The sequence below is a fragment of the Capricornis sumatraensis genome, chromosome 1, assembly GCF_032405125.1.
Source record: "Capricornis sumatraensis isolate serow.1 chromosome 1, serow.2, whole genome shotgun sequence".
NCBI classification, from domain to species: domain Eukaryota; kingdom Metazoa; phylum Chordata; class Mammalia; order Artiodactyla; family Bovidae; genus Capricornis; species Capricornis sumatraensis.
Genome location: NC_091069.1, coordinates 241,599,650 through 241,668,571, shown reverse-complemented (window position 1 = coordinate 241,668,571; position 68,922 = coordinate 241,599,650). Strand labels below are relative to the sequence as shown.

Below are 68,922 nucleotides of genomic sequence, written 5' to 3'. Positions count from 1 at the left end.
TTCTACTGTTTCCCCATCTATTTGCCATGAAGTGATGGGACCAGATGCCATGATCTTCGTTTTCTGAATGTTGAGCTTTAAGCCAACTTTTTCACTCTCCTGTTTCACTTTCATCAAGAGGATTTTTACCTCCTCTTCACTTTCTGCCATAAAGGTGGTGTCATCTGCATATCTGAGGTTATTGATATTTCTCCTGGCAATCTTGATTCCAACTTGTGTTTCTTCCAGTCCAGCGTTTCTCATGATGTACTCTGCATATAAGTTAAATATGCAGGGTGACAATATACAGCCTTGACGTACTCCTTTTCCTATTTGGAACCAGTCTGTTGTTCCATGTCCAGTTCTCACTGTTGCTTCCTGACCTGCATACAGATTTCTCAAGAGGCAGGTTAGGTGGTCTGGTATTCCCATTTCTTTCAGAATTTTCCACAGTTTATTGTGATCCACACAGTCAAAGGCTTTGGCATAGTCAATAAAACAGAAATAGATGTTTTCCTGTAACTCTCTTTCTTTTACCATGATCCAGTGGATGTTGGCAATTTGATCTCTGGTTCCTCTGCCTTTTCTAAAACCAGCTTGAACATCAGGGACTTTAGGTAGATATATTCCAAAGTATTTTATTCTTTTCATTGCAATGGTGAATGGAATTGTTTCCTTAATTTCTCTTTCTATTTTCTCATTATTAGTGTATAGGAATGCAAGGGATTTTGGGGTGTTGATTTTATATCCTGCAACTTTACTATATTCATTGATTAGCTCTAGTAATTTTCTGGTGGAGTCTTTAAGGATTTTCTATGTAGAGGATCATGTCATCTGCAAACAGTGAGAGTTTTACTTCTTCTTTTCCAATTTGGATTCCTTTTAGTTTTCTGCTCTGACTGCTGTGGCCAAAACTTGCAAAACTATGTTGAATAGTAGTGGTGAGAGTGGGCACCCTTGTCTTGTTCCTGACTTTAGGGAAAATGCTGTCAAACTTTCACCATTGAGGATAATGTTTGCTGTGGGTTTGTCATATATAGCTTTTAATATGTTGAGATATGTTCCTTTTATTTCTGCTTTCTGGAGGGTTTTTATCATAAATGCATGTTGAATTTTGTTTAAGGCTTTCTCTGCATCTATTGATATAATCATATGCCTTTTATTTTTCAATTTGTTAATGTGGTGTATTATATTGACTGATTTTGCGGATATTGAAGAATCTTTGCATCCCTGGGATAAAGCCCACTTGGTCATGGTGTATGATCTTTTTAATGTGTTGTTTGATTCTGTTTACTAGAATGTTATTAAGGATTTTTGCATCTATGTTCATCAGTGATATTGGCCTGTAGTTTTCTTTTTTTGTGTGGCATCTTTGTCAGGTTTTGGTATTATGGTGATGGTGGCCTCATAGAATGAGTTTGGAAGCTTACATTCCTCTGCAATTTTCTGGAAGAGTTTGAGTAGGATAGGTGTTAGCTCTTCTCTAAATTTTTGGTAGAATTCAGCTGTGAAGCTGTCTGGTCTTGGGCTTTTGTTTGCTGGAAGATTTCTGATTACAGTTTCAATTTCTGTGCTTGTGATGGGTCTGTTAAGATTTTCTATTTCTTCCCAGTTCAGTTTTGGAAAGTTGTACTTTTCTAAGAATTTGTCCACTTCTTCCACGTTGTCCATCTTATTGGCATATAGTTGCTGATAGTAGTCTCTTATGATCCTTTGTATTTCTGTGTTGTCTGTTGTGATCTCTCCATTTTCATTTCTAATTTTATTGATTTGATTTTTCTCCTTTTGTTTCTTGATGAGTCTGCCTAATGGTTTGTCAGTTTTATTTATCTTCTCAAAGAACCAGCTTTTGGCTTTGTTGATTTTTGCTATGGTCTATTTTGTTTCTTTTACATTTATTTCTGTCGTAATTTCTAAGATTTCTTTCCTTCTACTAACCCTGGGGTTCTCCATTTCTTCCTTTTCTAGTTGTTTTAGGTGTAGAGTTAGGTTATTTATTTGACTTTTTTCTTGTTTCTTGAGGTAAGCCTGTATTTCTATGAATCTTCCCCTTAGCACTGCTTTTACAGTGTCCCACAGGTTTTGGGTTGTTGCGTTTTCATTTTCATTCATTTCTATGCATATTTTGATTTCTTTTTTGATTTCTTCTGTGATTTGTTGGTTATTCAGCAGCATGTTGTTCAGCCTCCATATGTTGGAATTTTTAATAGTTTTTCTCCTGTAATTGAGACCTAATCTTACTGCATTGTTGTCAGAAAAGATGCTTGGAATGATTTCAATTTTTTTGAATTTACTAAGGCTAGATTTATGGCCCAGGATGTGATCTATCCTGGAGAAGGTTCTGTGAGCACATGAGAAAAAGGTGAAATTCACTGTTTTGGAGTGAAATGTCTTATAGATATCAGTTAGGTCTAACTGGTCTAGAGTATCATTTAAAGTTTGTGTTTCCTTGTTAATTTTCTGTTTAGTTGATCTAGCCATAGGTGTGAGTGGGGTATTAAAGTCTCCCACTATTATTGTGTTATTGTTAACTTCCCCTTTCATACTTGTTAGCATTTGTCTTACATATTGTGGTGCTCCTTTGTTGGGTGCATATATATTTATAGTTGTTATATCTTCTTCTTGGATTGATCCTTTGATCATTATGTAGTGTCCTTCTTTGTCTCTTTTCACAGCCTTTGTTTTAAAGTTTATTTTATCTGATATAAGTATTGCTACTCCTGCTTTCTGTTGGTCTCTATTTGCATGGAATATCTTTTTCCAGCCCTTCACTTTCAGTCTGTATGTGTCCTTTGTTTCGAGGTGGGTCTCTTGTAGACAACATATATAGTGGTCTTGTTTCTGTATCCATTTAGCCAGTCTTTGTCTTTTGGTTGGGGCATTCAACCCATTTACATTTAAGGTAATTATTGATAAGTATGATCCCATTGCCATTTATTGTATTGTTTTGGGTTTGAGTTTATACACCCTTTCTTTGTTTCCTGTCTAGAGAAGATCCTTTAGCATTTGTTGGAGAGCTGGTTTGGTGGTGCTGAATTCTCTTAGCTTTTGCTTGTCTGTAAAGCTTTTGATTTCTCCTTCATATTTGAACGAGATCCTTGCTGGGTACAGTAATCTGGGCTGTAGGTTATTTTCTTTCATCACTTTAAGTATGTCTTGTCATTCCCTCATGGCCTGAAGAGTTTCTATTGAAAGATCAGAAAAAAAAAAAAGAAAGAAAGAAAGATCAGCTGTTATCCTTATGGGAATCCCCTTGTGCCTTATTTGTTGTTTTTCCCTTGCTGCTTTTAATATTTGTTCTTTGTGTTGTGATCCTTACTAATTTGATTAATATGTGTCTTGGGTTGTTTCACCTTGGGTTTATCCTGTTTGGGACTCTCTGGGTTTTTTGGACTTGGGTGGTTATTTCTTTCCCCATTTTAGGGAAGTTTTCAACTATTATCTCCTCAAGTATTTTCTCATGGTCTTTCTTTTTGTCTTCTTCTTCTGGGACTCCTATGATTCAAATGTTGGGGCATTTAACATTGTCCCAGAGATCACTGAGATTGTCCTCATTTCTTTTAATTCATTTTTCTTTTTTTCCTCTCTGTTTCATTTATTTCTACCATTCTATCTTCTACCTCACTTATCCTATCTTCTGCCTCCGTTATTCTACTATTGGTTCCCTCCAGAGTGTTTTTGATCTCACTTATTGCATTATTCATTATATATTGACTCTTTTTTATTTCTTCTAGGTCCTTGCTAAACCTTTCTTGCATCTTCTCAATCCTTGTCTCCAGGCTATTTATCTGTAACTCCATTTTGTTTTCAAGATTTTGGATAATTTTCACTGTCATTATCTGGAATTCTTTATCAGGTAGATTCCCTATCTCTTCCTCTTTTGTTTGGTTTGGTGTGCATTTATCCTGTTCCTTTACCTGTTGGGTATTTCTCTGCCTTTTCATCTTGTTTATATTGCTGTGTTTGGGGTGGCCTTTCCATATTCTGGCAGTTTGTGGAGTTCTCTTTATTGTGGAGTTTCCTCACTGTGGGTGGGGTTGGATGGGTGGTTTGTCAAGGTTTCCTGGTTAGGGAAGCTTGTGTCGGTGTTCTGGTGGGTGGAGCTGGATTTCCTCTCTCTGGAGTTCAATGAAGTGTCCAGTAATGAGTTATGAGATGTCAATTGGTTTGGTGTGACTTTGGGCTGCCCTGAAGCTCCGGGGTATGTTCCTGTGTTACTGGAGAATTTGCATGGTATGTCTTGCTCTGGAACTTGTTGGCCCTTGGGTGGCGCTTGGTTTCAGTGTAGGTATGGAGGCATTTGATGAGCTCCTATCAATTAATGTTCCCTGGAGTCAGGAGTTCTCTGGTGTTCTCAGGATTTGGACTTTAGCTTCCTGCCTCTGATTTTCAGTCTTATTCTACAGTAGTCTCAAGAATTCTCCATCTATACAGCACTGATGATAAAACATCTGGGTTAAAGATGAAAAGTTTCTCCACAGTGAGGGACACCCAGAGAGTTTCACAGAGTTACAGGGAAAAGAGAAGAGAAGAGGGAAGAGGGAGATAGAGGTGACCAGGAGGAGAGGAGGGGGAATCAAAAGAGGCGAGAGCAAGCTAGCCAGTAATCACTTCCTTATGTGCTCTCCACAGTCTGCATACAGAGAAGAGGGAGGAAGGAAACAGAGGTGGCCAGGAGGATAAAGGGGAGACTCAAAAGGAGAGAGACAGATATAGTCAGCAATCAGTTCCCTAAGTGTTCTGCATTGTCTGGAACACACAAAGAGATTCACAGAGTTGGGTAGAGAAGAGAAGGGGTGGGGCAGGAGATAGAGGAGACATAGTGGAAAAAAAGGAGAGTCCAGAGGGGGAGAGAGCAGTCAAGCCAGCAATCTTGCTCACAGGTAAAAATGGGTAATGAAGATTGGGTTCTTAAAGGTACAAAATTGATAACAAATACCAAAAAGCAAAGATTAAAAATCTAGAGTAGAGGTTGGATTCTCAAAAATACAATATTAAAGAAAAAAACAAAGTCACAAAAATTATAAAATGTATATGTATGAGTTTGCATTTAAAAATAGGGTCTTTTTTTAAGTAATAGAGGTTATAAAAATGAAAATTAAAGGAGTAATAGAGGACTTAAAATTTAAAATTTTTTTTTACAAATTAAAAAAATGATAACAGTAAAAATATATCTAGGACTTTCTCTGGTGTTGTTATGGACAGTTTGGGGTCAGTTCATTTTCAGATAGTTCCTTGATCTGCCTTATACTTCTCAAGATCTATAGGCCCCTTCCTATGTAGTCGGTGCTAACTACAGGGTTTTAATCTATTGCACCTGTCACTTCCAAGACGGTTCCCTCTGTTTTAGCTTCTTCTGTTTGCTGGTCTCTTCAGTGTCTAATTTCTGCCCTGACACAAGGGGGCGGTGGTGACACTTTTTTAGGCTACTTGTTCAGTCGTGCTGTGGGGAATGGGGAACACTGCAAACAAACAACACTGGCGTGTGCTCGCAGTGTCTCAGCCACTTTGGGTTTGCCCCTGCTCACAGCCTGTGTGCTTTCCCTGTCTACACTGCTTAGGCTCTAGGTTTCTCTGCCAGGAACTGTCTGAGGCTGGCCCTGGGCTGTATGCACTTGCCAGGTCTAAGCCGCTCAGGTACTCAGGTACTCCACAAAGACGCAGACTCAGTTGGGCCTGTGTTTTGTGGCCGTCCCAGGTCTGAGCAGCTCAGGTGACCAGGAGCTTGGTGAGCACAGTCGCTGTGACTTATCACCTCCCCTGTCCCTGCTGCTTGGTTTTCTGGGTGTACAACCGGCACACCTTTTCAGGTGTGCCATGTGTCTCTTCTGGGGAGCTGATCTGTGGCTGCGACCCTCCCAGTGGATGTCGACAGTCCAGAATCCCAAGAAGTCTTGGTTAGCAATGCAGCTTGCTTGCAGTTTGGCAGATGATGCCTCTCTGGGGCCGCGATTGCCCCCTTCTGGCTCTGGCTGCCCTCACCTGCCTGTCTCCAGCGGGGCATGGGCCGGTCCACAGCTAGCTAGCTCTGCTCAGTCCTTCGTTCTGTGAGTGGGCCTGGCAGTGTTGTAGGTTAGGGCTTTTCATGGGATAGCTATCCCAATCTGGTTTGCTATCTTAAGTTAGTTCCCTCAGATTGCCCTCGGGGCATTCAGGCCCGTTCCTTACTCTAAGCAATGCAGCCTGTGCCTCCCTGCCCAGCCCCCACTTGCTAGTGGCAGATGCTGGTGTCTGCGCTGCTTCTCCACTGGGAGTTACCGCTGGGCACGTAATCTGTGGGGTTTAATTATTTATTTATTTCTCCTCCTGGTTATGTTGCCCTCTGAGGTTCCAAGGCTCGCCACAGACTCGCCAGTGAGAGTGTTTCCTGGTGTTTGGAAACCTCTCTTTTTTAAGACTCCCTTCTTGGGATGCATCTCTGTCTCTACCTCTTTTGTCTCTCTTTTTATCTTTTATATTTTTTCCTACCTCCTTTCAAATACAGTGGGCTGCTTTTCTGGGTGCCTGATGTCCTCTGCCAGCATTCAGAAGTTGTTTTGCAGAATTTACTCAGCGTTCAAATGTTCTTTTGATGAATTTGTGGGGGAGAAAGTGGTCTCCCCATCCTATTCCTCCGCCATCTTAGCACTGCTCCCCAAAATATCTTTAGTGTTTCTGAAAGAGGAAGCCAGTGTTTAGTAATTAATGTTTCAATATCTTATTTTATTTGGGAGTGACCTAGCTATTCAATAAACTTCCATCACTTAATAATTCAGCACAACTCTAGAATTTCAAGTTACCAGAATCTGGAGAGACTATTTTAGATAGACAGTTCTAAGCATAACTATTCTTAATAAAGTTTTTCTAAGAGCTCTTGCATTATTTGTATTTTCTTTCCTTTGAAGTTCCTTCACATCAAGTTACCTTCCTTGCTGACAAAGTTGCAATAGCTATAACAAGATTTTATTTAAATCTAGATGCAAAAGGTATTATACTTAATGTTGATGACTCTAAAGACATGTCTATATTAATTAGGTCAAAAAACTTAAAAACATTAATATCAGGTATTAATTTAATATTGAATATTTCCCAGCTTATATAAATCTGAAATTAATTCTGGCCAGTTATCTTCTATATCTTTCAGAATTTATATAAATACTTGATTTTCTTTAATTCAATTAAGTAGAGCTCATTGACAACCTCAGAAATATTATCCAAACACGCATATTGAGACACACATATATCCAGACAGATACAACAAGGGATCTCATAGCTTCATTTTCTAACCTTAGTCATGAAACATGTATCATAATATACAGCTCACTACTTGTAAATAATAATTGGAATAAGTTAAATAATTTTTCCTATCCCCTTTCTCCCCCTGTTTCAAGAATTAGAGATGGTCAAGATAGAATAAATAATCCTTAGAACTCTGGGCTCAAGGAACAGGAAGAGAAAATCAGATTTTCCTAGTAGGCCTTATTCTCTCAGGGTCAGAATTCTGAAGATACATATATATACCTTTTTTTCTTTCAAGCTAGCTTTTTCTACTAGTTGGGAATTAAACAGGAGTCAGTTAAACGTCAACAGGCATTGGCACAATTAAAGGTTGATCATTTTTGTAGATACCCCCTACTTTTTTTTTTTTTAATGATTGTGAAACATTGGTCAGCCAATGTAACAAGGGCATTTGTTTGTAACTCTGACCAATCTAGGTTATCCTTTGACTAGAGTAGTCAAATGCTTCTTTAAGCCTTCTGAAAAAGCAGAGTTAAACAAGGAGCTGCTTTGGTGTTTAGAGAATGGTTCAGGTGTCAAGCTAGAATATTGCTTAAAAGTTTTTTTTCAAACCTTTCATAATAATCTAGAACTGATCCATCTGATCTTTGCTTGCACTGGTGAATCTCTGGTCCTTTTTTTCTTTTTGGAAAAACCTGTGGGATAAGTTCTAGAAATTTCTGAGCTAATTCTTTGTATTCAGTGTGAGCCTGTGGTTCAAAATCCATTAAAGAATGTTTACATCCTGCTTTTTAAAATTCATTCCCTTGCTTTGCTTTCAGAAACTAACAGCTATATTAATTGATATAGATCTGAAAACCCAGACTTATAAGTCCAGATGTGTAACTCAAATTCCTTAGCAAATCCTAATGGATCCTAACTTGGATTGGAAATTCCTTAGCTAAGGCTCTAAAGTTCTGCTTAGGTCCTGGGTGGGTTATAAACACTAAGGATGGGTCATCTCTCCCTGCAATAGGTTCCTCCTTAAAGGGAGTTATAATCACTTCTGATTTTTTTTTCTTCCTTTATTGGGGAAGAAAAAGCAACAGTAGGCAGACGACTTGGAAAAGAAAAAGATACAGCATCTGAATCAGGCAATTCAGATAGAAAAAGATAGGTGGGAGGAGCAAAAGAAGAGACAGAGTTCTAGCAGCCTTTTTTAGTTTAGTGGCTTCTAAATACCAATCAAAGTAAGCATTCCACTCAGTTTGTTTGATTTGTGGCTGGCTTTTTCTGTGTCCACAAAAATAGCCATTTTTGAATATCAGAAGAACCCTGATTTGGACTTTTTTAGGTTGAGTTCTTCTTTAGTATAATTTGCTCAATTGAGTATAAGTTTGTATGTCCTTAACCCTAGCTTGGGTGTCAGTTAGAGGCTGGCTTTCTGATATCCCTTGTTTCTGTGTTGGAGAGGCTGTATTTCCCACTTTAAAGTTGAGTTTTTGAGATTAAAATGCACTAATGAAATTGTGTGATAAGCCAGTGCACTGCTTGTGAACTTAACCCTCTAGGGTTAACCTTAGAGGCATTTCAGCCCTCTCACATGTCTCAATTTCTCCCTTCTGTGATCTAAGACCACCATGGGTGCTCAAATCACTGAATGGCCAATTCCTATTTGTGACCCCTGGATGAGAAAGTGTTTTAATGAATGAGTGGGGTTTCCCTATGGGACCACTGTGTGGTATGAGGAGTCTGCCTCCACCACTGTAAATTTCTCAGTTGCCTAAGAAAACAGTAAGCAGCTGGGAAAAGCCTTATCCCTTTCCTTCAGAGCAAAGCTCTCATGTAATACCCTCACTTTTATCCCAACAAATGCTATGATGGCAGCCAAACTGAGGAAAAGCATCAGATCAGTCTTATATCCAACTACTCATTACAGACCACTTAGTCTCACAAAACTGAGCAAAGCCTGGTATTATTCAACTAGCACCTTCCCCTACCCCCAGTATCTTTCTCTTGAGTGATTATTCCCTGGTATCTTTCAACCAAGCCTCCTCCAATATCTTTCAACTGAGTGGATATTTACCTGATATTTTCCAACCACCCCCTCCCCACACTGTCTTTCAACTATGAGAGGGTAGCCACCTCTCAAATCATGTAGATGAGAAAGTGAGGCTCAGGGACTGACCACACAGCCAGAAAGTGGTCACGCCTGGGGTTATTCAGAGGCACCATGACTGGAATCGCCCTGTCCTTCCTGACTCACCACAGTGCTCCTTGTCACAGGCTGCCACACGTCTCTGCAATGGACAGGAGCCCATTCTTGACATTTCTAGGACCTAGTGAAGGCCTCAGAGGAGGAAGACGGGAGTCATGTGCTGTGTTTAATCATTCAGTTGTGTCTGACTCTTTGTGACCCCATGGACTGTAGCCCACCAGGCTCCTCTGTCTATGGGGATTTTCCAGGAAAGAATACTAGAGTAGGTAGCCTTTCCCTTCTCCAGGGTACCTTCCCAATCCAGGGAGTGAACCCAGGTCTCCTGCATTGCAGGTGGATTCTTTACCATCTGAGAATGAAATTAACTGTTTAGCTTTTAGTGGTTGACTTTGAATAGCAGGGGAGTCGACCTCCTCTTTGGAATAAGAGGCCAGGTGACAAGTTTTGCCATCTGTGTCATCTCATGGGCAGAAATGGTCTTTATCTGTTTCTGAGGTGCCCTGGTTAATCTAGGGCATTGGCTAGAGCAGTGGTTGTGTATGCTGTGTAGTGTCTGGACCAGCAGCACCATCATCACCTGAGAACTTATTAGAAATGAACCTTCATGAGTCCAACCACAGGCCGGCTGAGCTCCAGGATGCAGCTGCTGCTCTGTGTTTCAACAAGCCTTCAGAATGATTCTGATTCACGTTAAAGTTTGCTTGAAGAGTAATCCTTTAGGAAAGGGTGAAAACAGTTATATGGATTTTCACCCATGAAGATGTTAGTGAAAGCACAGAACAGTTGTGATGTGCTCTTAAGAAGCTGCCTCTGAAGATGGGATCTGGGCATTAACTTTCCCCTCACCTTCCTGTTTCCTTAGCACTTCTGTCACCTAGAGCCAGACACTCTAGACTTTGCTTGGGTTAAGCCTAAAGGGAAATTTATCTTTTGTAAAATGAAAAAAATGCAGGAAACAAATATAAAAAGATAGTTATTTCTTAAATATTGGTAATATGAATATGAATATTTCCTGTTATATTTTGCTACATCGATGAGATTTCTGAAAACTACAACATAAACTAAAACCAGACTTTTTCAGTGATAGGGTTTTATATTTGTTTCTAGTGATGTGAATGAATAAATACATACAAATAACATTGACATTAGTTGCTCAGTCATGTCTGACTCCTTGCAACCACATGGACTGTAGCCCACCAGGCTCCTCTGTCCATGGGATTTTCCAGGCAAGAATACTGGAGTAGGTAGCCATTTCCTTTTCCAGGGGATCTTCCCAACCCAGGGAACTAACCTGGGTCTCCTGCATTGCAGGCAGATTCTTTACCATCTAAGCTACTAAGGAAGACCCATGTATAAATAAGGGGATATACAATTTAAAAATGAGGTTAATTTTACTTCCTCCTCCTACACTTCATCACTTAGTAGGCCTATGATCTACCTTCCAGGTATGAAGACAACAGTTTAAATGAATATTTTGCCACCACAAAGACTATGTACAAATAAGGGGATGTATAATTTAAAAATGAGGTTAGTAAATGATCTTTCTTGCGATAGAAATAGTCTCTGTGGTGGCAAAATATTTATTTAGACTGTTGTCTTCATACCTGGAAGGTAGAACATATAGGTCAACTGAATCCACTGAAGTGGAGGAGGAGGAGGTGAAATAGGATGTTACTAGCATGCATTAGTTGCTATTGGCTGCATTTAATTTGGTATTATGAGAAAGTGCTAAACTCAGGGAAGGATTAGCCTGTTTACATGCAAGAAGTAAAAGGAATTTACAAATCCAAAACTTGGATTTTGCAAGGTTGGAAAAGCTGATTGCATCTAGGCCCTAAAAATGAAAAGAAACCTGAGAGAAGTTTTCCAGAACAAATGTACATTATAGCCCATCCATGTGAGATAGACCTACATAAGCGTATGGGCCTCCTACTCAACCTGGCTTGTTGTTGTTCAGTCTCTAAGTCATGTCTGACTGTTTGAGACCCCATGTACTGCAGCAGGCCAGGCTTCCCTGTCCTTCACTATCTCCTAGAGTTTGCTCAAACTCATGTCCATTGAGTTGATGATGCCATCCAACCATTTCATCCTCTGTCACCCACTTCACCTCCTGCCCTCAATCTTTCCCAGCATCAGGTTCTTTGCCAATGAATCAGCTCTTTGCATTAGGAGGCCAAAGTATTGGAGCTTCAGCATCAGTCCTTCCAATGAATATTCAGAACTGATTTCCTTTAGGATGGACTGGTTTGATCTCCTTCCAGTCCAAGGGACTCTTTTCCAGTGCCATAATTCAAAAGCATCAATTCTTTGGTGCTCAGCTTTCTTTATGGTCCAACTCTCAAATCCATACACGACTACTGGAAAAACCATAGCTTGACTACATGGACCACTGTAGGCAAAATGATGTCTCTGTTTTTTAATAGCTGTCTATGTTTGTCATAACTTTTTTCCAAGGAGCAAGTGTCTTTTAATTTCTTGGCTGCAGTCACCATCTGCAGTGATTTTGGAACCTGTGAAAATAAAATCTGTCACTGTTTCCACTTTCCCCACATCTATTTACCATGAAGTGATTGTTAGGTACTATTAATTGAGAGAGAAACAGGTATGAGGTAAAGAATAGCAATCAGGCTTGAAAATAACTGTGAGTGTGGCAACTACTGTAGGGGAACAGCTCTTCCATGGCTTCCTGGCAAACTTGTATGTATCCATACAGGTGAAGGTTGAAACTGCAGCACATCTAAGCCAAACACTCTGTGATCCTGCTGGAACATGAGAGGGTGGAGGCCACCTCCCACTTGTCTTCCCACCTGCCCCAGAAGAATGTCATGAGATAGCTTCTCATCACCTCCCAGATTCTGATAAAGCGTGCTCTCTGCACTGTCCCCTCAGAATAGAGCTGCAGAATATAAAACCACATAGCTATGATCTAGATTTGGTTCCCCAGTGATGAGCAACTGGACTGCCAATCTCAGTTGCAGTCACCAGCCCCTTTTCTTTGGTGTCATCCTTTTCAGTGTGTGGGTAAGGACCCAGGGAGCTAGCACCTTTGGCTTCTTCTATTTTTGCTATCTATGGAATCAATAAATATGTCTCATGTATCTTCACCAGCTTCATCACCCAGGCCTTGCCTTTGTCTTTTATGTGTGAAACTAACTGGGAGCAAGTAGATCTGAAGGTTACTAAGGTTTTGAGGTCATTGTTCTGTGAAGAAGACCAGAAATTCTGAGTATTCAAACTTTAATATAATTTTTAAGCTTGCATAGTAGGAAGTGGGTGAAAAGTCATACAGCCTTCAGGGAGCGCTAGTTTCTCAATACCCTATCTAGACCTGGTTAGAGAGGAGCATAGAGAAGGAGGACCCTCCAAGAGGGTCTTTGGAGAACACTGAGCAAAGGAACTACTTTCAGAGAGCAGAGCCCGAGTCAGGAAGAGGAACTATCCAGTGCCTCTCCAGTAGGACTTCAAAGTTGATACTGATCAGCAACAGCTAGGAATCCCCTCTTTCCAGAACTTTCTGAAAAGAAATTTTACTGCAGTTGTTTTGTCCTTGCTCCACTATTATATATCACCATGTGATTGGTGGGGATGAGGGCTGAGCAGCACTCAATCTTTTCAGTCCATATGTCACTGGACCATCCAGTGGATTCTGGCAGAGACTGTAGCAGATCCTTAGTATCCCATATATATCCCCTCAGCCTTACCACTCACAGGCATACTGGGAAACTTCCAACTGCCAGCACCTGTGTTTCTTTGCATGAAAGCATTCTGTGACACCAGGAGTTGGCTTTGCCATCTGCACAGTAGCCCAGGAAGCAAGGGGATTTATGACCCATGGGGGAAAAAAACCTTCAAACGATTACTGACAGGAGTTGGTGTACAAAGACTCTTGTTTGCAAGCCTCTTGGATGGGCTATTTCACCCTCGCTCCCAGAGTTTCCCCAGCGGAATTAAGCTCCAGTCTCCATGGTGCTAACTGACCTGCCAGTACATCCTTTGGTTGCCTTTTTATCCCTGTCTCTCTTTCCTATTCTCTAACTTAATTTTAGCAAATATTTTTTATTTTACCAAATGAAACATTTTAAAAGTCTTATCTAAAAGTGTGTTTTCTGGGGAAACACAAACTAAGACAAAATACCAAAGACATGTGATCCTCTTTGATAGTGCATGTTGTGGCTGGGACAAAGTTGCTGAGCCAGGGATTCCAGTTCCCACCCTGTCTGCATCTCCGTGGGGTCATGTGACTGAGTTATAGCTAATAGAACATAAATAGAAGTGATGTATAGCACTTTCAGACCTGGTTCATGGAAACCTCTTGTACCTCCCATACTTCCTTATTCTAGGTGTCAACACACAAGGCAGTCTTAGAAACCACATGTTGAAAATGGCAGAGCATCTCTTAGCCTGTATCTCTGATTGACTAACCAGAGCTATGAAGGTGGACCCCCCCCCCCCACCCGGCACCACTGACTCTCCAACAAAAAAAGACCTCTGATTCCAACTGGGCTTTATACTAGCAGGAAGCCAACTTCCGTTATGTTAAACCATTGACATTTGGAGTTTCACCTGTTATGTCAACTAGTACCAACCTAATCAATTCTGAAGTTGCCAGGGTTTAAACAAATGTGTTACCATTTCAAAACTGTTTTTATTATCCCAAAGGCCCTTGGAAAGAGGAAAGAGTGAAATAGGTTCAGAGATAAATGCCAGAGGCCACATGAGGAAGAGCATGGACTTGGAAGCAGGCTGCCTAGCTTGAATACTGGCTCTGACATGTACTGTCTGTCTGACCTCAGGCAAGTTACTTAACCTCTTGGTGCTTCACTTTCTTCCTGTATGAAATGGAGATGATAATAGTAACTTATGAGGTTACTATAAATTAATATTTGAAAAACACTTAGCTTAGTGCCTGGCACACAGTTATGATAAATTTACAAATTCCTAATTTTTCAAAGGTCGTCATGAAGTCTTTAAATTGTTTCCTATGATACAATCTAACCTGCTCTGCTGCTATGATTATGTCAAAGCAACATTGATGGCTTTAGGATTATGGATGTCCTTCCTTTGCAATATGACTTGGTTACAATAAATAGGAATTTTCCAGAGTTTGCCCCACTCAGAGGTCACTGGGTATCTTGGGCTACTGGTTTTAGGCTATGTTAGCTTTAGGCAGATCATTAACCTTAAGAGAAATGCTCACCTCTTGACCCTATTTAGTTTTTGTCCACTGGCCTACAGAGAAGATTGCTCAATCTACTTTTGAGATAATCCTTTATGTGCATTTATTCACCTATTTGACAATTTTTTGAGCCTTACACCTTGAGACACTATTTTCCAACTTAGAGTTAGCATGTAAAACAAGAAAAATGTTAGACCCTATTTCCTTTCAAAGGTATGAATAAATGAGGAGTTGGAACAGTTGTAAATGAGCACAATAACCTGTAAAATTCATTCATTCAGTTAACAATATGCTAGAATATTTTAAAAAATAAAAGATTAAAAATTAGTAGCTAATGTTGTCCTCATTTGTGCTTCTGTCATGTTGAAGTAGCCTGTATAAGAACCGTGCTCTTGTTGAGCACATCCAGATGTGGATAAAGCCCCAGAAAACATCTATTTAAGAGCATTAGACATTAGAGGTGCCAAGTTTCTGGGAAAGGAAGGGGATAACCCAGAGATATACCCATTTGAATGCAGAGTTCCAAAGAAAAGCAAGGAGAGATAAAGCCTTCCTCAGTGATTAGTGCAAAGAAATAGAGGAAAACAATAGAATAGGAAAGACTAGAGATCTCTTCAAGAAAATTAGAGATACCAAGGGAACATTTCATGCAAAGATGGGCTCAATAAGGGACAAAAATGGTATGGACCTAACAGAAGCAGAAGATATTAAGAAGAGGTAGCAAGAACACATAGAAGAACTGTACAAAAAAGATCTTCACAATCCATATAATGACAATGGTGTGATCACTCACACTCACCTAGAGCCAGACATCCTGGAATGTGAAGTCAAGTGGGCCTTAGAAAGCATCACTATGAACAAAGCTAGTGGAGGTGATGGAATTCCAGTTGAGCTATTTCAAATCCTGAAAGAGGATGCTGTGAAAGTGCTGCACTCAATATGCCAGCAATTTTGGAAAACTCAGCGGTGGCCACAGGACTGGAAAAGGTCAGTTTTCATTCCAATTCCAAAGAAAGGCAATGCCAAAGAATGTTCAAATGACTGCACAATTCACTCATCTCACAGGCTAGCAAAGTAATGTTCAAACTTCTCCAAGTGAAGCTTCAACAGTATATGAACTGAAAACTTCCAGGTGCTCAAGCTGGAATTAGAAAAGGCAGAGGAACCAGATATCAAATTGCCAACATCCATTGGATAATGCAAAAAGCAAGAGGATTCCATAAAAAAACATCTACTTCTACTTCATTGACTATGCCAAAACCTTTGACTGTGTGGATCACAACAAACTGTGAAAAATACCAAACTGCATTTGTCTCCTGAGAAATCTGTATGCAAATCAATAAGCAACAGTTAGAACTGGACATAGAACAATGGGCTGGTTCCAAATTGTGAAAGGAGTACATCAAGGCTGTATATTGTCACCCTGCTTATTTGACTTATATGCAGATTACACCACGCAAAATGCCAGGATGGATGAAGCACAAGCTAGAATCAAGATAGCCAGGAGAAATATCAATAACCTTAGATATGCAGATGACACTACCCTTACGGTAGAAAGCAAAGAGGAATTGAAGAGCCTCTTGATGAAAGTGAAAGAGGAGAGTGAAAAAGCTGGCGTAAAACTCAACATTCAAAAAACTAGGATCATAGCATCCAGAATCATTGCAGATGGTGACTGCAGCCATGAAATTAAAAGACAGTTGCTCCTTGGAAGAAAATCTACCACAGCATATTAAATCTACCTGGACAGCATATTAAAAAGAAGAGATTATTTTTCTGACTAAGATCCGTCTAGTCAAAGCTACGGTTTTTCCAGCAGTCATGTATGGATGTGAGAATTGGACCATAAAGAAAGCTGAGTGCTGAAGAATTGATGCTTTTGAGCTATGGTGTTGGAGAAGACTCTTGAGAGTCCTTTGGACTGCAAGATGATCAAACCAGTCCATCCTAAAGGAAATCAGTCCTGAATATTCATTGGAAGGACTGATGCTGAATCTGAAGCTCCAAGACTTTTGTCACTAATGGGAAGAACTGACTCATTGGAAAAGACCCTGATCCTGGAAAGATTGAAGGCAGGAGAAAGGAATGACAGAGGACGAGATGACTGGATGGCATCACGGACTCAATGGACATGAGTTTGAGCAAGCCCCGGGAGTTCGTGTGCTGCAGTCCTTGAGGTTCCAAAGAATCAAACAGGACTGAGCGACTGAACTGAGCTGAACTGAACTGATACAATACCAAGCCTGGGATTGCGCATGAACAGCAAGGTAGATGAATCTTACAAATATAACCTTGAGTGAAAGAAGCCAGATGCAACATTGTACATATGGTATGATCCTATGTCTGTAAAGTTAAACAAACAGAAGAAGTAGTCTGTGTTGCTACAAGTCAAGATAATGGATACACTTATGGGAAGATGGGAAGAAGTAACCGAGGAGGGGCATCCCACGCTATTAACGTTCCTTTTCTTGTGTTATGCGCTTGTGCTCACTTGGTGATAATGCATCGTTTTATACTTGGGACATGTGAAGTTTCATGTATGTTTATTACATTCAAGAAAAATTTTTTAACTTCTCTCTAAATTCGGAAGACTTGCCCCAGGCAGAGTTCACAGACTTCCGGAGGAAGTCTTCCGTAGTCTGCACCTGCGCTTCACCAGATCTCAGCCTTCAGGACAGGGTTGCAGGAGACCATTTTATGGGAATTGGGGATTGGAGAGCTTCTGGGAGGGACCTGGAGTGGGCATCCGAGACGCTTTGAAGGAAGACTCTGAGGATCGCTGAAAATTGTGCTCAAAATGTTGTATATACGTGTGTATATACAACATATATCCACATATAAACCTGTGGATCCTAGAGGAGGGATCCACAGGTTTCACCTCGTCTACCGCCCCTCAGTCCCGAAAGGGACGGCCACGCAAGAGCTGCTGTCTAGGTCTGGAAGTCAAGGAACCTGCATTCTAGTAACTAACCTGGGGCCCAGGCTGTCACTCTCACCTTGGGCCTCAGTGTCTCTCTCCAACGGGCTCCGGGGTTGCTGCGGCTCATATATCTGGGTGCGGCTCTAGCTGGCGAGCGGAGACCCAGCCTCGCAGTTCCTGGCGCTGGGCAGAGATGCAGCCGAGGCCCGGCTGGCGAGATGCCCGCGCAAGGGATGAGGGTGTGGCGAGGGCGATCCGCCGGAAGAGCGAACCCTTCCGAGGCGGCGGATCCGCCCCCTCGCGGGCAGGTAAAGCTAGTTGAGGCCCCGGGAGCCGGGTAGGTGTCGCGCGCCAGCGAGGAGAATGAGACTCGTCATCTGCTCCCTGCTGTGCGCGGGCGCCCTGGGTGAGTGCGCGCTGGAAGCTGGGGGAGGGCGGCCCCCTAGGATGGGGACCGGGTACCAGCAGAGGGTCAGCCACAGCGGGACGCTACACTGCCTGGGCTAGAGCGGCTTCGAAGCAGCCCAGAGTCTGGCTGGCTGCAAAGTGCCTTCCACCCGCGGAGGTGCATCAGTACACCTGACAGTCAGTCGCCCTTGAAGAAACGCTATAGCCTAGGACAGGAGTTCACAAACTATGACCAGCCGGCCAAATTCCGCCAGCCGCCTATATACAGCAGACTGAGCTAAGAATGGGTTTTACATCTTCACATGGGTGGAAGAAAACAAAAAGAAAACTAGTATTGACTCATGAGAATTAAATGAAATTCAAACGTCAGCATCCATAAATAACACTTCAGTGCAACAGGATCAGGCTCATTCAGTTAAGTACTATCTACGGCTGCTTTTGGGCTTCCCGCGTGGCTCAGTGGTAAAGAATTCTCCTGCCAATGCAGGATACGCAGGTTTGATTTCTGGGTGGGAAAGATTCCCCTGGAGGAGGAAATGGCAATCCACTCCAGTATTCTTGCCGGGAAAATCCCATGGACAGAAGAACCTGGGTACAGTCCATAGAGTCGCAGAGTCAGACCTGACTCAGTGAGTAAACAATGACAACAACAACAATAGCTGCTTTCAGGCTTTAAGGCAGAGGTGATTAGCTGCCACAGAGACGGTATGGCTCACAAAGCTAGTCATTGCCTCGGTAGACAATTCTGAAAAATGTTCCTGACCCCTTGCCTGAAGGCTGTTCATCCCATGTAGAGGGGAGGAAACAGGGTCAGAGGAGAGAACGGATTTTTTCCCCCAGGACTCACAGACTATTAATGAGGGGCTGAAGCACGTGAGGTAATCTTGTCAAGTGTCTAACCAGAAGGATATTTCCTACTCTGAACATACAATGCCTCCCATCCCTACCATACACTAGAGAGATGGAGAAATATAGGGAACAAACAGCCGCCCTAGAATGAGATCCACCTGCCACTCAGTGCCATGTGACTCTGAGTGGTCCCTTGCCCTCTCTGAGCTAATTTACTCCTCAGTTAGGTAGAAATTACTTTTTCGCAGCAAACACAGTTGCTGTGCACCTGACGTGAGGTCACGTGCCTAAGGGCAGAGCTCTAGGCACAGGTGAGTTATCACTGGAAAAAAAAATCCTGCACTTAAATGAAGGGGGCTCTTGGTTGGGTAACTGTAAGGAAGGTCACAGTACAAAGTCACTGAGCTCATGCAGGTGGAAGCCCTCCCAGGCTGAACGACTGGGTTCTGTCCAGCCCTGGTTCTGTCAGGTCTCAGGTTGTCTTAAGTCATTTCTGGGGCAGCGGATCTGTTATGGGGGGAGGGGTAACCTGGGCTGGGCAGAAGGCAGGAAATGCAAGGAGTGCTTTCTGGGCCTCCCGGGCCAAGTGCTGGCCTCTAGGGCCACAGAGGGAGCTCTGCAGGGGCTGAGGAGGGCTGCCGGGCTGCTGCTGCTGTGGTCCAACTATGGCCGCAGGGAATCTATAGAGCAGCCTCTTGGTCTCGCCCCATTCTCCCTGAACAGTGCTTGTGTTGTTTGTTTCCCTCCATCCTTCTCCTGGCGGTGTCAGGCACTGACTAAGAGTTCACTCTCCCAGTCAGCTCTGTGTTTACTAAACAGAGGCAAGAGCTTGCCTCTCCTCTGTCCTCTGCCCACTCCACCCCAACATCTCATCCCTCTTGGTGCTGCGCAAGGCTGGAATTGGGGACCGGCTCTCTTCAAAGCTCAGTGTTCTTTTCCAATAAAAATGCTTCAGGTGGCAGATGACAGGAATGAGACCAAACTAGTTTAAACTAAAATTGTCAGTGGAGAGGAGTTGGTGATTAGGACACCTTGAAAGAGCCAAGAACCAGGGGCTCAGAACAGCCTGTGTCTCCACCTTGGCTGCCACCTTTCTCGATCTTTTGCTCTCTTGGGAAGAGATTTCTCCACACAGTGAGCATGGGCTACCAGATTGAAATATTCGAGGTGGGCTCTGAGTACCCCTTCTTGAAACTGTCACATGATCTGATGGAGTGTTACTGATGGCTGGTCTAGTTTAGGCCATTTGACTCCATTGACCCTTAGCTTGCTCACATACACTCCCTTTCTTTTTAAAATAACTTTTACTTACATTTAATATAATGCCTTTCTTTATGTACACATACAGTTCAATGAATTTCAACAACATGCCTACCCATATAACTACCACCACAATCAAAACACAGAACATTTCCGTCACTCTCAAACTGTCCACTGTCCCTTCCTAGTCATTCCCATTTTTTTCCCACTTTAGATAAGTTTTTCCTTTTCTAAGATTTCACGTAAATGGAATTATACAGTCCCTAGTCTTTTGTGTCTGGCTAATTTCATTCCGCATAATTGTTCAGAGATTCATCCACATTGTTGTTCACCCCTTTTTACTGCTTAATAGTATTTCACGATGTCTTTACTATAGTTTGTTTTCCACTAGTTTCTTAGTGGATGTTTAGATTGTCTTCAGATTGGGGGTATTATGACTAAAGCTGCTTTGACTATTAGTATCCAAGTCTTTGGGTGGACGTATGTTTTTATTTCTTTTGGGTGAATATTTAAGAGTAGCATTGCTGGGTCATAATGGTAAGTGCATGTTTAACTTGTTAAGAAAATGTCAGGTTTTTTTGAGTAGTTGTACCACTTTACATTCCTACCAGCAATATGAGAATTTCAGTTGCTCTACATCCTGCTAACACTTGGTGTTGTCAGTATTTTCACAGTTAGCCTTTCTAATAGATTCGTGTGGTAGCTCATAATGGTTTTAAATTGCATTTCTCTGAAGAGTAATAATGCTGAAGATTTTTTTGCATATCTTCTTTTATAAAGTATCTGTACAAATATTTCCCTATTTTTCAACTGGATTATTTGACTTCTTGAGTTAAAAAGCCCTTTATATTTTCTAGGTGGAAGTCCTTGGTCAGATAAAGAGTATTACTTACACTTTACTTACATATTACTCAGTCGTGTTCAACTCTTTGTGACTCCATGGACTGTAGCCCACTAGGCTCCTTTGTCGTGAAATTCTCCAGGCAAGAATACTGAAGTGGGCAGCCATTCCCTTCTCCAGGGGATATTCCCAACCCAGGGATCAAACCTGTGTCTTCCGCATGCAGGTAGATTCTTTACTGTTTGAGCTACCAGGGATAGATGTATTACAATTATTTACCATATTTGTGGCTTAGCTTTCCATTTTCTAAATGATTTCTTCTGAAGAGCAAATGTCTTACATTTTGATCAGGTTCACCTACCTAATTTTTATTTTTTGTTATTATGTTTTGTGTCATCTCTAAAAATATAACTGGCTAGCCCCGCAAGTTGCAGTGTTTTCCTTTTTGTTTTATTTTAGAAGTTTTATAGCTTAGGGTTTTGTATTTTGGTTTATGGTGCATTTTTAGTTAATTTTTGTGTGTGGTATAAAGAAAGAGTTGCGATTCATGTTTCTCATATGAATATCTGGTTTTTCCAGGACTTGTTTTTGAGAGCTTCTTTATTTTTTATTTTTGAAAAGAATATCCTTTCATCACTGAATTACCTTGGCAGCTTTGTTGAAAATCTACTGTCTCTATAATAGTAGTAGTGTTATAGTATAGTCGTAGTTTTAGTTGCTCAGTTCAGTCTGACTCTTTTCCATCCCATGGACTGTAGTCCAACAGGCTCCTCCTTCCATGGGATTCTCCAGGCAAGTATACTGGAGTGGATAGCTATTCCCTTCTCCAGAGCCTCTTCCTGACCCAGGGAATAAACCTGGGTCTCCTGCACTGCAGGCAGATTCTTTACCATTTGAGCTACAGGGAAGCCCTACTGCCTCTATATGGGTCAATTTCTAGACTGTTCTGTTACATTAAGCTTTAGTCGCTCCTTATGACAAGATCATACTCCCTTGGTTACTACAGCTTTATAGTAAGTCTGGAAATCAGATAGTATAAATCCTCTGGCTCTATTGTGCTACTTCAGGGCTGGTTTGGCCATCTAGGTATTTTGCATATCCAAACACAGGTTTGAATCAGGTTATCAATTTCTATAAAAAGATTTAGGTTTGGATTTTATTGGGATCGCATTTATACATTATTTCGAGGAGAGTTGACATCTTAATATTGAGTTTTCTAATCCATGAACATTCTATGTCTATTTATTTAGGTCTTCTTTCCTTTATCTTGGGGATATTTTGTAGTTTTCATGTACAGATCTTATTCATAATTTGTTGAACTTATCTCTAGATATGTCATTGTAAGTAGTATTTTTAAAGTTTCATTTTTGTATTCTTTATCTTTTTAGCATTGTAGAGATCCAGTTGATTTCAGTATATTGACCTCAAATCTGATGATCTTCCTAAACGCATTTATTCCTTAAAGTTTTCTTGTAGAGAAACATGTTATCTATGAATATAGACAACTTTGTATCTTCTTTTCCAATCTGTGTACCTTTTGTTCCTCTCTTGAGCTTTGTTAAAATGATTAAGACCTCTATTACACTGTTATGATTAAGACCTCTATTACAATGTTAGAAGTGATGAGAATGTCTATCTTTGACTTGTTTCTGACCTGAAAGGGAAAGCATTCAGTCTTTCACCATTATGTATGACAGTGAGTGTGATTTTTTTGTATATGCTCTTTATCAGGTTAAGGACATTTCTTTCTACCCTTACTTTGGAATTTTGAATTGGCTAGTACCTTTTCTGTTCTATTGAGATTATCATATGGATTTTTTTGTTTTACTCTGTAATATGGTGAACTATACTGATTAATTTTTGCACTTTAATTCAACTTTTCATTCCTGGGTAAGGGATAAGTGTGTGTGTGTGTGTGTGTGTGTGTGTGTGTGTGTATTCATGCACTCAAAAAAATTTTGGCTGAATTTGATTTATTAATATTTTTTAATTTGTTAATGTTTTGTAAATGATTTTTGTATTTGTGTTCATGGGGGATATTTGGCTGTAGTTTACTTTGTCTTTACTGTCCTTGTTTGGACTTGGTATCAAGTTAATGTTGTCTTTAGAAAATGAATATTTTTTCTTTTTTTTAATTTTTATTTTTACTTTATTTTACTTTACAGTACTGTATTGGTTTTGCCATACATTGACATGAATCCACCACGGGTGTACATGAGTTCCCAATCATGAACCCCCCTCCCACCCCATATCATCTCTCTGGATCATCCCCGTGCACCAGCCCCAAGCATCCTGTATCCTGTATTGAACATAGACTGGCACTTCGTTTCTTACATGATAGTATACATGTTTCAATTCCATTCTCCCAAATCATCCCACCCTCTCCCTCTCCCTCTCCCTCAGAGTCCAAAAGTCCGTTCTACACATCTGTGTCTCTTTTGCTGTCCCACATACAGGGTCAGCATTACCATCTTTCTAAATTCCATATATATGGGTTAGTATACTGTATTGGTGTTTTTCTTTCTGGCTTAATTCACTCTGTATAATCAGCTCCAGTTTCATCCATCTCGTTAGAACTGATTCAAATGTATTCTTTTTAATGGCTGAGTAATACTCCATTGTGTATATGTACCACAGCTTTCTTATTCATTCATCTGCTGATGGACATCTAGGTTGTTTCCATGTCCTGGCTATTATAAACAGTGCTGCAATGAACAGTGGGAAATATTTTCCCAATGAACATAAGAAATATTTTCGTGGTGTATTACTTTCTCCTCTACTTTACAAGATAGTTTGTGTAACACTGGTGAGATTTCTGTTTTAAGTGTTTGACAGAATTCATCAGTGTAACCACCTGGGTCTGGAACTTCCTTTAACATTCATTGTAGTGCAAGTTAGCTGAACCCTAATTCTCTAGACATTTGTTTGCCTGGAAAAGTTTGGTTTTTCCTTCAATTCTTAAAGTTGTTTTCATTGGTCGTAGATTTCTAAGTTAGTGAGTTATCTTTCTTTCAGCACTCGAGTGATATCATCCCATTGTCTTTAACTTGTATGGTTTCTGACGAAAAGTCTGAGATATTTGTTGTCTTTGTTCCTCTGTACCTAATTTTGCCTCTTTTCTCTGGTTGCTTCAGAACTGTGAGTTTGTAGTTTTCATAATATTAGGAAATATTCTGACTGAATATTTCTTCCCATGTTTTTTCCTGTCCCTTCCCTCCTTCTTTATCCTGGACTCCAGTTACACGTATGGTAGATCACTTGATACTATGATAAATCACTGAGGCTCAGATCGTTTGGTTTTCGATCTTTTTTCTCTCTGCTTCATTTTGGATGGTTTCTAATAATGTCTTCCAGATCATCTTTTTTCTTCTGTAGTATCTGTTAATCTCACCCAATGGAATTTTCATTTCAGATTTTCTATCTCTAGCTATTCTTTTTGGCTCTTTACATCTGACATTTGTATCCTCATTATGCTCATGTTTTTCTTTTCTGAGGGGGGTCACTATTTATGAAAAATATTTCACATTTCCATGATCCTCTCCAGTCAGAAGTTCTTTTACACAATGCCATAAGCCTTGACTGGTCATCTGACTCTCCCATCCTGCGAATAGCCCCACAGATAGCCTCGTTTTAAACTGGCCTTTGAAGCTGCCTGTCATTTTGTCAGCCTTGGCCAGGTTCATCTGGACGGTCCTTGGTACTGATGTTACAGTTGCTGGTGGAGCATTTCCACGGCAAGTGCAGGTCCTCACACTTGCTGGCATCATTCTGCATGCTCAGGGTGCATGTGGTGACACACGACTAGTGTGAGAGCAGAGAGGACGTGCCACATCCACTGGCAGCACTGATGTCCATGCTTTAAAAAAAAAAAATCTCTGAGCATACTTTCAACATTTAAAATAGCTGTTTTAAAGTTATTTTCTGCTAATTTCCTCATCTCTTTCACTTGTGGGTCTGATTCTATTGGCTGATTTTCCTCCTGGTTATGGTTTACATTTTCCTGCACCTTCGCATGTGTATTAATTTTATTGGTTGCCACACACGGTGAATTTTACCTTACTGAGTACTGGATTTGTTTTTAATTTAAGGGGTATCAACCTTTTTTCTGGCAGGCACTCATAATGTCTTCAGATCAGCTTAATGTTTAAGATTAGTTTTCAAGATGTTTAGGCTGTGTCTAGATTACTTTTCTTTCCAGATCTAGTTTAGCTTACTTCTGGAATCTTTCAAAAATGCACTATTTACTCAATAAGATTTTCTCCACTCTGAATGGTGTGAACTCAGATGATTCTTAACCCCGTTTGAACTCTGTGAAATGCTTGGTTTAAGGTCCCCATTAAATTCTTTTTCCCTAGCAGTTGTCCTTGCCTGGCCTCCACAATGATCAGATTGGTAATTAGCCAGAATCTCCAGGGTGTGAAAATTCGGGATCTCTATTTCTCTCTTTCTCCTCTCTTTTTGCACTCCCTGCTCTTTGGTACCCTATGCTGCACATTCTTACTCGCCTCTGCCTTGCCAAGCTACGATCTCTATCTCCTCTGCTTAGAATGACCATCAGACTGTCTGCTCCTTTCTGCCCTGCCGTCTGGACATTTTGTCCAGCAAGAAAGCTAGAGTGATTTCAAGGCTTACCTTATTTGTTTCCCTTCTCTCGAGGATCATAATCGTGAACTTCCTGTTGCCTGGTGTTTTAAAACATTTTTTAAATATGTTTTTTTCCCAGGCTTTTTGTTTGTTTGCTTGTTTTTTTCAGTTGTTTAAAGTGCTAAGGCAGGTCCCATATCAGTTATCTGTCATAGATGGAAACAGAAATCTATCTGGTTTAATTTTTTGTGTGTGTTTTGTTTGTTTCGCTTAGTTCCCTGTTTTAGTACCATGTTTTTGTCGAGGTTTTAGCTTTTCCCTAACTATGCAAATATCATTCACCCTATTTTATATTCACACTGAATGAACCATGGCTATCAGTGGGGAGAGGGAAGGAGTGAGGGGTAATATAGAAGTAAGAGAGGGAAAAAAATGGTTATTATAGGATTGTACGAAATCAACTGTGTGATACTTTGGAAAATTGTGAAGCACTGAATCTTTCATTCAGGAAAAAAATAATTTAAAAACATCAGTAGCGCAAAAGCTGCAGCTTTAATCATTTGAACATAAGCAAAAGTGATGGAAAATACAGACCTTCTGAAGAAGTTTTCACAGTAAGTGTATACTTTTGAAAAAGAAAAAAACTGCAATTGTATACAGTAGCTCTTTGTGTAACTTAATCTACTTACAAAGCTATTTTCATTTATAGAGTTGTATTGTCTCCATGGTTACCAGTCATTTCCAAGAGCAGAATGTTTTAAGAATATGCACTGGCAAGCAGAGTAAACATGCTTGAAAGGCTCAAAATGCAAAATGCAACATGAGTTATTACTCTGCACACGTCTATTCTGCATAAGGGCACATGGCCCAACAGCTCCACTCTCTAACTGGCTCTCCTACCCTGGGTGGCTGCTATCAAATGGGCCTGTTCAAATAAAGCTGAAGCACTCCGTTTGTCACTTCCTGTCTTTGATATGGATTTCTCTGAGTGAAATTTGATATCTCTTGCCCCATTTATTTTTATATTTCCTACTTATAGGCAGTTAGAGAGCAATACAGGTTTTGGAGTCAAACAGACCTGGGGTTTCAAGGATTAGCTTCATTTCTAGTCTCTGATAGGTTTTTTTTTATTTGCTTACTTAAACTCATCTACAAAGTGGGAACATCAGCATTTAAATGGCAAGACAGTTGCAGGAGTTCAAGAAGGGTTGTGAGTGTGGCCCACTGCCTGACACACAGGGCCTCCTCAAAAACTGGTAGCTGTGACCACTGTTACTCTCATCTGTATTTCAACTAAGTTGACATTTTGCCCAAATACTGCAAATTTGTAAACAGCATTTTGCTTTCATAATACTGTCAACGCTAATTACAACACTGAAGCGATTTAGCAGCAGCAGCAAAAGCAAAGGGCTAGTGAAATGAACTGACACTGATGTTAATGCCCCAGCAGTTACTACCATGGAAGGCTGAAGTATCCAACGTCAAGACAAAGACTCAGGTTCCAACTTCCCTTCCATAAGATTTTTTTCTTTTTTGAGGTGAAATTCACTAACACAAAATTAGTAGTTTTAAAGTATGCAATTCAGGGACTTCCCTGGTGAGTCAGGGGGTAAGATTCTGCACTGTAAATGCAGGGAGCCCAGGTTCGATCCCTGGTCAGGGAACTAAGTCTCACATGCCACAACTGAGAGTTTGCATGCAGCAACTAGAGATCCCGTGTGCCACAACCAAGACTTGTTGCAGCCAAATAAATAAGCAAATATTTAGTGATTAAATAAAAGTATAGATTGAGTAGTATTCAGTATTCACAAGGTTATACAGATGCCACCTTTATCCAGTTCCAGCACGGTTCCATCACCCAAGAGACTATCCTGCAGTCATCTTCCTCTCCCCCAGCCCCTGGCCACCACCAGTTTGCGTCTCGATAGATTTACTTATTCGGGATATTTCATATAAACTGAATGATATACTGTGTAGCCACTTGTGTCTGACTTCTTTCATTTAATATATTATTTTTGAGTTTTATCAATGCTGTAGCATTGCTTTATTCTTTTTATGGTAGATTACATTCCATTGTATGGATGTACTGTATACTGCTTATCAAGTCATTCCTTGCTGTACATTTGGGTTGTTCCCACCCTTTTTGACCATTGCAAAAAGTGCTGCTATGAATATTTGTGTATATGTATTTGAGTCAATTCAGTTCAGTCTCTCAGTCTTGTCTGACTCTTTGAGACCCCATGGCCTGCAGCACTCCAGGCTTCCCTGTCCATCACCAACTCCTGGAACTTGCTCAAGCTCATGTCCATCAAGTTGATGATGCCATCCAACCATCTCATCCTCTGTCATCCCCTTCTCTTCTTGCCTTCAATCTTTCCCAGCATCAGGGTCTTTTCAAATGAGTCAGTTCTTCGCATCAGGTGGCCAAAGGATTGGAGTTTCAGTTTTAGGATCAATCCTTCCAATGAATATTCAGGTCTGATTTCCTTTAAGATGGACTGGTTTGATCTCCTTGCAGTCCAAGGGAATCTCAAGAGTCTTCTCCAACACCACAGTTCAAAAGCATCAATTCTTCAGTGCTCAGCTTTCTTTATAGTCCAACTCTCACATGCATACATGACTACTGGAAAAACCATAGCTTTGACTAGACGGACTTTTGTCGGCAAAGTAATGTCTGTGCTTTTTAATATGCTGTCCAGATTTGTCATAGCTTTTATTTCTTTTAATTTCATGGCTGCAGTCACCATCTGCAATGATTTCGGAGCCCAAGAAAATAAAGTCTCTCACTGTTTCCATTGTTTCCCCATCTATTTGCCATGAAATAATGGGACCAGACACCATGATCTTTGTTTTCTGAATGTTGAGTTTTAAACCAACTTTTTCTTTTTCTTTTTTTTAAATATAAATTTATTTATTTTAATTGGAGTTTAATTACTTTACAATATTGTATTGGTTTTGCCATATATCAACATGAATCCGCCACAGGTATACATGTGTTCCCCATCCTGAACTCCCCTCCCTCCTCCCTCCCCGTACCATCCCTCTGGGTCATCCCAGTGCACCAGCCAACTTTTTCACTCTCCTCTTTCACTTTTATCAAGGGGCTCTTCAGTTCTTCTTCACTTTCTGCTGTAACTGTGGCGTCGTCAGTGAATCTGAGGTTATTGATATTTCTCCCAGCAATCTTGATTCCAGCTTGTGTTTCATCCAGCCTGACATTTCGCATGATGTACTCTGCACATAAGTTAAATAAGCAGGGTGACAATATACAGCCTTGACGTACTCCTTTCCCAATTTGGAACCAGTCTGTTGTTCCATGTCTAGTTCTAACAGTTGCTTCTTGACCTGCATACAGATTTCTCAGGAGTATTTGAATGCCTGTTTTCAATCCTTTTGGGTATATACTGATACCCAAAAGTATGAGTGGGTCATATAGTAATTCTGTGTTTAACTTTTGGAGGGTGCTTTGGCTTTTTTTTTTTTCCCCAGGGAAAGGTACGATCAGAGACATGGGACCTACCAGATACCCAGTCCACTTTGTGTCTTCTCCTCTCAGCCAACCCTTGACCTGTCCTTAACCTCTCTGTCCCGCAGAGAATGGTGAGTACTGTGGCTCCCTTACACATCTGGCCCCTCTTCCCTAGGGCTGTGTCTGGCTGTCCCTGAGAAGACTGTGAGATGGTGCACTGTCTCGAATCTTGAGGCAAGTAAGTGCTACAGTTTCCACAACAATATGAAGAAAGTCCTTTCAGTGGATGGTCCTCATGTCGCCTGTGTGAAGAAAACCTCTTACCGTGATTGCATCAGGGCCATTGCGGTAGGTCACTACTGTCTAAGAAGAGTGGGAGAAAATCCATACTTTCTTGTTCTTTTTCTGTGCTTGCTATGGTTTATTGCTCTAGAACAATCTTCTCCCCAAAGGAACTAGACTTGAAAGTACAGGGACTGTGTGTGGAGGAAAATATAGATGCTTAACATTCATTAATAGTGAAAACAGCAACAATAATAATATTTATACAACTGATAGATAAGGATTCGGTGAGAATGCCCATAGTAAAGCAAAGCCAGATTTGTACTGAAAGAGAAATATATAAATACTCAGAAATAAACAAGAGGTTTTAGTGTCACTGTTATTACTTAATATTGTTTTTGAAATTTCCTAGTAATGCAATGATATAAAATGATAGAGACAAACAAAAAATGTCAAATTTTCAGATGCTTACATGCCTATAAAGTATAATGAAATCATTAGAAATATTACTATAATTATTAATGAGAAAAGTACTTTGGTAAAAGATAAATGTATCATAATTTAATGTCATTTTAACTGTCAGTGGTCACTAGTTGGGGAAAAAGAACCCCAAATTATGATCTTATTTACATGTAAGATGATACACAGAAAAATGTTTTGGGGAAAAAAATTACATGAGAGATCTGCAAGAATACAATAAATATAATACAAGAGCCTGAGACAAATGAACAACAATAATATTAATAAATTAAAACATATGCTGTATTCCCAGATTGGAAGACTAAACTTCATATATTTGCATATTCTCCCAAAGTTGATTCATAAATTTAATATAATTTTATAAAAATAATATTAAAAAATTTTAAAGTCAATGAAATAACTTTGCAGTTCTTAAGTGTGGATGAGAATATAAAATAGTATTGTGAAAAATAAAATGAAGGGGGCAGTAGCTGAGGCCTGTCTGAAACTATAACATATTTAATAACAGTGTTGCAAAGAACAAGGTCCTTGGACAGATGTAGAAGACCTGGAAGAGAACAAGATTTAGGCATATTTCCAGCTTTCTAAAGATAGCTAATTATCCACATGATATGGTGTCGATGCAAACTGTGAATGTCCACCCCTACGGCATTGGGCTCCAGACTTAATGGTTAGAGCCACATAGATTTAGATACTGTGTGACAAGGCAAACTTTCCAAAGAAAAGCCTGAGGAAGGAATCTGTAGCTGGACAATTGGATAGCCATTTAGAAATAAAGTCAACCGAGATTTTTAATACACTTACCAAAATAAACTCCTAGCTTGACTCAGTTTGACTAATGTAGCTAGATCAGTTCAGTTCAGTCGCTCAGTCGTGTCCGACTCTTTGCGACCCCATGAATCGCAGTACGCCAGGCCTCCCTGTCTGTCCATCACCAACTCCCGGAGTTCACTCAGACTCACGTCCATCGAGTCCGTGATGCCATCCAGTCATCTCATCCTCGGTTGTCCCCTTCTCCTCCTGCCCCCAATCCCTCCCAGCATCAGAGTCTTTCCCAATGAGTCAACTCTTCGCATGAGGTGGCCAAAGTACTGGAGCTTCAGCTTTAGCATCATTCCTTCCAAAGAAATCCCAGGGCTGATCTCCTTCAGAATGGACTGGTTGGATCTCCTTGCAATCCAAGGGACTCTCAAGAGTCTTCTCCAACACCACAGTTCAAAAGCATCAATTCTTCAGCGCTCAGCCTTCTTCACAGTCCAACTCTCACATCCATACATGACCGCTGGAAAATCCATAGCCTTGACTAGACGGACGTTAGTCGACAAAGTAATGTCTCTGCTTTTGAATATACTATCTAGGTTGGTCATAACTTTTCTTCCAAGGAGTAAGCGTCTTTTAATTTCATGGTTGCAGTCACCATCTGCAGTGATTTTGGAGCCCCAAAAAATAAAGTCTGACACTGTTTCTACTGTTTCCCCATCTATTTCCCATGAAGTGATGGGACCAGATGCGATGATCTTAGTTTTCTGAATGTTGAGCTTTAGCCAACTTTTTCACTCTCCCCTTTCACTTTCATCAAGAGGATTTTTAGTTCCTCTTCACTTTCTGCCATAAGGGTGATGTCATCTGCATATCTGAGGTTATTGATATTTCTCCCGGCAATCTTGATTCTAGCTTGTGTTTCTTCCAGTCCAGTGTTTCTCATGATGTACTCTGCATAGAAGTTAAATATGCAGGGTGACAATATACAGCCTTGACGTACTCCTTTTCCTATTTGGAACCAGTCTGTTGTTCCATGTCCAGTTCTCACTGTTGCTTCCTGACCTGCATACAGATTTCTCAAGAGGCAGGTTAGGTGGTCTGGTATTCCCATCTCTTTCAGAATTTTCCACAGTTTATTGTGATCCACACAGTCAAAGGCTTTGGCATAGTCAATAAAGCAGAAATATATGTTTTTCTGGAATTCTCTTGCTTTTTCCATGATCCAGTGGATGTTGGCAATTTGATCTCTGTTTCCTCTGCCTTTTCTAAAACCAGCTTGAACATCAGGGAGTTCGCGGTTCACATATTGCTGAAGCCTGGCTTGGAGAATTTTGAGCATTACTTTACTAGCATGTGAGATGAGTGCAATTGTGTGGTAGTTTGAGCATTCTTTTGCATTGCCTCTCTTTGGAATTGGGATGAAAATTGACCTTTTCCAGTCCTGTGGCCACTGCTGAGTTTTCCAAACTTGCTGGCATATTGAGTGCAGCACTTTCACAGCATCATCTTTCAGGATTTGAAATGGCTCAACTGGAATTCCATCACCTCCACTAGCTTTGTTCATAGTGATGCTTTCTAAGGCCCACTTGACTTCACATTCCAGGATGTCTGGCTCTAGATTAGTGATCACATCATCATGATTATCTGGGTCATGAAGATCTTTTTTGTACAGTTCTTCCATGTATTCTTGCCACTGCTTCTTAATATCTTCTGCTTCTGTTAGGTCCAGACCATTTCTGTCCTTTATTGAGCCCATCTTTATAACAAGATAAATCACAAAAGTAGACAAACTTGGAAATGTAAAAATTTTTAATCTCTGACAAAAAAAAATTAAAGTCCTAAGCCTACCAAAAAGTATATTCACATCAGCTATAACAAAGCAATATGATCTAAAAGCTATATAAAGATGTCATTTAAATTTTTAAGAAATGCTTAAGAATAACAAGCTATAAACAAGCTGCTCACAGAAATTACAACTAATAGATGATATAAATGAGGAAGGAAAAGTCTTCATCCTTTTTAATAATCAAAGAAATGCAAATAAAAGCATCCTTAAAGTAACAGTTTATATTTTTTAATGTAGTAATATTTCTTAAAAGATAGCATTTCTTGCTGATAGTTTTGCATGAAATTGGCATGCATTGCTATTGGCATTATAAATTATAAATTTAGGAACTTCCCTGGTGGTCCAGGGGTTAAGCAACTGCCTTGCAGTGCCAGGGGATGCAGGTTCAATCCCTGGTCGGAGAACTGAGTGCCACATGCCTCAGAACAACTAAGCTTGTGTACCACAACTGGAGGTCCCATGCACAGCAATCGAAGATCCTGCATGCCACCACAAAGACCCGGGCAGCCAAATTAGAAATTTATACATCATTTCTGGAGAAAATTTGGAAGGATCCTGTAAGGGTCATAAAGATACATACAAGCTTTTATTTATTTTCTGTAATGCTCATTATACATTATAAATTTGTATGCTGTGCTATGCTTAGTTGCTCAATAGTGTCTGACTCTTTGTGACCCCGTGGACTGTAGCCCACCAGGCTCCTCTCCACGGAGATTCTCCAGGCAAGAATACTGAAGTGGGTTGCCATGCCCTCCAGTTGAAGAAGAAAGATTTCCATAAGGGCTAGAGAATTGATCTAACCTGATTTTTGAGAAGAGGCTGTGAGGTTATTGCTTTTCTCAGGAAGGAAGGAATCCTTGACAGATTCTAGAAGAGGCAATCCAGACTTAAGAGTGTAAAACATGACTCTTATGGATGGAAATTCCAGATGGAAATGCAGAAGAGGGCGACTGAGGACGAGATGGCTGGACAGCATCACCTACTCAATGGACATGAACTTGGGCAAACTCTGGGAGACAGTGAGGTACAGGGAGGCCTGGAGTACTGCTGTCCATGCTATCACAGAGTCGGACACAACTTAGTGACTGAACAACAGCAACATGGATGGAAATATTCTGATTCATTCACTCACTTACCTGACATCATTTGTTGTACTTCTACTGATAATAGGTGCTGGGCTTTAAGATAAAACAACAAAACAGTAACATCCCCACCTTGGTGGAGCTTGCATTCCAAGGGGGAGGACGAACAATAAATGAAGAAGGTTTGTCAGATGGTTGCTAAGGGCTCAGGAGAAAAACAGTGTTTCCGGCATTTGTGAGGTGGTAGTTTTAAAAGCATGTTTGGGGAAAGGTTTTTGAGCCCACATGAGGAAGGTGGAGGAGGTCTGAGCTGTGCAAATATCCCAGGGAATACAAGTGACCCTGGAAGAGGGTTAAGTGAGTCTTCCTTGGAGCTGAGGGGCTTCATTCATGTCTGGCCTTTCTTCTTTCAGGCACACGAAGCAGATGCCGTGATGGTGGATGGCGGTTTGGTCTATGAAGCAGGTCTGAAGCCCTACAACCTGAAGCCTGTCGTGGCAGAGTTCTATGGGTCAAAAGATGGTGCGTCCCTCATGGGGACCCAGGTCTCTGTCCTGACACAGCTGCTGTGGGGGGAGGCAAGGACTTTGTCGGTATTACACGTGCAGGGAACAAGTTGCTGGGGTTCTTTGTACTGTGGAAGTCTGTCCCCAGCTCTGACCTGTGGGGGCTGGGAACTTGGCCCTTTCTGGGAAGCTGTGGACTTTAAGCCTCCTGATGGGAATGCTGCTGGGTGCTGCTGAATGAGAGAGGATGTGCTGTCTGGAGTCCACTGCCCACTCAGTGGGATTGCATCAACGGGCTGCCTCTCTGGAGACATATATCCCCGGACAGCCTCTCCTTTAAGGGACTTTAAGGAGCTGAAGAATGAGGTGCCTGTCCTACTTGTCCATAAATGTTGCCAGTGTGTGCAGGAGCACAGCCTGCCTCAACCTGAGTCCAACTTGAAGGCCCCAGTAAAATCTTCAGATGCCCTGTGTACCTTCCTCCCACACCTTCACCTTCATGTCTGTGCTGCAGACAGAGGAGCAGAGAAGGGGAGAAGCAGTAACATCACGATGACTGGGAGCTGTATGTCCTCCAGCCTATTGCCTTGAAAAGGGACAGTTTGCTTTCTTCTGTCAATCAGGGGCCTTTCCCTTTCCTTTTCTACCTGTTAACCAGAAGGTGCTGCAGGTCCTAGAATCCCCCAGGCTCCACTGCACACACTCTGGAAGATTAGTAGCAATGATGCGGCATCTTGCCTCAGCCCTTCTTTCTCTGCTGTTTTGCAGATCCGCAGACTCACCATTATGTCGTAGCTGTGGTGAAGAAGGGCAGCGACTTCCAGCTGAATCAGCTCCAAGGCAAGAAGTCCTGCCACACAGGCCTGGGGTGGTCTGCTGGGTGGAACATCCCCATGAGGTTACTTCTTCCCTCTAACTGGTCACAAGAAGGTAAGCTGGCCAGGGTGGGGTGCCCTCTGGCAGAGTTCCTGCTGCTGGGACCCACAGGGATTGTATTGGGGCCTTACAATCACTGCCAGGTGTACAGGTTTCATGAAGTCCAAGATGTGGTGAGGACAACCTGCTTTAAACATGTACTGGCTGGGTTTACTGCATCAGTGACCCTTGTGACTGGCAGCTGAGACTTCCCTTTCTTCAACCAAAGAGACCCTGTCTCTGAGCTCCTGGCAGCCCCACATTTGTGGTATCCCAGCATTGGGGTCTGACAAGGGCCATGGTGGAGGCTCAGGAGAAAGGGGAGCTCCCTTCCAGCTGCCCAGGAAGACTCTCTAACGGTGACCACCAGCAGTCGGGCCGCAGTGCCTTGGGTGAGGGCTGGGGGTGAAGGTGAAAGGAGATGAGTGGACTGGAGCTCAGTTATGGTGAGCCAGGGTGAACTGAGGGTGCCTTTCGGCCCCTGAAAGACAACCAGATTTTCTGCACTTTGCAAAAGTGTTTCTTTTTGATCCCTGCCAGCTCTGCAACATTTGTGTTTCACCTGTCTTGGGCTGCAGAGGTCAGATGGGATGCTGCAACCTGGGCCACAGCTCTGGCTGTGTTTTCTTGGGGTTCCATCTTGCCTTGAGTTGTTGGACGTCTGCCTGGGTGGTTATGTTGGCACACCCACTCCCATGAAGCAAGTGAATGCAGCCCCCTCCCATGAATTCCTGGAAGAGGGATTCCCGTGAGCCACCATGGGCCCTGGATCAGAAGAGAAGAGTGGGTGGGGCCATTTCCTGAGATAAGGAAGGACTGTTGGGGTTCCTGAGTGTTTAGATTTCTGCGCTCCCCACCACCACTCCCGAGCCTCCATGTTGGTGACCGAGCCAGGTGAGGAGAACTGGAGCTGCCTGCTGAGCTACCTGCTCAGCAGCTTTTGAGCCCTGCAGTGGACATACTGGGAAGCTTCTGGAGACCCAGGCCCATGTACGAGCCAGCCATGCCTTTGGACCAGGCACCATTGGCCACCTCTACATGCCCACTTCCTCATGATAGTCCGAAGCAATGCATTCAAACCTCTGGGTTCTCAAATAGGGCCACACACACACACACACACACACATGACCCAGAGGCCCCGCCAGCTCATGCCCTGAAGTCCATGTGTCTGTGTTGAGCAGCAGTGGCCAAGTTCTTCGCAAGCAGCTGCGTCCCCTGTGCGGATCAGTCGAACTTCCCCAAATTGTGCCAACTGTGTGCAGGAAAAGGGATGGACAAGTGTGCCTGCTCCCACCACGAACCGTACTTCGGCTACTCGGGGGCTTTCAAGTGAGTGGGCCCCTTCTCCTCCTCTCTCTGATGTTGGGGAAACTGAAGAACAGGGAGTAGATGGGGCCTGCCCCAGACAACCTGAAGAGTGCTGGTGAAACCTTGGGTTTTGACTGTCTCCCACGGCACATCCTCGTTCCTGCCTGTCCTACAGAGGAGTCTTCTGTGTGTGGGGGGCTCTCATCTACCCAGAGCCTGGAGTCTGGACCAGAGGGGGCCTCTGGGATCCATAGACACTGGCTTGAGCACACAGCCAGGCCAAAGATCAGGTCCTCCCCCAAACCCTTCACTGGCTTCTCTCTGCCTGAGCATCTCCACGCCAGGTACACGTGCTGCGTCTCCCCAACTCCTGCTCAGCCCTGTGCCCGAAGGCACCTTTCCATACAACATGCCTGCCAGGGACATAACTAACATTTGAAACCAGAGCAAAACTGAACAGGTATCCAGGCTGTCTAGAGTTTTTATACTCTATGTACTGTGCTGTGCTAAGATACTTCAGTCGTGTCCGACTCTTTGCAACCCTGTGGACTATAGCCTATAAGGCTCCTCTGTCCATGGGATTCTCCAGGTGAGAATACAGGAGTAGGTCCTCTTTGTAAAAGGCTTTTGACCTTAAAAAAAAAAAAAAAAAAGTACAAAAACCCTATTGCTTCAGGCTGCCTCCAAAGAGGAAGGTGAGGGTCCTTCTTTTGGACCATCCCTCCCCAGAGTTGCCTGGGACGGGGCTTATGGGGCTCCTGCCTATTTCAGACCCGGGCTTGGCTCTGGGGGTTCAAAGACTCCTCAGACAGGGCCGTTGCCTCTGCAAGGACAGCCTGAAGCCTGGGAAACTGCAGGCGAAGCCCTGTGAGCCAGTTGCTGGGGCAGAGCCTGAGGAGGGGGCTGCTGGCGGGGTCAGGGGGTGAGCCTGTGCTGTAGACAGTGGCTTGAACACAGCTGTCCTGTTGCTCAGGTGTCTGCAGGACGATGTGGGGGATGTGAGCTTCGTGAGGCATCTGACGGTATTTGGTAAGTCAGACGGAGAAGAATCTTGTGGCCACACCCTGGCCAGAGGAACTCCTTCTTTCCTAAGTTTCCTTATATCTAGAGATGGGTCGTGCCCAGATCTTTAATGAAATAGAGTTTCTGTATAATGACACTTCCATTATTGGTGCTTTGTTTAGTGTTCAGTTTGTTCAGTTTATAAATCTACTGAACAAATTTTCTGAACCTTTTGACATTACTTACCAACTAATAAGCAAGTTTTAATAATTAGATTCTCTTAGTCACTGAAATGCCAAATTCAGATCTAATCATGATCTCCTGAATGCTTCCTTATACATGGTTCCTAAATGTTTTCTTTAATCACCTTAAACAAACAAATTCTTATAATGATTGCAGAACTTGTTAGCACATCTACAATTAAATCTGTTGCAAAGCATTACTACTGTGGACAAAAATGTATTTTTTCTTTATTTCTATGTTAAAAAAAAAAAAAAAAACCTTTCCAAAGTTTTGGGCAATTTATCAGAAACAAATAAAATAGTGTTTCATATGAGTTCAGTTTTCAGATTCTAGGTTTTATAACCAATTAAATTTTTATCAGACACAGAACACATTTGTAACCCTTAAGATGTTTAAACAAGAGATGTATATTTTATACTCAGTTCATTTTAAAAATCATTGTCTGCTACCTCAAGCAGAATTTTGAGCCTTCACTTTTTCTGGGGACCTTGGTTCCTTGCAGGCTGGTCTCTTTCCCTAACAGGAAACAGAAGTGTTCGGGCTTTGTTCCCTCACCTCAGCCATTCATAATTCACTGTTCCCTCATTATAACACACTGACCTGCTTTGTTAGCCTTTTGGCAATTGATGTGTGTCTTCTTATCAGTAATTTTCATTAGTAGGGGAATCTATGGGTCTCTTCTCTCAAAATCAAGTTACTCACCATAGTTGTCATTGTTATTTTCTGTGATTGCTCAAGTTGGCACATTAGGCCAATGGACAGAATCTTCTAACACTCACTCTGGAGAACTGAAAACATCCTCACTTTCTGAAAACAACCAATTGTCTGAGACCACCTAGATTTCCCTTTGCTGAAAGTCGTATGTCCACTATTACACGCAATGCTGTATTACCTTTTAAGTGGGAGTTTCTGAGAGGCTATCTACTGGGCTTCAGGGTGAAAATGAGTGTTGGTGAGCTGCTGCCACCACTGGGCCCGAGAAAGACTCAGGCGGAAACGTTCTTTCTTTCTGAAGCTATTAGATCATATTGTTCTTTTAATTTTAACATTGCAAAAATTGTTGAAAATTTTCTTTTAATATAAAGCTTTAAAATGTATTTTCTCTGCAACAAGTCTGGTTAAAATGGAACTGTTCACAGGAACTCGAATTGTACTACTGATTCTCTTTCAGTATAAGATTGTATCAACCTAGGATATGAGTTTGCTAGGGCTGCCATTACAGAGTACAGTCATCTCTCAGTTTACCAGCGTTTGCAGGTCCTCAAGTCCCTTACATAAAACTGTGCAATATTGCATATAACCTGTGTACATCCTTCATACGCTTTTAATCATCTCTAGATTACTTATAATACTTAATCAATGTAAATGCTATGCAAATAGTTGCCTCCGTGGCAAATTCAAGTTTTGCCTTTTGGAATTTCCTGGAATTAAAAAAAATCTTTGGAGATGTGGAACCTAGAGATATAGTGGGTGGCTGTAACATACTGAGTGGCTTAAGCAACAGAAATTCATTCTCTGAGTTGCAGAGGCTAGAATTCTAAGTTTGGGATGTTGGCAGGGCTGTTCTTCCTGAGAGCTGTGAGGGAGAACCTGTTCCATGCTCTCCCCACCCCCGTGGATTCTGATGTTTGCTGGCAATCATCACTGTGTCCTTGGCCTGCAGTTCCATCACCCCAATCTCTGTCTTTCCCTCCACATGGCGTTCTCACAGTGTGTACGTGTCTGTTTGTGTCCAAATTTCCCCTTTTAGGAAGGATACCAGTCATATGGAATCAGGAGGCACCCTACTCCACTATGACCTCAACTTTTTGTTTGTTTGTTTCCAAAAAATCTTTATTTACAAAAACAGACAACAAGCTAGATTCTGCACAAGGCTCTAGTTTTCTAACCACTGCTCTATCCTGTGTAATGTATTTGTCTATCTATGCATCAGTGCTAAATGGCTTGAATTATAGTTTTTAAGTAACATTTCACATCTTCTAAGCCAAGCTCTGCTTCAGCTAATTTTGCTTTTTCTCCAAAATGTCTTATTATTCTTGGTACATTGCAGTTCCATATAGATTTTTTTTCTGTTTGTTTTTTTTTTTTTTTTTTTTAGTTGACTAAAGTCCACACTTGATTCAAATTCCCTAACTTTTTACCTAATGTGTTTTTTCTGTGTTAGTATTCTGTCTAAGATGCCAGTTAGAACCTCATCTTAACTAATTACCCGCGCTGTCTCTATTTCCAAATAAAGTCATATTCTGAGGTGCTGGGGGTTAGGACCTCAACATACGAATTTTAGGGGGACACAGTTCAACCCAGAATACCTTCTAATACCTAGACCAGGGGAACCAAAGAGTCTGTTTTCCTCATACGGCTTTTTGGTCCTGCTTTGTACCTCTATAGTATCCTGATTGGGCCCGTAGGCCTCCGTCCATCTCTCAACCTGCTGCCACCTTTCCCCAGCAGACTGTCCCCAGGGGAGTATTGCCACTTTAGTGAGGGACCTGAATTGTCCCCGCAGCGTGGCTCTGTGTCAGCCCCAGACTAGGTCAGACTTTGATGAGTTCCCTTAGTCCTTTGAGCCTCAGTCTCCCCATCTCTGGAATGGGATAATCACATTACCAGCCTCCCCCAGTTGTTTTGAGGATGAAATGAAACAGAGCATAGAGAGCTTCAGCTCAGTCTTTGGCGTGCTATCAGCTCTCAGAAAGCATCTGCTGTCACCATTCTTGTTAGCAGAGCTTTGGGCAGAGCATGCGTCCCAGTCCTGGGTCTCTCTGCAGTGAGAATCTGTCATTTCACCTCCGGAGGGCTCAGCATCCTCACCTGTCTAAATGTATTTGGAAAAGATTCTCTTTTCGTCCTCTCCAGGCTGTTAAAAAATGATGAAAGAAGACAGTTCAGGTGATATAAACTTTAGCACTTCTTGAAGTGGGCCATTCAGTCTCCATTCAGAGAACGGGAAAACTGCAGAAGGCAGGAAGCTTTGATGGGATAAAGAATAAAGAACAATGAAGAGAAAAACAGATAATATCTGATTGGCCAGGGTCACTTTGCCCAGGGTGAGAAGAACGAAGGAAGGAGATATAGAGCCCAGAGTTAGCTTGGCATTGGATGCCTGGCTGGCTGGATAGACTGCATTTCTATTCAGAACATTTACAGGCACAGGGAGTTATCTAAGTTTCCATGATGATACAGCATCACAGACATATCACAGACATGGCATCACACAGGAGTGGCTTCATCTTGGGCTTGGAAAGCTATTTCAACAAATCCCTAAACAAACAACTTGGGAGGGGTGGGCACCACGGCTCATGGTCTGCTGGCTGTCGGCTCACGTAGGCTTCGCTCCTCCAGAGAACCTGGCTAACCCGGCCGACAGGGACCAGTATGAACTGCTCTGCAGGGAAAACACCCGGCGGCCTGTGGATGAGTACAAAGAATGCCACCTGGCCCGGGTCCCTTCCCATGCCGTCGTGGCCCGAAGTGTGGATGGCAAGGAAGACTTGATCTGGGAGCTTCTCAATCAGGCTCAGGTATCCCCGCCCCCTGCCTTCCCCTCCTTCATAAGGGTCCCTGCTTGGATTTGGGGTGCTTTCCCTCACTCTCTTCCAGCCACTGTGGAAATCCTGGTGTTGGGCACAGTGGGAAGCACATCACATGTCCTCCACTTCACTGACCAGCACTTGGTCTGGACATGTGATGGACAGTAGTGACCATAAAACTCCCTCCCTTGGCATCCCCAACACCATGGGCCAAAGACTCTGTAAAAGGCCACTGTTGCCCCATTCTATTCTTCTAGGTTGTATAGGGATCCTCAAGCTGCAAAGATGCCCCTCCTCCAGGAGCTGCTCCCCTCTCTTATCCCACTGGCCTGGACCCCTCAGCAGCAGGTTCTGACTGTGAGCGTTTTGTGTCCTGTGCTGGAGGCCCTCCCTCCCAGTGCACCCGCCTCTGTCACTTGTCCATCTCTGTTAGTGCCCTGTGCTCAGCACTAGGCCTTCAGAGATGAACTGGACAAGACCTGCCATGGGATCACTCACAGATGACTATGGAAGATACAGTGAGCACACTGTACACACAGATCACCGCCATGGGGCACAGCCTTGCACGCATAAACTGTGTACTTTGAAGAGAGTGATTTGCAAGTTTCTGGGCCCCAAGAGTAAGCTCCAAGGAGATGTGGGGTTTGCCTGACAAGGCAATATGCAAAGCCATTGCAGAAGCAAAAAGCAGACACTGCAAAGAGCATGTGGGTAGGTGCTACTATCAGCTACCATCAGGAACAGCTTTGGGCCAGTCAGTGGGGTTACAAGCAAAAGGCTCTTGGTTTTCTGGGAGGGCCAGAAAGAGGACTGCTTGAAGTCCTTCATGGCAAGCCTGGGGTGTCAGGTGCACCTAAGGCTCATGACCCCCAGGCTAGATGGTCCTGGATTACCACCCACTCCAGGATGAAGCCCACAGGAGCCACTCAGGACAATCAGATGTCCAGCAACAAGGTCACCATCACTGCCCCACCCATGGGAACACAGCATAGGTGATGGAAGCTTCCTGACCCATGGTGACCATTACCCTTTGTACAGACCTGGGGGGCAGCCCCTGGCAGTTTCCCTGAAGCCACACAAGGCAGGCAAATTAGGATTTGAGTGAAGTGTTTGCTGAAGAAGATTGGAGAACCCTGTGAGCCACAGGGACTTTGGAGGGCCTTGCCATGCTCTTCACGCTCAGGCATTCATATTTCTCTCCCTTTGTATTCCCCTGATTTAGGGATTTGTTTTTACTTTGCTTCTCTCTGCCAGCCTCCTTCCTTTACTATTTCTTTTATCCTTTGAACAGGAGCACTTTGGAAAAGACAAGTCAGCAGAATTCCAGCTCTTCTACTCTCCTCATGGGAAAGACCTGCTATTTACAGATGCCGCCATTGGGTTTTTAAGAGTCCCACCTAAGATGGATGCCAAGCTATACTTGGGCTATGAGTACTTTTCGGTCATGCAGCATCTGGGGAGAGGTGTGTAAGGTCCTGGGAAGACCTGGAGAGCCTGGGCATAGGGCAGGGCAGGGCCGTGGAGGCTTTCCTGGGGCCTGTAAGCCCCACCTCACCCAACCCACGCTGGCCTGCAGGGTCCAAGGGAGGGCCAACTGTGCTGGGTTTTTGTGGAGATGTTCTGCTGAACTTGGGAAAAGGCCTGAACCTGGGGCCACAAAAGGGTTTGAAAGACCTTCAGATTACAGGCAACTGAAGTAATGACGGGGGCTTCCCTCATAGCTCAGTTGGTAAAGAATCTGCCTGCAATGCAGGAGACCCCAGTTTGATTCCTGGATTGGGAAGATCTGCTGGAGAAGTGAAGGGCTACCCACTCCAGTATTCCTGGGCTTCCCTTGTGGCTCAGCTGGTAAAGAATCCGCCTGCAATGTGGGAGACCTGGGTTCGATCCCTGGGTTGGGAAGATCCCCTGGAGAAGGGAAAGCTACCCACTCCAGTATTCTGGCCTGGAGAATTCCATGGACTGTATAGTCCATGGGGTCTCAAAGAGTTAGACACAACTGAGTGACTTTCATATTTAAGTAATGACAGTCCTGTCTCCTTTGTGTTAGTCAGGCTTGCCCCACCCCACAGGGGGTCTATTTGATAAGGAATAGAGCCCATCCTAAACTGAAGTGGGAACACAGCCTCTGCCACCACCAGGATCAGAGCTAGAATTCCAGAGGGTTTTGGACTTCCCAGGTGGCACTCGTGGAAGAATCTGCTTGCCAGTGCAGGAGACATGAGAGACTTGTGTTCAATCCCTGGGTCGGGAAGATCCCCTGGAGGAAGGCATGGCGACCCACTCCAGTATTCTTGCCTGAGGAATCCCGTGGACAGAGGAGCCTGGCGGGCTACAGTCCACAGGGTCACAGAGAATTGGACACGACTGAAGCAACTGAGCACACACGGATCCAGCAAGCCCTGATCCAGCACTTGCCTTCCTGTGGCACTCCGTGCTTCCTTCCTTCCTTTTCTTTTTTTTTTTTTTTCAGTAGTTATAGCACATCTGCCAAAGCCCTTGTGATTGATGTGGACATATGTGGTGGCAGAAGCAGGTGTGGGGGGGGGCGGTGGTGGGGTAGAACAAGCAGGCCTGCCCAGAACAAATAACACTGGCTTCCAACTGGGGGATGCTCCCTGGATGGGAGATCTCTGTCCTGTGAGAAAAAAACCCAGAAGGCCCTGAGTTGGGCTGCTGGCAGAGGCTTCCCCTGGGGAGGTGATGTCTGAGTAGGGAGGTCAGGAGGGGCTTGCTCTGCCTTCACTGCTCTGTCTGGGAGCCAAGTCGGCCATTTCTCCTGGAGGTGATATGTGGGAATAGGTGGTGACATGGGCATGAGACACGTCAACTCTGCCGCTGCCAGGAAGAGCCCAGTTGGGCAGCCACTCGGAATCCTTCCCCCATCTGGGGGCTTCTTTTGAATCCCTGGCTTTTCTCTAGCAGTCCCAGAGGCAGAAGGTCCCCAGAGGGTGATGTGGTGCACAGTGGGCCATGACGAGCATGTCAAGTGTAATCAGTGGAGTGCGCTGAGCGGTGGCATCTTGACGTGCACCGGGGAGGAGAGCACCGAGGACTGCATTGCTGCCGTCGCGGTAAGGAGGACCCGCTTCTGCAGTTGCCTTGGACACTCAGACGCAGTGCTGCTGTGCGTTTGGTGGTGGAGGCCCCTTCCCCATGTCTTCCCATCAGCTGTGAAGCTGAGACATGCCTGTTACATGCTGCCTCCCCAGCCCCACTTGCTGAAGCCCCACCCCACTAGCCCCACCTCCCCCTTCAGCTCTGGCGGGGCAGAAACAGAGCAGCCTAGGACCTGTATCTTCAGCTCAACTCTGGACCCCAGGGAGCTCTGAGGAGTCCTGCCTAGGCCCCCTGTGGATTGTGGCAGCAAATCAACCTTGTTGGTTCCCTGGACAGGTTTAAACTTTTTTTTTTCCCGTGATAAAATTATTACATGCTGGAAGAGAAATGAAAAATAATATAATTTACAACTTCACAACTCAAAACTCATCATAATTTCTGAGTGATGGTGTTATGTTGTTAATAACTGTCCATTTCAATTTTGGAGATTAGAAAAAATTTTATCAATAAAAGACCGAATAATTGACAAACTTAGAAAACACTACAGTTTTTTCTTCAAAAGATAATAACTGTGGTAAACCTCTCTGGGACTAACCCATAATATGAAAGTCTTGCAGTTTATATAGTCTCCTGAATTTGTCCGTTATAAGGATTAAATGAATTTGACTGCTTGTAACATTGCCTAGCGTGTAATAAGCAGTCAATAAATGTTAACAGTTATTATTTCAATTCTTGAGCACAATTGGCACGCTTTCTTAGGTAATGAAATATTCATTTAGAATGTTTTTAATGGCTGCACAATAGATCACCAAATATTTATGCCTCAATTTATTTAACCAATTTCTAAATGTCTGTATTTGAATTATTTCTGAATCTTTGTCTATTATAGATAATATGTGATTGGATATTTTTGTTCTATGCCCATCAGTATTTTTGAGTATCTCTTTAATATTAATGATGGTGAATATATCTGGTGAATATATACTTACTGTGTGCCATGCATGTATATGAGCACATAACTTGTATTAACTCATTTAATCCTCATGAGAAGCCCATGAAATAGATCTTTTTCACTCATTTGGCGGATGAAAAAAATGTACATAGAAAGTATTTAGGGATGTGTCCTTTGGAACAGTCAGTCCCAGAGGCTGACACATTCCATAATGGTTATGAGCAGAGGCTAAGAAAATTAAACCACCTAAGTTTGAATCTTAGTTTAAATCGTATCCAATCATCTATTGGATAAACTATTTAGCTTCTCTCTGCTTCAGTTAAAAAATGTATAAAAGAGGCAGAATTGTAGTACCTCCCTTACTGGGTTCCATGAGGCAGTACATGAGGAAATCACTGCAGTGTTTAGAAAAAGGCCCAGCACCTGGTAAGGTAAGCTTTTGCTTCTGTAGTAACTACTGTTTTAAGACAGATTTCTAGAAGAGCAGTTGGCAGGGGAGAGCAAAGAGTATTCCCGTGTCTGTATGTTTTTTTCTTCATGACTTTATCTATAAATATAAGTGTGCACTTTTGGCTTTGTTGTTGGAAAAGTTCATTGATTAAAAGTTAAGTTAATTATTAATAAGTTTATTATTAATAAATTATTAATTAGACTAGAGTCCTAATGAGATTATAGGAACAGAATAGAACTCTGCCATATGGAAAAAAACATCTCCCGTACAAACAGATTAAATACCCTAAGTCTGACCACGTGGATTGTTGAGTGAGTGACAATGGTCACAAGAAAATGTCATGAGAACATGTCCCGCGCTAAGAATGGGGCCTCATGGAGGGCGCGGAGATGTCTAGGGCGCATGATCTGGGCTGGGCCCACGGCGTGCCCAGTTTTCTAAACCCTGGGTTTATGTGGCAGAAGCTTTGGGTCATACGCCATTTGGTTTATCACAAAGACGCATGATGTGAAGCCAATGAGATGGAAACCTCGGAGGGTGAGACAGGATAACAACCTCACTGCTGTGCTACTGTTTTACTTCTTAACTTCAGAAAGGAGAGGCTGACGCCATGAGCTTGGATGGAGGCTTCATCTACACAGCGGGCAAGTGTGGCCTGGTGCCTGTCCTGGCAGAGAACTACTGTAAGTGGAGGCGAGGGTCTCTGTGTTTTCTCCCCTCTGGCCTATGGACATGGAAAGGCAAAGAAGAATTTAGTTCAGTGTTGAGATAACAATAGCTGTTTGGGGAGCATAGAGTACTAGTAGATAACATCAATTTTCCCAGAGTCAGAACCAGCTAAGATACATATGGAACTTGGAGAGAAATCAAAATAACACCTTTATTGCTGGAAGAGTGATATTGGAGACCATGGCACAGAACTGGCCACAGAGCTCGTTACACTGCCCTTGAGTTAGAGTCGCCCACCAGTTCAGGTGGACAGTTCTACTGGCTGATTGGCTCCATGGCTTAGTACAGATGAAAACACATTCTGTCACACGTAAGGAGGTCAAAACCAGCCTCTCCCCATTCTCTTCAAGGGAGAAAGAGCCTCAGGTGCCTAGATCCTTTTGCCAAGTGTACCAATCCAAATGAACTCACCAGCTGTTAGAGCATTAAAGATTGGGGCTACAAGGTCATGGTCTTGGTGGGGATCCATCTATCAGGAAAAATAAAGCTGGTTCATTTGTTAAACCCCTAAGTGGCTAGGCAGTGAGAAACCATACTTTATCACTCAAAACAAAACAACTTGGTGAAGTAAACAGTGGTATCTCCATAACAACTGAGGCTTGGGGAGGTTGAATGAGGTATCGAGGGTAGAATGCAGGCTGTAATCAGTCTTTCTGAACCATGGGTTGGACCCTTTCCTTACAACCTAGCAAGACTATAACGACTGCTTGCACAGCCAGAGCTCTGGAGGGAAGAATGTCAGGATGCCTAGAATCACATAGCAAAGTGAAAAGCCTCTGTGAAGGTTTTTATGGCTTCTGCTTCCCTCTCACCCCCTTCAATGAGCATTTCATTTCCTTTCTCTGTAGCTCCCCGAGTGTTGAGCTAATTCTGCGATGGAGCCTAATTTCAAATAGCAAAGGTCAAGGGAGAGGAGGTGAAATGGCCTGGCAGGGTCTCATCTTGTTGATGGCCAGTGACAAACTGCTTGGTCAGCGTTTCTCCTCATTTTGTTCTTGACTGTTGAGAGTGAGAAAAATCATGACTTGAGTAATGTGAGAGATTAATGACCTGTACCTCAATTGTTTTTAGTGTCTCAAGATGGCAAAGAGCAGCTTGGGTCTAAGTGTGTGAACACACCTATGAAAGGTGAGTCAGAATCAGTAACACTGGGGCTCAAAGGTAAAGGCCTGTTGTGGGGGAGAGGGGGTGAGGAAAGCCTTACAAATAAACCGGTTACTAGACTTGTTCAAAAGAGAGAGAGAGAGATGAGCCTGCCGCCGTTCACTGTGAAGGAGCAGATCGTGAGCTGTGAAGTAATCTCTGCCTGGGGAGGCTGTGACAGTGGACAGAGGGCTCCTGCTCGCACTGCCCCTGCTCAGCAGTCCTCTGGAATGTGGGCCGCTCTGCGCATCACATAGATGGGAAGGTGAGGCTCAGGGACGGTGTGACTGGCCCAGGGCCACACAGCCAGCAAGTGGCCGCACCTAGGCTTGTTCAAGGCACCATGACCGGAAACCCGCTGCCCTTCCTGACCCACCAGAGTGCTCCCTGTCAGGCTGCTACCCATCTCTGCGAGGGACAGGAGCCCATTCACGACATTTCTGGGGCCCGTTGGAGGCCTCAGAGGAGGAAGAGGGCAGTCATAGGTGCTGCTGATGAACAAGAGGAGGAGGGAGAGGAAATTAACCCTCAGCCTTTAGTGGCTGGCTTTGAATAGCAGGGAGTCAACCTCCTCTTCAGAATAGGGGCCAGGTGACAAGTTTCGCCATCTGTGTCATCTCATGGGCAGAAACGGTCTTTATCTGTTTCTGAGGTGCCCTGGGTAATCTAGGGCATTGACTAGAGCAGTGGTTGTGTATGCCATGTGGTGTTTGGACTAGCAGCACCAGCATTGCCTGAGAACTTATTAGAAATGAGCCTTCTTGTGTCCAACCACAGGTCGGCTGAGCTCCAGGATGCGGCTGCTGCTCTGTTTCAGCAAGCCCTCACAATGATTCTGATGTGCATTAAACTTTGAAAACTATTGTGATAGGGGATCTTGAGATGACAACAAGTGCTTACTTGGTTTGGAATTTCTTATGAGATAGAGCTAGGGGAGGTGTGGGGGCTTGGAGCATCACAGCATAAGTGTGGGGTCACAGAGGCCCTGCACCACCCATCTCCACAGAGGCCTCAGGGATGCAAAGCCACTCACCCCACAGCTTCTCCCTTTCGAAGGGAGCAGAATCTGGGATATTTTGTCCCTCTTTCCTCCCTGCTTTCCTGGCTAACAGTCTTCTCTGAATTGAGTCTGTATCCCAAAACCTAAGGAACAGCATATAGTCATTCTGATTATAAAATACATAAAGTCCTAGAGAACTGTAATTGCTTCACGAGTGATTGAAATTTCCAAGAACTGCAGTGATATACAAATGTGGGTCAATGAGGATGCTTGGAAGACAGTTCAGGGTGATGGGGAAGGTTAGATTGGAGTAGAGATGGAGAGGAGTTAATCCCGAAGCCACACACACACACACACACACACACACACACACACCCACACCCCTAGATGACAATAGTTAATGCCATTTTGTTGAAATTGGTACAGCTCAAAGAAAGGTACTTTAACAGTGTTTGGCTGCTGGAATGGTGTCATAGAGCCCAGTGTGGTAGGCAGGAGAATCTGCTTCACCAAGAAAGTGGCTCTAGTACTGCTTCTGTTGCTAGCAACATGGCCAGAAACCTATCCATGTAAGCTCCCCTTCCCATTCCCAATGTACAGTATGATCGTATTAGCACATTTCATCCCCTTCAATAGGTATTAGTACCCAAATGGGTATTACTGTTACCATTTCATTTACCAGAGATTTAGGGTGCTAGATGCTGAGTGACATGTCTGAGGCAGTTTAGTAACTGGTGAGGAAGGTCTTCCAATGCCATGTTGACTTCCAACTTTTCCAAGCTTGAATATATAGACATCTGAACCACAACAGCAAGAAAAGGTGTGTGTATGTGTGTTGGGAGGGGGTGGGAGTGGGGGTGGTGAACCACATTACCCATGATTTCAGTCTCTAAATTCGGCCTTGCAGTTTAGGTTTTACTCAACAAGCACAATTCTGTTACCCAAAACCGTGTTAGACTACATCACATATCAGTGGTGTTCCTATAAAAATCGGGAGCAAGACAAGAATGCGCACACTCACCAAACACATTTGGCATTATTTTGGAAGTGAATTCAGTAAGAGAAGAAAAAGAGGTTTTTTTAAAAAATTGAGGAAGGGGAGAGATTAAATTGCCATCATTAGAAAATGGTATTACTATAAACCTAGAAAATCAGAGACTTCACTTTAAAAAGCACTTTCTTTTGGACTTCAACTCAACAGAAATACTCGAACAGGTGGCTTCACCGAGTTCTCCCTCCCTGAGAGACTGACAGGTGAAGGTTAGCTGCGGTGGCTCTGGAATAAATTTTAGGGAGGGCCTGGGAGGTACTGAAATTGCATCTTGGTATCTGTTGCGAGGTTATTACGTCGTGGCAGTGGTCAAGAAGTCAGATGCCGACCTAACCTGGAACTCTCTGCGAGGCAAGAAGTCCTGCCACACTGCAGTTGGCACTTCTGCTGGCTGGAACATCCCCATGGGTTTCCTATCCAATCAGACTGGGTCATGTAAATTTGGTAAGTGTGTTCTGAGTGGCGGTATGCCTGTGGGCCTGTGCCTGTGTAGGGGAGAGATTCAGTTCAACGAATGGCATAAGTGGGTGGCTGGATAGAGATGTGGGCAAGCTTCACATCTCCTTAGCAGGAACCCCCTTTCTCCTCCCCTCTTGCTTCCACGGAAGTGGTTTGGCTCAAAGAGCAGATCTCAAGGAAGTACACTACTCTATGTCTTTCGTCTGGCTCATGGAAGAGGCCTGTGGGCAAAATGAGAGTGAAGTGTAGAGTAAGGTGTAGCTGTGCGTGTGTAATGTGTGTATTAGTGTGCATGTGTTGTTTTTCCATTTAAACTTCCTCTCTTTTTTTAAGTGTGAACAAGGTTTATTTGGGGAGATACACACATCCACAGAGTGTGGGCCATCTCGGAAGACGAGAGGCCTGAACCTGCTTTCTTAATTGAACACGTTACACCAGAACGGTTCAGCTTCACCCTTTGAAGGCTTTAGCTTTCACTTTCACCTCTTACATTTTTGTATTAGTCATTTCAGCAAGACTCTGGCCAATACCTAAAAGGCTCCTGCTCCCCTTCTTTCCCCAGCCGTGTGACAAGTCCCAGCCCTGCAGGAACCCCATCGCCCGCTGTCTTGGTGCTCTGCACCTGAGCAGCTGAACACAGGTGAAGAATGTCACAGGGCAGAGCAACTTATTCCATGCAGGTGTTCCAGCTGCCGGCCTCAGCATGACCCATACCCCCCCCAACTGTAGGCTCACGAGCACCCCTACTGGTCCTCTGCTCCACTCCTCACACTTCCCATTAATTACCCTAACGTCCTAGTTGTCCGTACACGGCCATCTCACTCTCACCTGTCTACCACCCTTTCTGAGCAGATGATCTTGTCTGCTTCTGCAAGAGACACTTGAAGCCATCAGGACAGTTCCCATCAATACTCCACCAACAAAGCCCAGGGCCCCTGCTGGCTGCATCTGCTCAGCCAGTCCTCATACCCACGTGGCTGTCAGTCCCTGCCTCGACCCCCTCCCCAGAGCTGCACCCTCAGTTACCAGTTCTTCCTCTGGTATATGCAACAATTTCTCTCAACCTGTAAATGCACCCAACATCTTTCATCTTTAAAAATCCTCCCTCTCCCTACCGTCCCCTCTAGCTCCTAACCTTCTCCTTCTGCCTTTATGCTAGACCTCTTAAAATCATGGTTTGAGCCATTCACCCCTGCACTCCCTGCTGTGGGTGACTCCCCTGCCTCATTCCACGGGGAGAACTCTGGTCAAGGCTACCAGGACCTCCATGTTGCTCCGTTGGAAGGATGGGCTCCAGTCTGTTCCTCCATGACCTTTCTTTGAATCATCTTAAACCACAGTCTCCTGGCTTTTGTGAAAACACACTGCTGCTGCTGCTGCTAAGTCGCTTCAGTCGTGTCCGACTCTGTGCGACCCCATAGATGGCTGCCCACCAAGCTCCCCCGTCCCTGGGATTCTCCAGGCATGAACGCTGGAGTGGGTTGCCATTTCCTTCTCCAATGCATGAAAGTGAAAAGTGAAGTGAAATCACTCAGTCGTGTCCGACTCTTAGCGACCCCATGGACTGCAGCCTACCGGCTCCTCTGTCCATGGATTTTCCAGGCAAGAGTACTGGAGTGGGATGCCATTGCCTTCTCCGGTGAAAACACACTAGCTTCTTTTTTCTCTTACCCCTACAAAGTCCCTCTTTCCCAACCTGGTTAATAAATGTTTGAGTTGCTTAAAGCAACTTTTTTCCCACTTTAAACTCAACCTCCAAGCACTCACATCTATGCCTACAGCCTAGATGACCATCTAAACCAATATTATATGTGCAAAGCTAGGCCCAGAGCAAGCGCTAGATCAATGTTTGCTGCTGCCACTGTTACTAGGTCAATATGCTGACAATGTCAGGTTTTGTCCCTAGCACGGACTTCTCTTTGATCTCCAAACCTGCATATATTGAACTGCTTGTTCGACATTATCTAATCTGTATTTCAAAAGTGCATTAAACTTAACCTGTACAAAATAGAATGCATTCTCCCTACCAAGTCTGGTCCTGCCCCAGAGCCACCCAGCTTGCCAGAGGCTCCCAGTCTGTGCACTGGCTCTAGCTGGAAACCAACCTGTCATCTCCACATACCCGTCCAGCCTGAAATTTCAGCTGTCCTCCCTCCTTCTAGCTCCTCCCTCTGCGTCGTGAGACTCCAAGCTGCCCTCATGTCCCCTGGACCCCAGCAGTAGCCTGCTGCCTACACCCCACATCTGTCTTGACTCACCCTGCTAGACCCTTGGCCCAACATTATCTAGCCCATCGGAGGCTCCCCATTTCTTTACAAATAAAAAACAAAATGTACACAAAGATATAGACCGTCACACGTGGTCTGGGCCCTGACACTTCCCACTCACTGGATCACTGAGTGGTTCAGGCCCAGTGGGCCTCCATTAAGCTCTCTGTGCTGTTTGCCCCCCCTCCCCCAACCCTTGCCCTGGCCCTTGCAGATGCTGCTCCTTGTCTAGGAAGCTCATCCTTTGCCCTTCACTAGGCAAACTCCTATTCATTCTTCATCTCTCCACTTGAGACCTCTCCCTGACTCCTAGGTCTGCACCAGGCTCCTTTATTTGCAGCTGTGGAGCCATATTCTTTTTCCCAGAACATGATGGGGAAATACACTTATGGGAAAATGCTAATTCATGGTGTAGTTACTTGAGTTGTGACTGTCACCCCATGAACTTGGGCTCCAGGAGGGTAGGACTTCTGTGGTTTCATCATAGTGGTACCCTGGTGCTCAGCACAGGGCTGGGCAGTTGGGCCTCTTGGGCTCCTTCTTGTCCTTCAAGTCATAACTGCAGACCTTGTAAAGATGTCATGGGCAGTAGAGACTGGAGTGTGCAGAACAGGGTCTACCAACCAAAACTTCCAATTTTGTCCACTCTCCTTGAGTTAAATCCGTGTCTATCCCTCCCCCTGCTGCCCTGTGCCAGGACTTCAGTGATCTCACAGACCCTTGTCCCAGCTTCAGCCAGGTCCCCTTTACTTTGCTCCAGCTGCAACCTTTTTTCTTTTTCTATTCCATAGGTTCTTATTTCTAATCATATGGTACTAAACACTTGAATGTGTCTTTATGTCACTCAGGCAATTTTAGGAACAAAATCTGAGGCTTTCTTGTCAACACAGGCAGGGAAAGCTAACCTCTGGTGTCCTTCTGTGCAGATGAATTCTTCAGTCAAAGCTGTGCCCCTGGGTCTGTTCCAGAGTCCAGCCTCTGCGCTCTGTGCAGGGGCAGCTTCAAGCCAGCCCACATGTGTGCTCCCAACAGCCATGAGCAGTACTACGGCTCCAGTGGGGCGCTCAGGCAAGTAGCATCTGCCCACTGCCTTTTGCTTTGGTACCAACCCAGTGAACCTCTTGTCCTTTCTCCTTTCTCAGCACCCCACCATCTGGGTGCTGCATTTAGGAGGGGCCAGGACTAGAGAACAGAAATGCAGATTCCCAGGGGCCCTGAGGACTCAGGTCTGGTCTCTTCCTGGAGCACTCTCAGGCAGAGCTAATGAACTCAGGGCACCTGGGGAGGGGCAAGAATGATAAGCACAGGTCACCGCCCTGCTTCTGCTTTTGATCCTTCCTTCTATATGAGTGTGGACAAGTCACAGGATCTTCCAGAGCCCAGTTTGAGATCAAAGGAAGGACACCAAATATGTGCATTTGACACCTGTTTGATGAGTACATTTGAAAACACATATTCCTGGGCTCCTCCATTCATTCAATAAATATTTATTGAGCACCTAGTATGTGCAGGTGCTGCTCTAGGTAGGTGGGTTAGAGCAACAGCAAGACACATGGCCCCTGTGTCTCGTGGCAGGGAGTAAGACAACACATAAAGGCCGATCCCTTCCTGACTGTGGTATGTGCTATAGGGTGTGTGTATGGGGGCGTGGGACCGAGGGGCGTGATATGGCAGTGACTCAGGGATAATCTTAGAAAAAGTGGTCAGGGAAGGCCTCAGCATCATGGAGGGGCTGTTAGATATTGAGGGTTAAATACTGAAAGGAAATCAGGCTTGAGAAAATCTGGAGAAGAATAGTCCAGGAAGAAGGAGCAGAGGCAGAGAAGGCCCCAGAGTAGAGCACTGGGAGGGGGGCCCAGGCGAGGCGAGGCTGGGGTTGCAGCCATTGGCTGTTTTGCCCCTGGAGATCTGGCTCAGGAGGTGGAGTTAATTCTAAGTATGGAGGGCCCTCGAGGGTGCTGTGGAGTTGGGGTTGTGTGGAGAATGTGAGACCCTCTATAAAGAAGGCTTCTAGTCATCACATGGCCAGACTACTTTGTCTCTCCCTCTCCAAAGTTTTGTCGCTTTCATAAACCATACATAAATTACACATTTTCACAGATCCTACTGCATAAATATACGATAAACATTAAACTGAGGCTAAAATATTTGAACTTTTCCTTCCATTGGGATGTGCATCGGCATTAAGGTCCATGGTCCCATTTTGGCATGATTATGAAAGCGTCACAGAGACCTAGAGTTCTGTCCAGAACCTCGGGTGTTCCATCGTGAAGATGGGGATGCCAAGAAGTCTTAGCTCTAGGCATCGCATTCTCCCCACGGCCTCCTGCCTGCCTTGCCTCTGCTTCCAGCTTCCTGTCTCCAGCATTCCTACTGACCTGAGATCCACTGATCCTGTTCTCACCCCCCGCTATAAACCTTTCCCCCTCCAGACCACAGCATACGTTCTACAGCCAACCGTGATAATTATTGCCCTGTGCACATCCTCAAATGCCTGTTGCTACTCCTGGCTGAACTGCGACCTGGGTTGGCTCCAGCATTCCCCTTCGGTACCCGGGCCTCCAAGCTGACTGGCCTCCCTGTAAAGTAATGAGAACCCGGTTCCGATGAGCCAGACCGTTGCTAGTCCATCACCTTCCCACTGTCTTACAAGACCATTCCATGCTCTTTCCTCTCCTCAGTCATCCAACGTTTCTTCCTCCATCTATCTATCGCACTTTTGTTTCCTCTTTCACCTGAGAAAATTGAGGTCACCCAGATAGAAACACCAGTGTGCCCCTGCCATATCTGTGCGTGTGCCAACCTCCGTGCCGGTGGGCACGCTGCCACTCCTCCTCCGGGGGACGAGCAGGCCGGCTCCTGCTGAGCCTGGTCCTGTGCTGGCATCGCCTCCCCGCAGCCTGTTGAAGAGCGTTGCCCCAGCACGGCTCTCCTCTTCCTCCCGCCATCACATCTTTTTATCCACAGAATTACTTCCAGCAGCATGCGAACATGCTGCTTCTTTCTCATCCTAAACATAAAGAAACAAGACAAACTTCTCTTGATCTCACTGTCCTCTGCAGCAACCTCCTGTTTCTCTCTTCTTTACAACAGAAGTCCTTGAAGGAGGTTACTCTAATGTCCTTGCTCAGCTCAGCTTCTCTCCTTTCAATCGCCCCCAAACCTAGTTTAAGAAGCTGTTCACCTCTCCCTCCCCAACCAATGGAGTTGGTTTTCATTATTGTATTTAAATTATCTACAGAAGACATTCTTCCCCATTGTTGGCAAGTGGGAAGATTATTCCCACCATATCTGCCGCCCCTTCCCCCTGCATTGACCCCCATCCACCGCAGAGAGTCAATTCTTAGGCAGATTGATAAGAAGTTCAGGGTCCCCAAGGAGGAGAAAGGGGTCTGGGGCTCTCAAAGTGAAGATTGGGGATCTGGAATTCTCAAGGAGGAGAAAAGGACAAACTTTTTTTCCCTCTGCATTCCTTAGTCTTAGTCAATTACACAACTCAGTTTAAACTCTGTACTAGAGATTATACAACAACAATGTATCCGGCTGGACGACAGTTTCTCCTTCCTGAAAACCTCTGAATAATCCTGATATGTTAGAATGTATATTATGGGAGTGGGTCTGGAGGATCTTTCTATTGTCAAATTATAATCTTGTTATCCTAAAATGTAAATTGCTAGAGTAGCTCTGGTAAAATTTTCACAAACTTGAGACATTCTTTTGATTCATTGTAATAACTAATTAAAAGGTATATAACTCCATTGCTAACACTAGCAAGGGGGTACTCTTTCTGCCCCCTTCTGATATCTATGTCAGAAGCTTTCTCCATCTCTTTTATACTTTAATAAAACTCCATTGCACAAAAGCTCTGAGCAATCAAGCCTCGTCACTGGCCCCAGATTGAATTCTTCTCTTCTGGAGGCCAAGAATCCAGGTGTCTTTTCGTGGGTCAGCAACAACCTTTCACCACCATCCACCACACAGCTGAAACTACACTTTTACAAAATATATTTATTTATCTGGCTGCATGGGGTCTTCATTGTGGCATGTGGGATCCTTAGATGCAGCATGTGAACCCTTGGTTCTGGCATGTGAGATCTAGTTCTGTAATTAGGAATCAAACCTGGGCCCCAGCATTGGGAGCAAGGAGTTTTAGGCTGTGGACCACCAGGGAAGTCCTGAAATCATCCTTTTAAATCTCCAGGGACCTCTGTGTTGCAAATAAATCCAAAGCCCAGATCATTGGCACCACCCATCTCTTCTCTTGGATGCATTTTCTTCTCTGGCTTCAGGACACCACACTTTCTTGGGTTCCCTCCTTCTTATCCTGTTACTGCATCTCAGCCCCTTTGTTGGTTCTGCTTCATTCCCTGACCTCTACGTATTGGCGAGCCCCGGGGCACCAGCCTTCGTCTTGTCTCTTAATGCTCAGACTTTAGTGGTTTCATCTAGTTCTTGTTGTTGTTTAGTCACCCAGTCATGTCTAACTCTTTGCAACCCCATGGACTACAGCATACCAGGCCCCCCTGTTCCTCACCATCTCCTGGAGTTTGCCCAAGTTCATGTTCATTGCATCAATGATGCCATCCAGCCGTCTCATCCTCTCACGCCCACTTCTCCTCCATCTAGTTCTATGTTGACAATTCCCAAATTTACGTTCCTCTTCACATATCTCTTGAAAACACCAGATGAAACTCCAAACTCATACATCTAACTGCCTGCTGGGCATGTCCACTTGGATGTCTAATCACCAGGTCAAGTTTAAATGTCCCAAACTGAGCTTTTGGAATTTCACACACTCCCACCCAAAGCTCCTGCAGTCTTCCCCATCTCAGTTAAAGGCGACTCTGCTTTTCCGTTTGGAAAAAGTCAAAGTCTTGATGTGTGTTAACCATGTCTACTCTCTTTCTCTGAGACCCTATATCATCATATTATGTTAGCTCTACCTGCAAAGGGTAACGAGAACTGACCTCATCACCCATCTCTGCTGATCTCTGCTTGATCTAAACCACCATTGTCTCTCCCCAGATTTTAACCCCTAACAGAAATCCATGTGTCTGCCCTCTCCCCCTCCCCCACCACAGTCTAGCTTCAACACAGCAGTGAGGGTGATTCTCAACAGTGAGGGTGACCAGTTCAGAGGAAATCTTCCTGATCACACAACTCACGCCCTGAAGTTGTATTGTAAAGTCCTAGTTGCTTGCAGTGTGACCAGGTGGATTGAAGGGGATGGGGAGGCCTAGTCAGAACTTGAAAAATTTTAACACTTAGTAGACCAAATAAGAGCCAAGAATTAAAAAACATGTTACACAAAGGGAATTTTGTGTTCTTAGATATAAAAATCACATTACAGTACTACTTATTACTGTGATCAATACAGGCTGGTTTATGTGATGACTGACAAATCAGTGGAAGAGAAAAGACTTCCAAGACAGATACATAGACATATGTTTAATCTAAAACAAAGATGACAATTAAGATCACTGGAGAAAGGATGGACTTGGGACATCAAGTAAAACAAGTACAATGGATGGGATCTGGTGACCCAGGCGGGAGCAGATTCAGTAGTGAGTTAGTCCCCTAAGATGACTGGCAAGGGTCAGGGAGTCATGTGCAGGAATGCTGATGGTAAGTGCTATGATGCTGTTAGGTGTTTGGATAACTTTAGGGGAGAGGCCTGTTGATAAGGGCAGTGTAGGGTCAAGGCAAGGCTTACTGTTTGTTTATTTTTTAAAAGAAGCATAAATGCTGATGAAAAGAACCCAGTGAAGAGGATTATAGAGGGGAAAGAGGATGACTGCTGTGGAAAATGCTTGAATGTGGGGCAAGGTGGGGTGCAGAGCCCCTGGGGTGGAGACTTTAGCTGGAGGAATGCCTACACTCCTCCTTTGTTCCTGGAGGGCAGAAGAGTGCTAGAGTCTTGGGCTGCCAGATTCAACAGAAGGATGCTGAAAGGAAGCTCACGTGATGATCTGTTTATTGCTTCTGTGAACCCAGAGTACATGACAGAGTGTAAGTGTTGTGGAGGGGTGTATGGAGAGACAGAGGTTTATAGGAAGTGAGAACATTTTGGGGTTCCTGCTCTGTAAAGTGGCTTACCTGGTGGCTCAGACAGTAAATAATCTGCCTGCAATGCGGGAAACTTGGATTTGATCCCTGGGTTGGGAAGATCCCCTGCAGGAGGGCTGGTAACTCACTCCAGTATTCTTGCCTGGAGAATCCCCATGGACAGAGGAGCCTGGTGGGCTGCCGTCCATGGGGTCACAAAGAGTCGTGGGGAAGCTGTCTCAGGCAGTGGCCTCTTATACTCACTTGAACACACTTCCACAGGGCTTATTCAAACCCAGAGGGCTGAACCCCACTCCAGATTTCCTGAGCCAGGGGGTCCAGGGCCCAAGAATGTGCATTTATAACCCATTCCCAGCGTTGCTGATGCTGCTGGTCCAGCCCACTCTTGGAGAGAGTCACAGGTCTGGAGTAGAGAAGGGATGCCAGAATGCCCAGGTGAAGTTAAGGATCGGGGAGCTCTCGTCTACCTCACTGCTGAGGTGCAGACACACCTGAGACAGACGACTGGGCTCATTCAGGACTGGGATTATTGGGGGGAGGTTGTTAAGACAAAGAAATAGGACAAGGTTGCTTAGGAAAAATGATGGGAGTAACTGATTTTAGTGAAGGATAGAGGGGCCTGATGATGGGACAGAGAAAACTGGAAAGGTGTTCCTAAATATTAATAATATCAATTTCCAACTGACTGAATGTCGCAAAACTTATTTTTAGTGTGCTCAACGTTTCTCCCAAAGCATGCACCTCAAATGCTGAGAAACATTTTTCAGGAGATTAAGCATGAAAAATATCTCGTGATACAAGCACATTAACTTTTGTTAAGGCTGCGTAGACACATAAGGTGTGACAAGACTCCTTCAGAATCACATCTTCCACACTGATTTTAATCTCTGACGTGAGTTTTGATCCAGCCAGAGAATTATCTTTGGATAGCCCTGTTAATAGGAGAACACAAGCATCTCCTGTGGAGAAACCAGTCACTGTTTAAGGAAGCAAGCAATGGGTATCTACAGCGGAATCAAAATAAGCAGATTTCTTTTTCTATGACATTTCTTCTGAAGTTACCAGGGGGATGGCAGACATTAGAGCAGTGTGTGTGGAGTAAGCGGGCCGTGTTAGATGCGCCCAGTTGCCTGGGGGAGGGGGTGGGAGCTCCCAGGGATTCCATCTTGGAGTGGCTCTCTCCCGCCTCCGTGGGTCCTCCTTGCTGACCTGGCCCTCTCTGTGCAGGTGCCTCGTTGAGAAGGGAGATGTGGCCTTTATGAAGCACCCCACGGTCCTGCAGAACACTGACGGTATGGACCAGCACTGTCCTCTCCTCCCTCAGGAAAACTCAGAATCCTTCCTGGGAAATCACTCCCCAGGCAGTCATGTTGGTCCTAACATTTTTTTATGTGGGGAATGAAAAAATTCTTCATGTCTGGTCAGACTGGACAGGGTTGGTTATCACATTGGCCTTGAACCCAACCAACAAACACACAAAGGCCACAGTCCATAGAAGCACGTCTGGCTGTCTTGATTTTTAGGCATTCTTTGTATTTTCTGGACACAAGTTTTTGTCAGCTATATGTAATGCACTTATCTTGTCCCTCTTTGAAAATATTTGCCTTTCACTTTTTTTTTTTTTTTGGTCTTGCTGTGAGTCTTGTGGGATCTCAGTTCCCATCAGGAGTTGAACCTGCGCCCAGCAGTGGAAGCCTGGAGTCCTAACCACTGAACCACCAGGAAATTCCCTGCTTTCTTAATGATGTCTTTTGATTAACATTCTTCATTTTAATATAGTTTTCATTTTAATATAGTTTAATCAGCCGATCTTCTCTTTTTTGACTAGCACTTTTCAGGCCTGTTGAGGAGATCTTTGCCTTTAACAGGACTGATAAATGAATTTAAGAGTTTATGAATGTTTCTCTTCTGTTTTATTGTAAAGCCTTTATTGTTTTGTTTGTGCCTCTGTGATTCCCCCAGGCACTGGTGGTCAGTAACACCCCCCAGTGAGGGTGCCTTGACTGAAGTCATTAGCTGTGACCCCTCCACCTCCTCTCTCTCTCCAGGAAAGAACCCTGAAGCCTGGGCGAAGAATCTAAAACCCGAGGACTTCCAGCTGCTGTGCCTTGATGGCTCTAGGAAGCCTGTGACTGAGGCTCAGAGCTGCCACCTGGCCGTAGTCCCAAGTCACGCTGTGGTCTCGAGGAAAGATAAGGCAGATTTTGTCCGCAGAATGCTCTTCAACCAACAGGTGTGGGAATTCAGTTCTCATCCCCCACATGGATGCTCAGCTCACTTGCAGAGCTGCACACACACACCCCAGCCCAGTTGCACTCTTTCTCCCTGGGCAGTGGAGCCTGCCTCTGATGAAAGTGGGAGGCTGGTGGCTGTGCTCACTTCTTGCTCTGGGGCTGTCTAGGGTATCCCAGTGGACTGGAAGAGTCCAAACACATGGGTATCTCAAGTGTCTCCCTGAGAAAGAGCAGAGCTATGGTACCTCCTGGGCTTTTTCTGTCCCGGAAATAAAGGAGTCAACCCAGGTGCCCTTCCCACCAGGCAGGGCTAGGGCTACATGTTGGAAAGGTGGAACAGAGGTTACTCTGCCTGACCAAAAGAGGATCTCACTGTGTTTCTTGAAGCTGGGCAGGCTGAGCACTGTTTTGGGCTTCATGAAAGTCAAAGAGCCAACATTCAGATAATCATGACTTCTATAGACAGCCAAAAAGGGCTGACCTTAGGGAATAGTGGCTGCCTGAATCAGATGATCTTAAGGAACCCAAAGCCTCATCTGCCTTTTGCCCTAGTGCACCCTATTTCTGGAAGAGCCCCAAATGAGTAATCTATATCTTAGCATATGCTGTCAACATGTCCTGGTTAAAGGGTGATGACCCAGAGGCAGCTGGCAATACAAGAGGCTCTTGGACTTGGGCTTTTGAAGGGATGGTTCCATCCAGGGTGAGCTGCCACCTCTGCTACAAAGGAAGTTGGGGGGAGGGGCAGGAAGCAATGGAAATGATCAATGTCTGGGTCAGGTTCAGAGAACAGAAGATGCAAGGTAGCAAGGGATCTGGTCACAGGAAAACATCTAAAGATGACTCAGAGAGTTGAAAACATCCACCAGTTGTTGGTGGGATAGTAATAGAGCAGTGAACTTGGGTGGAGCTCTTTCTATTTAGCAATTGCTTTACATACATTGGGCTTCCCTGTGTTCTTTATCAGATAGTGAAGAATCTGGCTGCAATGCAGGGGATGCAGGTTCGATCCCTGGGTGAGGAAGATCCCCTGGAGAAGGGAATGGCTACCAACTCCAGTGTTTTTGCCTGGAGAATTCCATGGACAGAGGAGTCCATGGGGTTGCAAAGAGTTGGACGTGAGTGAGTGACTAACACACTCACTCTTTGCATGTATCATCTCAGTATCTAATGTAATTACCTCCATTTACAAATGAGCAAGTTGAAGTTCAGTTTCCACCTGGGTGCAGTGAGAAACAATCTGTGGCACAGAGATGCAGTTTTGATTGCTGGGTTGGGAAGATCCCTTGGAGAAGGAAATGGCAACCCACTCCAGTATTCTTGCCTGGGAAATCCCATGGACAGAGGAGCCTGGTGGGCTATAGTCCCTGGGGTCCCAAAGAGTCAGACACGACTGAGCACACGTACAAACTGAAGTTCACTGAGCTCAGTCAAGACTTTTCTTAAGTCACACGATAGGAAAAGCTAGGGCCTGGCTTTGAACCCAGAGAACTTTTTACCATTTTGTTCCAGTACCTCCTAAGCTGTTGCTGTGTCCCAGGGTTGCCAGGGGCTGGAGCCGAGCAGTCCAGCAGACTTGGGGCTTCTGATGCAGAACACATGGCCCAGGCTGCTGGCTGCTTACTTTCTGTCTGTCTGTCTGACCCAGGAGCTCTTCGGAAGAAATGGGTTTGAATACATGATGTTCCAGCTGTTTAAATCCCCAGCCAAGGACCTGCTCTTCAGTGATGACACAGAATGTCTGGCTAACCTTCAGGACAGAACCACTTACCAAAAATACTTAGGACCAGAGTATCTTCAGGCTATTGCTAATGTGAGGCATTGCTTACCCTCTGGTGAGTAGAATAAACACCAAGGAGCAGTAACATGTGCGTCAAGGCAAACATGTTTGTCTTAAAGATGACCTTGTGCCAAGCCTGGGCCAGTACCAATAGGAGCATAAAGATTCAGAGGGCTTGCTCCTGGCCCTGCAGGAAGATTCAGGCTTACCAGGGAAGCAACTCAATTAGGCAACAGTATAAGATACTACCTGAAAAGGCCAAATTGTTTGAAGGAGACAGAGGGTACAGTAGAACTAGAGATCTTTTGCAAATTGAACTTGTTTACATGTCCTTTCCCATTTTCTTTGGCTGCTAGAATGAAAAGTGTGTTAGCATTTCAGTGTAGGGAGAAGGTTGGAAATGACATATAGATACCACTCACAGAGGACCAACTCGCAAAGATTTTAAGTAAAACGTATAGATAATACTTTATACAATTTAATAGAAACAAAGTATTAGCACTAAGCAGGCCATTTCTACATATATACATACGTAGAAGTAGCACTAAGTGTATCATTTCTATTTTTGTGTAGTATGGAAATGGCACAGCTACCTCAGAAAGAAATAAGTTGGAGAAATAAAATTAGGCCTGGAATAATCAAATTATCGGGAGTGTGCCTGAATTTTTGTTAAATTACATCGTGTGTTAAAGATGAGGAGAGCAGGAGAGGAAAATGTAGATGTGTAAGAATAACACTGACATCAGTTAGAGGCACGAGAGAAATGTTAAAGAAATTTTTATTACCTACCATTTACTTTTAGAAAATAGGAAAAGGATCATGTTTAATAAGCACAGGCAGTACCTGACGATCTTTCTCTTATGTTACCTCTCACAGAACTTCTGGATGCCTGCACATTCCATGGAAATTAAAAACTGATCAAAGTGGGCAAACACAGAGATGCTCAGAGCCTGAAAATACAGTGGGGTCACATCCTCACTTGTCTGTGTTAACATCACTTATCTTTATAATTGTATACTGTAACTGATGCAAAAGTTGGAATGAATAAAAATTATTGTGTCTTCTCAGAAAACCATGAAATGTTCTCAGATTTTTGAGGGGAGGGCAAGAGAATGATTTCTTTATACTAGAATTGTGCTTGTGAAAATTGAGTATTTATTGAATTATATGTATTTTAAAGACCTCTACAAGACTAACTCAACTTCCCTGTCTATTCTTTGATTATTTTACCCAAGAGTCAACTCACTTAAATTGAATTTAAGCAATACATCTGTCTGAAGGGAGTCTTTGAGTGGTGATCATACGTGTGCAAAGAAAGCATCAGTATGCGCAGTATCAAGGACTTACATAATGAAAATAAAGAAGAAAGAATGAGTTTGTGCATTTTAAAAGTATGTTCATGTATTTAAAATTCATAATTTCAGGTAGAATTAAACTCCTGATCTGATTAATTGAAAAATATCAAAATTACTGTAAAAATCGAATCCTACTATCGTTCCTCAGTCAATTTGTTGAAAGTGTGATTTACATTTACTTAAGTGAGTTTCTTACCAGAGATTTTACCATTTCTGTTATTACCATGATTCCAGCCTATGGTGGAATAAACATTGTATGGGAATCCAAGTTATATACTGTGAAGTACAGTTTGGTGTTTGGACCTCTGCTTCTGCCTGTGAAAGAGTAACCAGTACAGAATTGGCTCCTCTTCCATAAACAACTAAAAAACTGGGGAAAAACATGTTGCACAAATGTTTTTAATACTGGACAATAATAGTGTAGGACTATATGATCCTTGAAAGAGAGCAAAGAAAAGTGGTGCGCACAGTGATGGCCTTAGTCTTTGCCTAGAGGAAATTTCCAGATGACAGCAAAGGGAGGAGGAACCCACAAGAGCCCATCACGTTTGAGTTGAGGAACAAAGACAGGAGTTTGGGGAAGCCAAAGTGACTGGAACTTGATTGGCATACAGCAGAGATACGTACTGGAATCTGCTTGAAATGCTTGGCCAAATACTCATCTGCCTGTGTGTAAAATGAAACTGAAGTCTGTCAGGCTAGGCAGAGAATGCCTGTGAGAGATCTAGAAGCTGAACAATGCCCAGGGCTCCCATAAGACCAGGAATCAACTACGGTCCTACCAACCAGTGTAAAGAGACCTCGCTGAACACCTAAGCTTTTCACTGAAGGCAGCTGGGGTGAAATAGCTGTAGATTAAGGCCTGCTCCCTAACTGTCCTTACTGAGAGTGACGCTAGCCCTAGTGGGATAGACCAGATCTGCAAGTCACCTGCTTGACTGGCCTCTAAAATAAACCTCAATATTCACTAAAGGAATACAAGAAAATCTCAACAGGATGGCATGCATAATATCTAGATGTGGCATGGAAAGATTGTTAGATGTGTAAAGAAGCTCAAAATGTGACCCAGAGTCATCAAAAAATCAACCAGTGGAAACACACCTAGAAACCACAGAGATGATTGTATTCAATCAATGACCTTTACACAGTTGTAATAAACAGGCCTAAGGATTTAAATGAAAGCTTGAAGGAGAATTTCCTGCCCTCTAATGGTTAGCACTCTGCCCTTTCACTGCCAAGGGCCCGGGTTTGCTCCCTGATCGGGGAACTAAGATCTTACAAGTCACACAGCCAAAAATAAATAAATGAATAAGTAAATAAATAAATGAACACAGCAAAGAAAAACCTGTTAGATTTTAAAAAGAACTAGTGAAAAATATACAATGGCAAAGTTTGTGTTTTGAGGAATTTGTTTCATCTAAATTGTCTATTTTTGCCATAAAATTGTTCAAAATATTTTCTTATTCTTTTAGTATCTGTGAGATGTCTAGTGATATCTCTTCTTCCATTTTCCTACTAGTAATTTGTATTTTCTCTCTTTTTCCTTGACCCATGTAGCTATAGCTTTATCAATATTCTTGAACTTCTCAAAAATTAATTTTTTATAAATTTTCACTACTATTTTTTAATCTCAGTTTCTGTTCTTAGCCTTCCTTCTACTTATTTTTCATTTATTTTTCCTTTTTCTCTTAGATTTTAAGGTGCAGGCTTAGATCAATGTTTAGAACATTTTTCTAATACAAGTACTTAAAATTATAAATTTCCATCCAAGCACTACTTTAGCTGCATCCTTAAATTTTGATATGTTTATTCTCATTATCACTGAGGTAAATTTTTTCTAGTTTTTCAAAGATTACGTCTTTGATCCGTTGATTATTTAAAAGCTATTTTTAATTTCCAAATATTTGGCAATTTTCCAGATATGCTTTTGTGATTTATTTCTGTGTTCCAGGTATACCTTTTTTTTTAAAAAAAAATAGATATTCTTAATTGTTTGGTATAGTTCTGTAATATGTAGTATAGTATTATAAGTAGCAGTTAGGTCAAGTTGGTTCAAGTTATTATTCAAATTGTTTGCCTTGATTCATTTCCTACCAACTTTTTGCATTAGCTACTCAGAGAAGACAATTAAACTCTCCAACAAAAAGTATGAATTTTCTCATTTCTCCATCCAGTTTGATCAGATTTTGCTTTGTATATTTGGAGGTTTTGTTAGGTACATACACATTTAGGATGTTAGGCTTTCTTGATGAATTGACTCTGTTACCATTATGAGATGTCCCTAGTTGACCAGTAACACTTTTTCTATTTAAGTTTATTAATTGGATATTAATATGACTCTTTCTTCTGATGGTTTCTTCTTGGTTTATTTTATTACATTCTTTTACTTTTAATCCATGTTTCTTTCTATTGAGGGCTTCTTGCAAAGAACATATAGCTGTTTTTTTCTTCATTCAGTGTGACATTCTTTTTTCTTTTAAATGAAGTGTTTAGTTCATTTGTATATAACATAGTTGTTGATATTTGTTTTCTGTCTCATCTGTTCTTTGTTCCTTATTTCCTCTTCTCTGCCTTCTATTGGATTAATTGAATAATTTTCAGTATTTCACTTTATCTTCTCTATTAGTTTATTATTCTCTATTGGCTTATTATTATTTTATTTCTTTGTTATTCTATAATAATAACTATTACTTTATAAATAAAAAGATATTTTAAATATCTTCTTGAAAGTTTGTAATATACATATTTATCTTAAGACTGGCATCAAATAACTTTATATCACTTTGTGGATAACGTATTGGGTTGGCCAAAAAGTTCATTTAGGTTTCCTGTAACATCTTATTTTTGGCCAACCCAGTAAGATCCTGCAATAGTGCAGCTCTACCTTCACCAGGGGAGTGTGGATACACTTTCAACAACCAGATGTTCAAGGTAAAAAGGGCCCAGATTGGTATTATTTGCCAGTTTCACAGAGCACATTCTCTTGCCATGGATGATTTCAAACTATCAAAGTAATGTCAGAGATGAGAAGAGATACACAGTCAGCCTTTGCAAGCCAGCACAAGCTAGCTGCACTACCTCCCTGACTTCCTTGTTTTATTTTTTGTACTTTTATTATCAGACATTTCACTCCTACATATGTTAGAAACTCCACAATAAAATATATACAAAATAATGAAAGTGATATTTTTACATCAAGCTGTCAGTTACCTTTTAACGATATTTAAAAATGAATTTGAAATAGCTCTAGCTGCTATTTCAAATCCTAAAAGATGATGCTGTTAAAGTGCTGCACTTAATATGCCAGCAAATTTGGGAAACTCAGCAGGGGCCACAGGACTGGAAAAGGTTAGTTTTCATTGCAGTCCCAAAGAGGGGCAATGCCAAAGAATGTTCAAACTTCTGCACAGTTGCACTCATTTCACATGCTAGCAAGGTAATGCTCAAAATCCTCCAAGCGAGACATCAACAGTACGTGAACTGAGAACTCCCAGATGTACAAGCTGGATTTAGAAAAAGCAGAGGAACCAGAGATGGAATTGCCAACATCCATTGGATCATAGAAAAAGCAAGAGAATTTCAGAAAAATATCTGCTCCATTGACTATGCTAAAGCCTTTGACTGTGTGGATCATGACAAACTGTTGAAAATTCTTGAAGAAATAGGAATATGAGACCACCTTACCTGTCTCCTGAGAAACCTGTACACAAGTCAAGACGCAACAGTTAGAACTGGACATGGAGCAACCAGTCTAACAATGGTTAGACTGGTTCAGAATTCAGAAAGGAGTACATCAAAGTTGTATACTGTCACCCTGCTTATTTAACTTATGTGCAGAGTACATCATGCAAAATGCCAAACTGGATGAAACACAAGCTGAAATCAAGATTTCTGGGAGAAATATCAATAACCTCAGATATGCAGATGACACCACCCTTATTGCAGAAAGTAAAGAGGAATTAAAGAGACTCTTGATGAAGGTAAAAGAGGCTTAAAACTCAACATGCAAAAAACTAAGATCATGGCATCCAGTCCCATCACTTCACAACAAATAGATGAGGAAACAATGGAAACAGCAAAAGATTTTATTTTCTTGGGCTCTAAAATCTCTGTGGATGGTGACTGCAGCCATGAAATTAAAAGACGCTTGCTCTTTGGAAGAAAAGCTATGACAAACCTACATAGTGTATTAAAAAGCAGAGACATTACTTTGCCAACAAAGGTCCATATAGTCAAAGCTGTGGTTTTTCCAGTAGTCATGTATGGGTGTGAGAGTTGGACCATAAAGAAGGCTGAGCACCGAAGAATTGATGCTTTCAAACTGTGGTGTTGGAGAAAACTCTTGAGAGACCCTTGGACTGCAAGGAGATAAAACCAGTCAATCCTAAAGGAAATCAATCCTAAATATTCACTGGAAGGACTGATAGTGAAGTTGAAGCTCCAGTACTTTGGCCACCTAATGTGAAGAGTGGACTCATTGGAAAAGGCCCTGATGCTGGGAACGATAAAAGGCAGGAGGAGAAGGGGACAACAGAGGATGAGATTGTTGGAATGGTTTCGTCGACTCGATGGACATGAGTTTGAGCAGCCTCTGGGAGATGGTGAAGGACAGGGAAAGCCTCACATGTTGCAGTCCATAGCATTGCAAAGAGTCTAACATGACTTAGCTACTGAACAACAACAGAAAATGAAAAAAATCTTTAATATTTACCCACATCTTTACTGTTTCTGGCTCTCTCCATACTTTGTGTAGCTTGGAGATTATAGATATTTCGTGGATACATCTTTCTGGCTTGCTTTATTGTCTGTAGATATGTTATTTTTCATCTTATTTAATTTTGGGTAATAACTTTATATAGTATTTGACCATGATACTTTCTGTTATTCAGTTTTAGGTGAAATTTGCTTTCCTGAGCTTTTAGAATAAGGCTATTTTCAAGAAAGCGTTTCTTACTTTACAGAGCTCCATCTTCTGTTGTTTTGTGCATTATTCAAAAACATAGTTCCGTGCTTTCTTGGGTTTCTTGGTTTTATGTCTTTGTCCACTTCTGGTCTAGACCTTCTTTTTACTTCCTCCTTGTTTTCCTTTTCCTATACAAATTTGATTCCACTCTCAGTGGTCTCTTGCTCCAGACGGCTCTAGGTCATTTTGTCCTACTTGATTGGGAAAGGTATTTTCACACCTGGTCCTAGGTTATCTCCTTGCAAGATATCCCTAGGAAGCCACAGGCATGCTTATCCTTTACACTGGGGCTTTTATCCTTTACACAGTGACTATGGCCTCTGACTGGCTTGAGTTTCTACCACCAGTTTCCCCCACCAGGAGAGCCACCCATGCAGTCTTCAGTGGAATAGACCTGAGGCAGAAGCCTGAAGATTCTGGTCCAACAGGGACCTCTCCCTGATCAGGAAAGAGCTATCAAGTACCTTATCACTTGGAAAGCAAACCAGAGCAGATTATTAATGTTTAGTATTTCAACATGTTTGAGGTACTAATGGACCCTTTTGAGGATTAATA

At 43.2% G+C, this 68,922-nt stretch overlaps 1 protein-coding gene and 1 non-coding gene across 2 annotated transcripts; both read left to right on the top strand.

The window, feature by feature from the left end:
- Positions 1-17,791: 17,791 nt before the first annotated feature.
- Positions 17,792-63,625, top strand: LOC138079620 (inhibitor of carbonic anhydrase-like). The gene is made up of 17 exons (XM_068972308.1): positions 17,792-17,896; positions 29,077-29,249; positions 33,767-33,875; positions 34,628-34,789; positions 35,956-36,103; positions 37,056-37,111; positions 40,670-40,848; positions 42,149-42,320; positions 43,780-43,931; positions 45,913-46,003; positions 47,121-47,177; positions 49,532-49,687; positions 52,896-53,037; positions 59,263-59,327; positions 60,084-60,268; positions 61,918-62,104; positions 62,926-63,625. The coding sequence occupies exons 1-17, from the start codon at positions 17,854-17,856 to the stop codon at positions 62,958-62,960; spliced, it is 2,112 nt and encodes a 703-aa protein (XP_068828409.1). The 5' UTR covers positions 17,792-17,853; the 3' UTR covers positions 62,961-63,625.
- TRNAY-GUA (transfer RNA tyrosine (anticodon GUA)) lies at positions 27,024-27,096 on the top strand. Its single transcript has one exon. It is a non-coding gene; the product is annotated as a tRNA-Tyr (tRNA).
- Positions 63,626-68,922: the final 5,297 nt, after the last annotated feature.

Excerpts from the sequence above, each read along its gene's own strand:
- LOC138079620 (XM_068972308.1), top strand. The coding sequence starts at position 17,854 with ATGAGACTCGTCATCTGCTCCCTGCTGTGCGCGGGCGCCCTGG. Across the intron at positions 17,897-29,076 it reads GCTGTGCGCGGGCGCCCTGG|GGCTGTGTCTGGCTGTCCCT; the intron begins GTGAGTGCGCGC and ends CCTCTTCCCTAG. Across the intron at positions 36,104-37,055 it reads GGCTACTCGGGGGCTTTCAA|GTGTCTGCAGGACGATGTGG; the intron begins GTGAGTGGGCCC and ends CCTGTTGCTCAG.